We start from the raw sequence: 57145 nt of genomic DNA, 5'->3' as shown, positions 1-57145 counted from the left end.
TTCTTATAGTTAGGCTATGCAGCAGACAGCTCACTTCTCAACATTCACTAGTTGGTTAGTTATAAATATATCACCAGTGGTAGATTTAATCATTTAATAGATAACTGCAACACCTGTGCCAGACAACTTCAGGGGGAGTTCCCCTAGGTCAGACAACAGCATGCTACTAAATTCTGCATATAAGATACCTACATGTGTTTGTTTCCATAGGCATGTACTGTATTCCACAAGAACACCTCTTAGGTCAAGTTATGTATTCCAGTTTTCAAAGATTTATATTTATTAAATGTTACTTTGTGTGAACAACTTTTACCTGTGTACCTTTAAAAAAAAAAATCAGACAAGAAAGGGAACTGTTAAACCCTGAACTTCTCTGTTAAAATCTGGAGATGTGTAGTCTATGAGGTTAAAATGCAAAGCGATGTGTATTTATCATGCTATTTAGTATTTATGCATGTGAGCTGCAGAGCTTGAAGTGCTTTAATACATTTTTGCTACAGTGTGATTAAAAAACTTCACACAAAACCATGCACCTGTGCCACAAGACAGTGGCAAAGGAAGAATTAAAGTGTGCTCTTCCTCCTTCCCCACTCAGCCACTGCCAGGGGCTAGGAGAGAGGACTAAGCTAAATAAATCAGCTGAAGGCACTGCAGTCCCAGACTGGATTTACTCGGTAGCTCTGGTTCTGGCTAGTGCCTTTCACCACACACTCTGCAGGAGTTTGAGGCCTGTGCCTTCTCATTTTTGATAGATAGTTATCTGTATGAAAGGCTAAACATTACAATTCAAAGTTACCAGAGGAACTTTCTGAAATTGGTTTAAGAGTCAATACAGTATTTGACCCATACCCCTTCCCTGCAAAACCTGAGCAACACTGGACTGGCACAGTTAGTACTGGTACACAAAACTGTCTTGAAAAAGAAGGAAATCAATCAGCTAAATCCTGGATTTAATGGAAGCTTCCAAATGTAATATATACTATCAAATAAAGTTTTCCTCCATGTTAACAACCTATTTAATTTGTTACAGGAATAATTTTGATTGATAAGCATTTTGGCAAACGGGAAAGAGAGCATTGCCTCTACTTCTCTGCCACAACTTCCATGGGGAGGTCAGATGCTGTTCTGCTGCACACCCTGTTTTCCTCTCTTGAAGCAAATGCCTTCTCTGTAATCTAGGTCAATGAATCACCACACTAAATGCTTGCTAGATTTCCTAAAAGCTTCAAATATGACAAATCAAATCATTACACTCATAATGCTTATGATACTGTGTTTTAAACAAATGACTTCCAGCTAAACACAGTAGGGCTGTGAGTCAAAGGAATGATTTTTTAAGGTTTTCCGCATCCATTCACAGTAATGCTTTCTGGAAATGTATAATGAAATAGTGTGGCATGACAAAAGGAAAAAAAAATCTATGGATTTATAATAAAATATATGCTTGTAAATACAACTGAATTTCAAGAGGAATCTTCTGAAGAATCACACCGAAATCCTCAGTGGCACAGAGTAAAAACTGGTGACCTGTTTTGTCAGCTTTTGCTCTGTTCTAGGGTATTTTCCCCTTTCTGTACTCTTAAGACTACAGTAGAGTCAAGGACTAATCATTCCCTTCTTTAGCAGCTAGGTTAAAATTAGGACTTTACTCTCTAAAAAGAATGTCCTGTTATTAGAGCTGTTCCAAACAACTACAGATACTCTATCATTGTGTAGAGTGGCTACTTCATGGCAAGTGGTTTAAAAAAAAATAAAAAAAAGCACATGCTTCAGTGAATGTACAACTAAAAATGTGAGAAACAGTATAGACCACATTATGTATTCTTACAGTAAAGGTAAATAACACATTATCCCTACTCAGTAAAATAGACCCAACAAGAAAAAACTTAATTCAAAAACTATGTAAAATGTACCAGCATTTGCTGAGAACAGAATACAAGAATTTTAAAGAGTGTACAAATGAAATATGCAAGCATCTAGACAACCCTCTCTTCACCTAGGGATTAGCACATGAGAGAGACTTTAGAAACGACAGTTTGGAAGGATGAGCATTTCCAGCACCCAGAAATGCTTCCACCAGGGCTAGACACTGCCCCAGCATACCTGCATCCAGGTCCTGCCTCCCTAAAGACGCACAATGTTGCAGTGGTTCAAAAATCCCACTTTCATTTCCATGCTTTATTAAAGTGATGCATATACTGCAAACTGTACAGGAAATAAATAAGTTGAAATGATGCAATTTTACCTTTTCATTTGCAAAACAGTCTCAAATCTTTGTTCATTAAGAAAATATAGCATACTTGCTCATAGCTGATACTTTATATATAATGTATAGTTGCATTTACACACTTTATGAATATAGACTAATACCTCATTATTTGTGAACAAAATCATCCATATTAAGAATATTTAAAATACCTGAATATGATGCAACCAAGATTACTATATTAATCCCAAATTTACCATCATTTTATATATACACTATTCATATTTGCATATTTACTCTCCCCTCCCCCCCCCCCCAATCTTGCAGTTAGCTACTATCTGTATCTATATGGTATAATTTGGTATATTTTGTTCTTTGTGCATGCTTGGTCACATGCTTATAGATATATAAGCTAAAATGCATTTTTACTGCTGTTCCTTGAAGAGGCATGGCATATAGATACATATACACAGACCTGAACTGTAGTTCACTTTTGACTTAAATCTAAGCATCAAGTACAACAAATGATATAAAATGTAGTGTAACCTGTACAAAATTACAAAAAGAGGGGACCTCAGGAGAACATCTGTGCTTTATCTTTGCTTTATATAAGTAGAGTTGATGATTGTGCTAAAACCTCAATATATGCTTTCTATGTAACTTTTAAGGCCATGCAGTACCAAGACTTCAGTCTAGTGTTTGGGCTTAGTGTTAGAAAATGCATCCTTTCAGCCACTAAATAGCTATACTGAATGTTCCCTACTATAATTGCACTTACTACTTGTCTGCTTAGCAGGTTTTTCATGTAAGAAAACTGTAATAGCCATCTTTTATCTTCCCTCCCCAGTCTCCTCTCTAGAGCTGGGCAGCCCCAGTGTGTCCATGTCCTTTTGAAACACAGAAACAGAAGCTCACCACACAGCACTGCACCTTAGTGATCCATGAGGAATTCCTCCCAGGCTAGTTAGTATTTTGCAAGCTATACTTAGGTGTATACATGCCAACCAGATATAGGAGGGGAGAGAGAAAACATGGTGTCTCTGGCTAACATTCAGCTTAGCTGCTGTGATGCTAATCAACTCAGCAGAGTTAGTTACATCCATGTTCCAAATTTGTGCAGTGCATTATTCCTGCTTAAGCACAGTAATTTCCCTTGCTCCTCCTGAAGCCTATCCTCTTTTTTTCCCCACCACTTCTTCAATTTGCCCAGAATTTTAACTCTTAAGTTTGCCCACCAATACATCCCTGCAGTCTGAGCCTCACCACATGGTCTTCACATTCGATTGGCCTCTTCATTCTGTCAAGATACTTTATGGAGATACTACTACTCTGTCAGACCCCGAATTGCTGGGGGGGGGAGGGGAAATCAAATCATACTCAATACATCCTTCTAGTTTAAAAGGGTACTGATTAACTACTCTTGCACTGTATTTTACAAGCTTTTTTGTATCCATCCCATAACAGTTCAGCTAGACTGCTCTCCCATCATTCTTACCAGCAGAGTTAGGAATATCTATGGAGGAAACAAAAAAATTGTTTGGATTTGAACCACACCAGAGAACACCTGCTCTGCTCAAACCCTTCAGGCATATACGAACTTGAAGGGGATCTTTAAGATAAGGGAAGGAAAGTTTTATGAATTAGAGGGAGAGAAGCAAAATATTGGTAGAAAGAGGATTTCATGCCCTACGAAGTTAAAAATACTGGTAATACTATATATTAAAAATATTAGCCAAACAGCTCATATTACTTAAATCATTCATAAAGGAACTAATATAACACAAAGCTATAAAGAAAAGTTAAAAATATTCAGGCATGTTCTACAGTGTCTGAAAAGCATAAAATGGAATTTTTCAATGGTAATTGAGTTGATAGAGTAACTTCAATATTCATAATATTTAAAAAATATTTTTGCACAGAACTTCATTACTAACAAAATAAAAGACGTACAATCTGACTGGGGCATTACTCAATGCGAATCTACCTTTGGACAAACAAGATTTCAGACGAAATCAGCATGTAATTCAATTTGCAAGTATTACATTAATGACTTCCAATAATGTTTTCTATACATAACTTTATATATTGAAATTCTGCTTCTCTGATCAACTCATATCTAATCATGTCTTCCAACAGCTGTCTATCATGCTGAATCCACTGGAATTAGGCGCTGGAATAACAACCCCTTGTCTCTGCAGTTCCCGTAAAACATCTAATATTGAATCCAATTCCACTCGAAATTTCTCCAATTCTAGATTCTTCCGCTGTGCAAGCCTTTGCCACTTCTCAACTTCATGGCTTTGCCTTGCGTCCGTAATATGTTGCGTTAATTGTGTTGCCTGCAAATTACAAGCAAGTAAGGAAACGGCAGTATGCAACTTTTTAACCAAACACTCGCTCTTTAGTCAACACAGCCCCCTTGCAAAAGTATACCACTTCCTTATATTTAATGCTCAGTCTCAAAGCCCAGTGCTGATGTTAAAAGGGAACAATTTCTTCAGAATTAAAAAAAAAAATTGTTTTGATAGTAGCTATAAATCCCTTTAAATATTTGCAGTAATGTCAGCAGGGTAGAATTCATTACTGACTAAGGAGCCTCAGGAGAATTTGACTTACTCTCCAAAGCAGCACTTAAAAGTTTGAATATGTAAGACAAAGCTGAGCATGTAACATAAAAACCCTCTGTATTCAAAACAAGCTTTTTGAATTTGCATTTAAATGTGTTAATTAAAAGAATACTCTGCAGCAGAAATGAACCAAATCTGACCTATATGTTCATGTGCAAAAGGTCCTGTGCAATTACTGTGCTTTTAAAAACCAAATGAATTCTATGAACGATCAGAAAATACCCTGTTGTGACAAAGCTTATTCCTGGAGCTATTGCTTATTCTAAACTGTTCTGTTCATTATCATTAATTCTGGGGAGTGTTCAGTGCCCCACTGCAAATAATTAAAGGTGCAAAACTAGAACAAACAAAACCCAAAGTTTAATGCATAACAAGGCGACTATAACACCAGAAAGATGAAATTACTTAGTAGTAATTCTGTTGCTTAGAGTACTCCTATTTTTTTTTTAAATACTTTACAAAACACCTTAGTAAATACAGGTCAGGCGTGGATTTCAGTGGAGTTAGATCACAGGCTAGGCAGCAGCAGACACTTAAATGGAAATGTTAAAGAAATCATCACATTATGCTAATGCAAATTAATAGCAAGAAAAAAGCAACTGTTTTACAGTTGTTTTAGCAGGACAGAATACCAACAAAGATAAGTCATCCATGGCAGCAGGGATTCATTCTTAATCCACAGACTTGTTTTATGCCCAGTTCTTTTGGGGGAAAAAGTTAAATGTCTGATGTAAAAAGCTATTTCTGTATCAGAGTAAAACCTACTACCATCAATAACAATTCTGTGCAGAAAACTGAACTACCTTGAAATTTAGTTCAAAACTGCAGAACAAGCTCCACAAACTAAGAATTGCTACAGGTTCAATCGTCTCGCAATCCCACTGCCCTTTTTTGACTTCATCTATTCTATTTAAATAAAACAGGAATTAAAACACTAATGGAAGACATTCAAATATTTAAGTGATGAAAGTGTTGAGAAAAACTACACAGAATACAAAACTGTCTCTAGATGACAGAAACTCCCCAGACAGAAAATCAGGATGGAAGCTGTAGCAGAAGACATAAGAATTAATGCAAAATTGTTTTACCCATTCAAGTGATACAACTGCTAGATAAAAGAAGCTGCACCAAGATCCAACTCTCAAACAACCATTAGACAATTTTCTTATCCAAAATTTTTAGTTTATACGGGTTAGAGCAGTTATTTTGTTTAGAGTGTTAAAAACAGCATGTGGCAAACTGCTGCAAGATGTTTGTCTAAATTTAATGCAGCTTTTCTGAATGGAATTTCTAGGACTAGAAATTAAAATTACAACTTAGTCAGGAAATATATCATAGCTTAACAATATAAGGTTAGAATAGACTTAAAGGTCATCCGGTTCAACCCCCTGCTTAAAGCACGGCCTCCTTAGATCAGGTTGTGAGGGAAGTTACAAGTACCTAAACACCTGATCTGCAAGTCATGTACAAGTGATCTTAATTGCCCCAGCAGGGAAGTGTTGATTAGGACTGCGTCTGCACTGATTTGCATCAGCGGGCACCAGAACAAAAGTGTGGCTTTATCAAAAAGTCTTTTGCCCTTCAAGTGTGGGGTGAATGAATCTGTGAAAGTACTGTAAAACTACAGTTCAGCCAAAAAATTATACTTGAGAAGTAAATGCAGACGTGCTCTGGTTTACCTTTTGAAGTTCTTGTTCTCTTTCTGCATGTCTGGTCTCTATATGCTTGATTTTCTTTTCTAGACACAAGAAGTGTTTCATTTCAGGGCTCTGGCTCTCCTTGGCCTCTCTCAATTCTTCCAACAGCTTTGACACCTAAAATTTGAGATAATTTATGAAAATACTGATTATGTTAAGCACTGTGTAAAACAGACTCCTTTCAAAGCATATTTGCATTGTTCAGTCGTTCCATTCAGAAGCTACAGAAAGGGAGATGTAAAATAGAAACCTCATATGTAAAAGTGTAAACAGGGGCTCATGGATTTAGATTAGGATCTTTCATTTGTAAAGAGTGACCTAACCTCTTATTTTCACCAGGTAATGACGATATGAAAATCTAGTCTTTTATTAAATCCAATCCTGTTCATCATATATTATGAAGTGATTATTCATAGTCAATTTTTTATAAAGTCATTATTGACAGTCAATTTGTATACTTCTAAAACGTACTCAGATTCATTGAGAATATTATAATTATGTGTTCTTATACAATCTCTTCATACACTGGATAAAGATCACATGTAAATTGCATAAAGATCACATGTAAAATGCATCAGTGAAGCTCATTCCTAAGGAGTAAATTAAGAAAAAACAGTGATAACACGCGTGATTACAAACTCCATTAGTCTCATCATTTGCAGGTCAAATCCACTCAACCAATGAATTATAATTTCATAATCCTCAAGAAATTCTTATAAATTCTACTGGTTTATTCTTATTCTTTGCATATTTTAAATAACTTGATATTTCTTCATTTAACATCTTAAGTCTTTCTTGGCCAATTTCTTAATGTGTATAAGTAAATTACATAGAAAGCTTTGAAATCTTTAATCCTTTACCACAACCCTTAGCTCTCAAAATCCAGTATCTGATTCCTGCTAACCCTCTTCAAGCGCTTAGCCGTCCTTGACTCTTTGCTGCTGAATTCAAGTAGCTGGAAGTATTGAGTCTTCGTCAGATGCTCTCACTTTTACTCAGAAATGACTCCAAGGTGGCTCACTATTATTTCTGCTTTTAAACTTTGTTTTCTAAAATAATAAGGCCTATGTTATTACATTTTTGCCTCTTGGTTTCTCCAGCAGCTTTGAGCCTGTGGGCCAGTTTCAGTCACATTAGTCAAAGGAGCAGAAGTCTTAATACTTTAAGTTTTGTAAGCTCAATGAAAATAACTCACTGCTGCTTCTCTGCTAAGCTGCCCCACTGAAGGAAGAGACTGCTGCATGAGCTCAACAACGTAATTAGACACAAGAAAAATGCAAGAAAGACATTATGAAGGAAGAAAGTCTCAGGAAAAAACATGCTTCATATATTCTGCTACCAACAGAATACAAAGCTGTCCAAGCCGAGATCCGTTATGTAAGTGTATAGTTAATGAAACACATCCACGAACAGCAGTTCGAAGATTAGTATTCAGATAACTGACCTCCAGTGAGCCACCAAAAAAGTTTACCTGCACCATCATTAATACTCTGTAAAGCAAACAGGCAGAGAAGAAACAGATCTGCTGAATAACATTTATGTCGAACTCTCGCCCTGTTACCCTGGGAGGAAGTATACATACATGAAAGAATATACATAGATCACTGGAGTGAAACAAGTTTTGTATGGAAAGGCAGCAACATCTATCATTAGATTCATAATATGAGTCTTTATTTGGCAAATACAAAGCTTATTTAATAAAAGATCTTCCTTCTCTCCTTACAAACCCTGACTTTTCTATAATGACTTTTCACAACAGAGTTGGAATTTTGCATGGATAAGAAAAATATTGAATGAGCTTACTGAGATTTAGATTAATGATATTAAGTATGTACTGAATGCATGCTGATGCTTCTTGCATTTGTTCTAAAGGAGGACACTAAATGAGATTAAACATCTGAAGTTTTCTCAGTTGCTTACAGAAAGTAAGAATTCATTTTAGCAACACCTGCAGGTTAACCACTATAATATAAAAATAAAGTTATATTAGCAATATTCATACATCAAGGAGATGGTAACCGAAACATATGCACAATGCTAGTACAAGCTGTACTGTCCTCCTGAACAGCAAGCAATAAGATTGGCAGCACCTCAAGAATGAAACAAGCATAACCAATAGATCAAAAAGCTTGAGCTAAAGACTCAGGAAATTTAAGCAATGTTAACTCCAAAATGAAAACATGAGCAAGTGTAAACTTTAGATTATACACTATCAAAAAAGGAAGTAGAAAAATAGGAAAAAAATAGATACCTGTTTGAAAACAATAGAAGTGAATTTCAGAAGAACTGTGACAATTAAACTTCTCTTCTTAAAAGACCAATTTTCATAGGCAAAGGACATAACCAAGAATATACTCACCCACATCAGTTTTGTAGCAATGATGGATGAAAAAAGGAAGACTTTGTTCTGAGTCTTTATGTTCAAATAATAATGAAATATAATATCCTTTTAATAAAGTCCTGTGGTCTGTTTTCTACCCATCACAGCTCTCAAAGAGGCCATGAATGTTTGAATTAACCTACTGATCAATTTTCACACAGATGTCACATACTTTCATGAAAAATCAAAGGAGATCAAAGTATAATCTTCTGTGATCTGTGTTGCTTTTCCTGTTCACAGTAGAAAAATATATTGCATTTTCATATTTAACTGATCTAGGAACAACCGACAAAGATACTGTTTTTAAGACTTGTTTTACTGTATAGTATTTGAAACTTTAAAAGGACAAAAATGAAGAGGATTTCTATCAATATAAGGTACCCCCAACCCAAACTTAAATATACCTCTTTTTGTAGGAGTTCCTCTCGCATTTGTGAAACTAGAAGGGCTTCCTGATGTCTCTGTTGCTCATTGATTTGTTCTTGGAGATGTTTTATTAATATCTACAAGATTAAAAATATTCTTCATTAACATAAATACCCATGACAACATTTGAAAACTTATTCAGGAAAAACGCACCAAAATATAATCAGCACTGCAGAACTGCAAGTATACACTATGTATATATTAACAGTGCTACCTCTAAAGTTACCTGAATTGTTAAATAGCACACATTTACATGTATAAGATATGAACACAAGTCTCAACCTGCAGCTTACTTTCCTCAGTTAAAGAAAAAAAAAGAAAAAAAGAAACTAATCCAGTGGCTCTCACTACCTTCATACTGCACACATTTTCTCCCAAAATTTTAATGAACATATACAGTGGCACAAGCTCATTTTTGAAACAATACATCCTACTTCAAAGGAAGATAAAGTAATCCTGAATCTAGTAACTTTTAAGGATACTGGTGTATAATGAGTCTCATTACTGTATTTTACCTCTTGTGTTGAAATTCTGCTGTGTAGCTCAGCTACAGTAGAGGTAGAGTGCTCCATTGCATGCTGACAAAGAATCTTCTCTATTTCCCTCTGATGGGAAGCTTTCAGAGATGCAATGTATTCTGCTGTGTCTTCCTGTATCCTGGACAGGAGGAGAAGAAAGTAACATGCAGTAAAGCAGATACAGATAGCTCTTCAAAAATGGCAAGAAGTTTCTCACCCGAACACATAAAATACCAGAAATGTTAAAGGTGGTGTATCTTGAAAATTTCATAACCACACCTTGCAAGATAACACTATCATTAGTTTTACTGCACTGGAGGGTCAACAGGGCAGGAAGACCACACTGGATACACAACTCACTTAACTAGAGGCAGCTAGTATACAGGTAACTCTGAGCCAATCACCTTTTTAGGCTTTCCTTAGGAAAAATCAACAGAGAGAAAATAGGTGCTTTTAAATCATAATTCAGCAGTCATATTTCAGGTATCTATTTTAGGATAAAATGTGTTGCAGTCTAAAGATGCCTATTTCCTCTGCTTTGACTATAAGGGGAGCTACTAGAGACTAGGTGAAGCAAAATTTCTATGTTTGGTCAAGTAAATTTCAGGAAAGAACGGCCCAGTTTGAAAGAAGGTATGGATACCAAATATTAACACTCTACAACACATGAACATAAAGCATCTAAGATGCAATATATATATATATATATATATATATATATACACACACACACTGCGATCCTTTTACTCAAAACCATGACAATTTGTAGCATTGATAAACAGGATTAATACAGGTCTGCCTGGAGGAAGAATTGTGATGGCGCACTGCACTGAAAAAGGCAAGAGCAGAAAGGAAGTTTATGGAGACCATTGGCCATGTATAAGCTAGCTTCACACATGACTGATATGTTAACATGTCTCATTACAATCCTGTATCAGCCAATACTTCAACAAGGTTTTTAAAAGAACCCATCAAGCATTTACCTTCTTAGATTATTTTCGGAATAAGCCAGTGTTGCTTGAGACTTTACCCTCTGCTGGTTCATTTGTAGAGATAATCTTTCCAGGTCATCTTTCAACTGTTTATTTTCTTGCATAACTTCTGAGATACTAGTATCAGAAAAGGTATGTGGCTGGTATACTTTATCATCATTGAAAATGCCTGGCAAGGGTTGGCTCTTGCTGGAATTCCTTGCATCTCTTGCTAAGGTATTCTTTTTCAAGATCTCTGTAGAGTTTTCCTTATTATCAGTTTTATTTCTGAAATTATCATCAGACAACATCATCATCCTTTCTTTTTGAAGTTTCTCTACAGTTTTTGTAAGGTTTTGTATTTCTCTATTTTTGGTGACCAGTTCTTGATTTAGTTTTAACAATCTCTCTTTTGTGTTAGCTTGTTTCACTTGAGAGTCTGTTGATAGCCAGTCTTTAGAACCCTTTTTACTTTCAAGTGTTATTTGTGAATTTTGACTTTTGAGGTTTTCAATTTCTGTCTGGAGGTTTTTAACAGTGATCTGATGGATCTCCTTTAGATTTTGAAGTTCCTGTTCAAGTTCTGTAAAACTGGCTTTATCACTGTTCAGTTTTGGTGACTCACTCATCAATTTATAGGCAAGTAGTTGCTCAAGCTCTACAAGTCTTTGTTCATACTGTACCTGGGAGAGGGGAGTGGGAGAACGGAGAAGAAAGCACTTTCCTCAGCTGTACATTTATTACTACCTCTTTTTATTATTCTTTAAAGGTGCTGCACACCTGAAGTAAGGTTTCATAACACAAGATACATATCAGTATTACTAGCAACACTATGCTCAATCAGTTCAGAAACTAGTGAGTTTTAGTGAATAAATTACATTAAACAAGCATAAGTCAGCTTAAAATAGAATTACTCAACACGTTTACTGCAAGTTCATCCTCCACTCACAACGAATACAGTAGCTGTGGGAATGAAAATTAAACTAAAAAGAAACCCCCATTTCATTTTTATATAATTTTGTCTGTTCAGATGTTAACAACTTGGGCATGCAAATTAGTATCTCATTTTAATATCGAAAGAAATATCAACAGAAATCTTTATCTTTGTTTAAAAATGCCATTATGTATTTGCCATGTGTCAGTTTGCAAATATTACTGTCACATGCTTCAAAATTACACTTAGTTTTTTAAAATCATCACGATAAACTCTAATAGGACAGCCTTCCCCCTCCCCTCCCTTCCTTTCCAAAAGCAGAAATATGAGAGAGACAGAATCTTTCTCCCTAATGAGCTGAGGAAAAGCTAACAGGATTTAACCTCTTATTACCCAGGATAGCCTCTGGGGAAGACATGATAGGTTATTCACATGGGAAGAAAGAAGAACAATTGACCAATGCTTTCCTCTCCTGTTCATTAAACACCTGTGCAGTTTACCTTTCCATAAAGCAAAATGCCAAATTTCAACGCTTCCCAACACAAATTTTAAGACCTGCTATCATATAATTTTTGGATGTGATGATTAGTGCTCCTAGGCATTCCCCAGAGAAAAGTAGAGTCAGACGACTTTTGAAATGACAACCTTTGATACAGCAAGGAATTAAGCAAGCAGCTTCTCTCATCCACGGGATGAAATCCACATGCCCCATTTGTAAGAATGGGATTATTAAAGCCCCAGGAACACGTCCTCTCTATTTCAATACTAAACTAACAATGTCAGTGCTATTTATATTTCAGATGCCCAAGCCATTAATATTCTGGTCATAAAAATTTTGAGCATTTGTTCCTTGAATATGGTCTTTGCCTTCAATTTTCACCACTGTTCCGTGTTAGACTCCAGTAGCCTTACACCATTACTTGTGCAGTAGAGTATGTTACTCAACAAGCAGCCAATTTTTACCTTTATTTTCTGAAATTGTTGTTCCATAACACGGAGACTTTTTTTAGCTTCATCATCTTTACCCTCAAGTTCTGTTTCTAACTTTTTTATTCTTCTCTCCAAAAAATCAACTGTGTTTGTTTTAGCTGAAAGATCATTACTTTTCTCAGCAGCAGCAGCAGCATAAATCAAAGCAGGCAAAGAATTTGGATACCTTCTTTTTAGAATCCCTTCCATTTCTTTGATCTATCAAAAAGAAAATTAAGTCAGAAGTCAAAAAAAAATTCTGATGAAAAGTGAACTGAAGTACAGTGACCGAATGTTAATAAACGTAATCCACTTAAAAGCTGGGTGAAGAATGAGAACTAGAGATGCATATTTTAAGGCTTTTCGATATAATGCTTTTTCACATTGCTTACATTTACTTTGTGAGAAGAGGACTTTAAGATTAACTTTTCAAATTAAAGTAAATGAACAAGTTAAGAAGAGAGTGGTAAGACTAATTGGAGTTTTAGAAAGTGTCTTATGAAAGTAAGATTGATCAAACTCAGATTGTTCAACATAAAATAGACAAGTAAGACTTGCTCTCTCTTACTGACTTTTACAACATCTTCTATTTAAACAGAATATTGCTCTAGTCTCTAGACTGTGTTATATCAAATGGATCTTTTATTTACCTTTTTAGCATTAACAACATTAAGGGCCAAATAAGACTTAAAACATTTGCTGTTTCCTGGACTTACAGTCACACTTCCACGTTCCACTCTACTTTTCAACTATGTTAGAGATTTCATAACATTATTCCCCCATATAACAGATTAATGTCTTTTTTTTTTAAATTTCACTGCATGCTTTAAAATAAACAAGCATCATGAGTGTAAGACTAATAAAAACTCTTTTGGCTATGAATAAGATGCTTTCTACACTCTCCAGTTTAAAATACTGTGGAGGATCTTTCCCATTTGTCCTGCAGCCCTACATCTTTCCCAACATAGCTCCCTGCTCATACTTCCTAACCATTTGATTAGGCAAGAATCAGTATGGATAATGAAAAATCTGGAGTCAAGTGTTAACTGCCTGCTCTCTCTTGAAAATTCAGGATAGCACTGTTCCTCTTGTCTTTTCCTCAGTAGGAACATGGATTTTAGGCTCTCTACCAGTTTTCATGAATCTTGTAGGAATTCAGTGTAATTTAGACCCCCACTCTTGAATCAAACTTGGTTGAAGCTGACCATAAGGTTGAAGGGTTACTGAATACAGAGGGGGAAGGAGACTCAGAAGATAAACAGGAAGCTTCAGTGTGCTTTCTCCCTCACGCCTTTCCAAGAAACTTCATTTTACAGTATTTTAACATTCAATTAATTTAAAAGGGACATCAGTAAACATCTTATTAGAACACAGTAGCAGCAGGACCTTCGTAAAATAAATAATTGTAGCTTACTGTGGCAAAAGTGTCCATAGTATAAAAGTTATTTTATCAGGGGGCTTCATTCAATGTCTTATCCTTACAAAAGATCTAGTGAATGTTGAGAGACCTTATCTGAAATAAAGGTTAAGCCATAAAGAGTTATATTATTGCATACTTGTCGCTCAAGATCCTGAATTCTTTTAGCATCTGCTGTTCTGTCCCCAAAACGTTTCTTCTGTTGCACACACTGATTTCCAGCTTCAGTTCTGAGCTTCTCAACCTATCCAATTTATGAGAAAATAAACATCAGAGACATTTTCCTGTAGTACAGAAGTTTCAAATAAACACAGTATAATGGAAGCATTCTACAATTTAAGAACTGGTAATAGTAATTTCTATATTAATTTTTTCTTCAGGTTCCTAAACTAAGTTATAGCTTTTTAAGATCAAAGAAGCTGAAAGTAGCCATGGGAACCCAGAAGAGAACTTCAACTCAGGGGCACCCTTGTCTGAAAAACAGTAAATCTTGTGCTTCTTTCTCCCATCCTCTCAGTATACAGGTTTGGTTAATATGAAGTAATATAATGGACTACATTGGTCTTGCATGAATATAGCATCAGTTAAGGAAATAGTTTGTGTTTTGCAGGGCTGTGCTCTGCGATGAGATACAGAAACAGCCAAAAAACAACATTATGTTGTGCCTAAATAAATGCTGACTCTCAGGATCAGGGGAAGGAACCGGATAGCTGATGTTTCTGCTCTCGCATAAAATCTGGCCACGAAGACTCAAAGCTTGAATCTAAAATTGGATTTCCTGCCTTTATCAGCCACTACTTTCACTGTAGAGGTATGTTACACCTTGTATAATTGCAAGTATCCCTATCTTGGTTTCTCTCTGACCAATGCTATATTGGCTATATGTGGGTATTGAGCTACACTTTTATGCTGGCATAGAGTTTTTGACTCTTTTGATAGTTTCTATGAGAGTAAAGCTCTTTACTGTTTTCGAGCACCAGTCTGTCCCAGGAAAAATGCAACTAAAAGTATTTTCTCTCACACCAAGGATATATTGTTAGGAGTTTAATGTGCACCAATCATATGTTGATAAAAGTTTGATGTGGTGGCCTTTAAGTGATCTCCTCTCCCTGGCTTCTCTTTCAGAAGCACCTCCTTTAATCTGATCTCACTAATAACATGCCATTAAGAAACTTCCAAGATCAGCAATATTTTATCAGTAGGTAAGATTCTTTATTTCTGTGAACCTTAAGTCAACTCTACTAACAGGCAATTCAAATCTCAGAACTATTCAAGATTAATGCACTAGTTTCACTTGCTTTGTATGTTGAGTGTTTTCTTTTTTTCCTCCCTCAACCAGAGATTGTTTACAAGAGAAGGAACTTAGAACTGATACTTGAGAGAAGAAGAAATGTTGCCTACACTACGATGAGCAAAGAGGAGGAAAGAAGAATGACAAGAGGGATGTTCCAAATTCTTAATGTAAAAATGTACTTGCTCTTCTTGGCCAACAAATTTGCAAGTCTTAAGGAATCACATTACAGTTGTTTCCAGAAGCATCATCAAAACACCCAACGCAAGCAAAACAGTTCTAGGCATTAAGCACTTGCAATTTGGACTGTATGTGCAACGAATATCCATTTTGAATATAAAGCCATGCACATTTGATTTAAAGGTTATGAAGAATTCATGTGCTTATTCTTGAAAAAGATGGGAGCACTGTAAAGGTCAAAGTTACATTATACTCATCAATAGAACAGAAATAATTTTAAGTTCCAACTTCTTAAAAAAGAAAAAAAAAAAAGCTTGATAGTATCACCTCTAGTTTTAGTTTCTCAATTTCTTCTCTCGCATCTTTAAGACGGGCTGCATCTTTATCCAAAAGATCCTGATTTTCTGCATACCACTGAAGTCTTCTTTTTAAATGAGCAATTTCTTGTTTGTATGAGTTTTCCATAATTTTAAATTCATACGACTTCTCACCTACAAGATAAAGACACCCTCAGTATTGCTTTATTGAAGAATTTTTAGAAGCAATTAGTCAAAACCATCCTTCTCAGGTACTTTTCAAATATTTATTACTTTGACAATTCTATTAGTAAAATTTTAAAACCAGAGCAAAATTAGGATTTTTGTGCAAGTGTATTTCAAAAAGCTTTTTCTCTCATATGTAATAGTATTCAGTGGTTCACAGTTTACCATAGAAGATATTTAAAGCAGCATCCCAGATGAACTCATCCTTGGTCAAGTTCTAATAAACAAATTTTCAGTAACAACATGGATGACAGAATGCACGCTTATATACGTATTAACCATACTCCTTCCAGTTTGGGATCAAACATTTTGAAAAAAGACAGGGAGGAAACTGAGACAACTTTTAGCACTTGTGATGCCTGATACTGGAAGCTGAAGGAGTCCAATTTCTGGCCGCCCTCTCATTAAGAAAGCTAAAGTCAAACTGGAGAGAGTTCAGAGAAAAACATCAGGAAATGTTACAAGGCATAAATTATAGGTAAAAACAGATAAAGTTGTGATGAGTAGATCTAAAGAGGAGGCTAACATGCAGATCAAGCCTTCCTGTATCAACACAGTTGTCATACAAATGGAATTGTCAATTTTCCATGCCCACTGGGAGATGGGCAATAAAATCAAGCTCGGTAAGCAACAACGAAGAGTTTGGCTAGTTACCAGAAAAGGTTTTCTAACAGATTGCCTCCTTCACCATACGGTTTTTAGAGGTTTAGATAGCATTTAGAAGTAGTCTAGATATATTTGATCCTGGGTCATATTTTAATAAAAAGCAAGTTTAATTTAATTACATATTTATTTAAAGAAACACAGATGAGGCACAATTATTCAGCAAAATAAGGGTCCTTTACCTGATTTGGAAGCAATCTGGAGTTTGGCTAGATCTCTCTCTTTCTTTGCTTGTCCCAAGTCTACCTCAAGAGCTTGTCTGTCTTGTTTAAGCTGCTTTATCTCTTCGTGTAGTTTAGTTTCTTCCTTCTTAATTTTAGAGAAAATTTTAAGACAACAAAAAATAAACCTGATTTTCATACAAAAAACTGAACATGCTTTCTCTCCATAAAAGGATTAAATCACAACTGTTGCATTGGACCACGGCAGCAATGAGGTTTCTAGGTTTGGTATTATTCTCAGTGCTTGCTACAGTAGAACACAGAAAAATTCAAGTTAGACACAGAAAAACCTGTCATCTCTTATAGGTAAAGTCTTACATACCTCTTAGAAGCGGAAAACATTCCAGATCTTCCCTTTGAAAAGGTCAGTAGAGAAAAGAGTTTTGCTTATTTCTAATACTAAAGACTACAGCTTAAATGGTTGGATGTACAGTCTGCATTTATTGACAACATACAGTTCATCCCATCTGTCCAAGTTACTATATCAGTACTATCTTTTCACAAAGTCACAAACTAGATTAAAATGAAGTTTCTCTTTCCAAACTTTATCATCTTTCCAAGACTATACAGAACAGATAAGTCTCAAAAGAGCTGTTGTCTTAAGAGATTTCTGCCTGCTTGTCTTCTCCTACATCCACCACTATTCTTTGATTTTAAGAAGTGATCCTTCTCACAAAATGAGAAGGTTTTGACTTTAGGAATATGTGGCCTTATTCTGAGCACAAGACTCAGTTTCGTTCTTTTAACCGCTTAGCCCTTTAAGGACAGCCTAACTGAGCTTCTACAATTTTAAAGTGTAAGGACAGATACCTCCTCACCTCTACCTTTATTTTAGAGAGAGTATCTTTACCAGGTGATCAGAAGTGGCACTCCCACTGCACACTACAGAAATAATTCCAACTATTGATTCATAAAAATATCCTTAATCAGTTTACCAGGGAGTAACTATGATCACAATCAGAGAGTAACAAGGGAGTGAATAACGTCCATACAAGATGGAAACAGGTACAATGTTAAGGTGTGCCGGCAGATGACTAGGTCGTGGCCTGAGGTTTAGCTAATAGAAAAGAAAAGGACAGACCAGACATATAAAATTAACAGTGAGAAGCTGACAAGAATACAGATAGCACCATAACAAATGACCAGATTCTGCAGGTGGTTAAGGAGAGCTATGTGAGAAAAGGCCAAACTTGCAGATAATTGGAGGGGATCTTCAGGGACCTTTTGGGGAGTACAACCTTGCAAGGCCAGCAGTACCTAGGTAACTGTGCTAGTAATAGCAGACGAGACCAAGACGACCTAGGTAACATTATCAGAAATACCAAACCTGGGTACAGATATAGCAAAAGTGGAACCAATGGGAAAAAGTAATTAGGGGTGTGTTGTTTATCTGAAAGGAGACAAGGGCAGTGAAAGGGATGAATCAAAGTGACAGTGGAAGAACAAGCATGGGAAAATGGAGAGAAAGGGTGATAAAGGGGCCTGGTTGAGTGCAAGTACACTGCTGGTCAGTATACTTGGCTGAGTCATGTGCCTGATCACTGCAGTTTATCTTCTTATCTACAGTCTATCTTCCTATTACACTATTTCTCAACATTTTTCTGTGCATGCTCTCTGTTCTGTGTATAGATGTATGACCACTAGCAAACTTCAAGCCAGACCAGCTGATGAGTAGGACAAGAGATCTGGGTGCAACTGTCTGGAGATGGGGGCCCTGGGTCATAGGAGGCCATAGGTCTAGGGACACTGGTCCTTAGGGAGGGACTGGGAGTTGGGGGCCTGCCACTAGATAGACAAAGCGTGCAGGGCTGGCTGGAGGCCGTGGAGGGATCCACGTGTGTGCATGCCTGTGTGTGACTGCTAGGGAACACCCATCCTGATTGCTAAAGAGGATCAGGCTGTCTGTGCTGTTTGTGCTTCTGTGGGTGTGAGCAAAGGCGCTGCTCGCTGCGTTATCCGATGTCCGACCACATTAGTGTTGTTGCGTGCATGTCTCCATCTTTGGAATATGCCTCAGCCTCACTACTGGCTGGACCTAAAGACAGGGAATTGCAGCAGCAGCATGTATTGGGGAGGAACTGGGAGACACCTGGGGTCTTAGAGCCTAAAAGTCAGCTCTGTCAGGCCAGGAGAACTCCCCTGATCCCTGAAGCCCACTGTATCTGGCTTCCTTAATCACACACCTTACCATTTAGAAACCAGCTTAGTTTCTGGCCTAACCATCAGAGAACCATGTGCCAGAACAGTCCCCACTTACAGTAAGCAAAATAAAAATCCTCCCCAAACCCTTAATTTTAACATGAAGCTTACTAAACACTTTCCCTCAAAACCCCCCCAAAAACAAACAACCCCCCCAAACAAAACAACCCCCCCCAAAAAAACCCTCAACCCCCCCCCAAAACAAAACAAAAAAACCCCACCCCTCAACACATGTAGTACTACAAAAGAAATGACATGAGTGAATTACAACAGATTCTTTCCATTCCCATGTTCTTATCTAGAACCTATTTGGTAAAGAGTAGTGATAAGTACTCTTCAGGATCCATCTTATCAGGTGGAAAGTTATATAAATATCTGTAAATATAATATAATATATAATATATTAAATATAAATATAAATATCAGTAAATATCTGCGGATCACTACTTTCTGCAAGTTCTCACAAGATATTTCAGAACTGCCAGTGAACATGGCAACAGCACACTTTCAGTGAATTTGTGACTTAGGGGATTACTTCTGAGAGTTGATTTGACAAGACATTTGTGATATTTAATTAAGTGTGGCTAACAATTAATATTGTAAAAATAGCAGTATGCTCCACTTTTTACATTTACATCATTGGTCTACTGTATCGATGGTTATGCATTGTTTATATGAACAAGTGAACAATGGGCTTGGCATATACCTACCTGTGCTGTTCGAAGCTCTGAAATCAGTTCTGTGAAACTCTGATTTCTGGCTGGTTCAGGACCCTGCACTACCCGTGACTGGATACTAGTCATATTCACCTTTTCTCTAAAAAACAACAGCAAAGACAGTTATTCAATGTAGTAATTTGGCATACTACAGTTGCATACTAAAAAACAAACAAAAAACAAAACTGGTGCTATAAAGTCAATCTGTGCAGGCTCAAAACAAAGTAGGAAGAAACTTCACAGTACAGTTTTAATTAAACAAACAAAAAGAATGATCAAAATAAGTAAGGTGGAATCTGCTCATCTTACACAAGCTACCAAACTCGTCTGTTGTGACTACATGAGGGTGGGAACCAAAGCCCACTCAGCATCAGCAAAACTCATCTAGGGCTATCTCACAAGCACAGATCAATAAATTAGGAATAAAACAGTTGCTAGGGTTTTTTTCCTCATCACTGGCATAGAACACAAATCTTATGAGACCTAGAGCTCTCAAGTATCCTTTCATCCTTCAGTGTAGTGAACCTAGTGCTTCCCCCACTACCAGGATCTCTTGTGACTCCTGATCTACTATGTATCTTACAATATCAAAATATTTTGACATGTGAGCAGAGCTGTAATACCAGAATGAGTGCAATATATGTACATACATCCTGACATGACTAGGGATATTTATATTTTGGCACTGGAATATTCTCCCTATGGAAGAACCTAGCCTTCCCACAGGTCTGTAAGATCAGCAGGACTTTAGGTCAGATGTTTAAATAAGCTTACCTTAGGGCTATTAATTCAGACATTAAACATTGATTCTCCTTAAACATTTGTTCCTCATTTTTCTTGTTTTGAATTTGTAGCTCTTTCATTTGTTTGTATAACTTCTCATTTTCCTAAGATGAGACAGACAAAGAATGTTCATAAATAAATCCTTTTACCTGTTCAAAAACCATTGTCTGTGATTTCTACAGTTTGTCTTCTGAAACACTGCTGTAGTGGAAGCAAATATTAAATGTTTTATTACCACATTTCTAAAATGGATATCTACTTTCATTAGCTTTTTCCTGGAGTATTATAAAGTGACCTCTGCAATCTAAGCTTAGTGTTCGCTCACTGTGGTGCTAAGACTTAGCAATAGGAAGCTGTTCCCCTAGGCCAGCTCCTGTGCAAAGCTATCTAACTATATTCTAAAAGCACATACATGGGTGGGTGCAGACAGACCACAGCTCAGCTTGCCCATGCTCCAGTCCCATGGACAAAAAGCGTCACCGATTTGGGAGCTCTGCAGCCGTACTGGCAAGATTTCGTGCCTCTACTACTGAAAGCTGCTGAGCACTACCCCAAAAGCTGGTTAAACTAACCGATCTTATTTTACAGCTGCAAGTATTCAAAAGGGTCATTTAAGCTTGCTTTGTCTTTTTCTATATTTAACTGAATGAGTAATATATTAGGCATACTAATATGGTTCCTTGCAATCAACTGCTCATATTATGTGAAATACATCTTAAAAACGGAATCCTCCCAAATTATAAAATTGCTAAGAAATACTACATTTTTCTACTACATTTTGGACAAAAAGGTTCTTTATTGGCCATAAAGTATCTTCCTGTTCTCAACTGAGAAGTCACCTTATTTTTACAGTTTAGGACATTTATATGTAATTGGGGAAAAAAATTACACCAAATTAGGCAAGTGTAAAATACTTCTTAAACATGCAATATATTTGTGTCCTTTGTACTTAAAACTTCTTCCACTCTGTAGATACCAAGATAACTGCTATCGACAGAAAAGCTGTAACCACTGACAAATTTTGTTTTTGAAACTGGCACAATATGCTGTGCGGCATACCTGCTGATAACCTTGAATAATGACCTCTTGGTCTTCAATTTCTTTTTTTATTTGGGTCAATTTTTCTTCAGTGATAGGAACTGTTGCTGTGTCATGGATCCATCTCTTTCCTTTAGTCAGCTCTTCCATGCTTCTTAACTTTCATAAAGAAATATACACACAGTTAATAAGAAAGTTTTATTACCAATATGGAATTCTCTACAAGATTATACTTTGAATTCAGAGTATGTTATAAATAAGTCAATATACATTAAGGCATGAGACAATAATAATACTGGCTCTTTGTTCTGCTTTCATGCAAATCAGGAACACAGTATAGTAAGGTTGGGAAAAATTAACAATAAAATTACACCTCCCTCTTTTCTATTCTTATGTATCTAGACAGCGAGGTATAGTGGAATAACCCTGGGAATGTAATTATGCTATATAGTCAAAACACAACATAGAACAATGCATCAAAATAACAAACTAAGTGTATAGTACTTATCTATGTCTCTGTAACAAGTGGTATCTCTTAAACTGTTATTAAAATTTTTACATTAAAATGTGTTAAATCTTTGCAAAAAGCCTGCTGCAGAACACTTCATATAGCTAAATAAGATAATCTGGGATAACATAGCTGTCTCCATAGAAAAAAGATCATGTCTTATGGGCAATAAACGTAGTAGTTGGTACACACATACATATTTATACATATATTGCTAGTTTGTATTTTCTTCTCATCAACAACTCATCTAAGATAACATCACTGAATATTCTGGACCAATGCTTCTCCTGTTTTACAGTAGCAGAAGACAAGATCTGATAGAGCACCTTACTCTGAAGAACATAATTTTCTTGACCCAGCTGAGAGAGCTCTTTTTCATGCTGTGTTTTCAATTCCATTATCTTTGTCTCCATTTCTTGCTGCTTTTGTGAAACTGTGCTGGTTAGCTGTTGAATCAAATCATGAGCTGTATTCAGCTCTTCCTCTGCAACTTGTGCTCGTCTTAACAAATACAATTCTCTCTCACAACTTCTGATAGGAGAAAATGATAAGTCCTGGTAAAGAGAAATTCAGGGAAACATCACACTGAGCCAAATGTTTACTGAGGATTCCCCAACCCCCGCAAACAATTTTGACTGTCTTGACTCCTGGCAACCACATATTGTGCTTGAGGGGAAAAAAAAAAAAGACCAAACCAAAAACAAACAAAACAACTCCCCCCCCTTCCATTCTAATAGCAAAACATCTTGCATGTTTTTTCCTCTAAAGAGCTACTTTCCCATTTCCTAAACATGTATGGGGGGGAAAAAAACAAAAAACAAATAACAAGAAAAACACACCCCTTGGAGACGATAGCCACTACACAGCTACCAGAGTTATTCTACTATACATCTTGCCTATTGAAAAGCAGCAATGATCTAGGGATTCATTAAATAAATGTTTTTAAAATTTATAAGGCAGAAGGGAAATCCATCACAGTACTGCAAATTCAGTCATCTTGGAGCAGTCAGAAGATTTTTTAAACATTCAATGCAACAGAAGCAGAAAAAACAAACAGAAGTACTATTTAACATTCTTGACAGAATACTTATACTTACAAGTTACATTTAAAATTATGCCCCTCTCTATAAAAAGATAAGCATTTTTAAGAAGTTAAACAAGCATTACAGCTTTAAGTATATAGAACCAATGTAACAGAATTAGCCAAGCAACTGAAAAGCAGTATGATTATACTTGCACATTTTAAAAGCAAAAACCAGTATTTGATTAAAGTCTTTATTCAATATTTCAGCATTTGCCAATCTTGCGATAGATAATTATTAAAAGATCTTGACAAAACAGGCTTGCAAACGAAGTTCTACGTACTAAGAGCAGCACTAATTATTACTTACATGCTGATACTGCCTGCCAGAGTCCACAACCTGCTGCACATGATTACTAACAACTGAGTCACCAGACATAACTCTGTTAATACCCTCCTTTGAAGTTGGTTCCTTTGTTGCAGATCTTATAATCCTAGTAGCAAATAAGCCTTCTTCATTTAGGCACAAAGTAAAACAGAACAAAATTATATTCAGAACTTTGCTCTTTATAATGTCCTTGTAAAAATATATTCACCTGACCCATCCCTGTGATCCCTCCCTGGAGTGTGCAACTAAAAAGTATTCTACAGCAAGGATTTTGAATTAAATATAGAAACTTGAGAGCAATAAGACATCATGAAAAATGTAGCAGCCATCAGTTACTTACTAAAACACCAAAACACAAATGAATTAAAAAAACAAGATAAAACCAAAACTGAAGTGAATAGGTGGATAATAAATCCTTCATGAAACAAGATTAGTCAGTTGTCTGCTCTAAGAATGGCCAACTACCTAAGTATACACAGACACAACATATTCCAAGCTACAGTGAAGATCAGACACAGCAGTTTTTGAAGTGGACTTTGCAGTGGGGACAGCCTACAAAGAGATGGAACATCTATTTGTTGCATCAAGTAGCAACCTGACTGGAATGTAAAACATGAGGAAGTTCACCCTAGATAGCAACTAACATATATGTAACTATTTATAGCTTAGTCTTCTGAAATACGGATACTAACTACAACTGCCATTTCACTTCTGCCTGGAACAACGAGAGCTAGAAGTTCCTACTTAGGAATGCCTTACGCAAAAACCAAACAGGCAAATGATCATTTTCCAAATTTAATACTTTTTAATATTTCTTACACTATCACCTCACAAAGGTGCTCCCTTAATACTGCCAGTTAGGAAATCAGTTGTTTGCTTCAGTCCCATTCCCTTCCTAGGGGCAGGAAGTAGTGGTGCCCCTGCAGAACACATCCTGGGGAGATGAATTTCTGAAGGCCCCTGAAACTGGTATGGGGAATAGTTATAGCTAGAGAGGGACGAACACGTCTGAGTGAGGCTACTGGCCTCACTTTCTCAGGACTTGTCCTTCCCTTGCGCTTGAGGTGCCTCCTCCTGCCCATACACCCTGCTCTTCTCCAAACAGCTCCACCACAACATGCTGAGGAACTAAGGGCCCCTAGTTTGACAGCTGCCACTCTGAAGCAGCTCCCTAGGAGGGGCATATAATCCTAAACTGGTTTTCCCGACACTGCTCCTAAGGCTTTTAAAAGCATTACATGATATTGAAGTGTGCTAAAACCTGGAGAGTTATTTTCCCAAGCCTCAGTGATAATAAACATGGTCCATGAATATGCTGAACAGAATTATCAAATACAGCCTGGCAAGGCAAGAGGCCAGTAACCAAAAATCAAAGAATTCAGTCATTTACTTTCAATCCAGCTTTCGCAGGGCTACACTGGTATTTTCCTTACTTACTGTTAGGTAAGGTTTTTTTAATGCTTTCTTTGTATTTGAGGAAAACAGATAAAAGGAAGAGGCTGAGAACAGGAATTACAGCATCACACAGAAGTGTTAACGATATTTGCATTTACTAGAATGAAAAGTGTAATATGTAGATACTTATTTCTGAACAACAGCTTTTCCTATTGTTTTAGTTCTACTGGTGAACAGTAGGAAAGTCTCACAGGCAGTGGTGACATGGCTGCAACTCGAACAAGACTACACTGCAACAGTTTTACCTAAAAGCCTCCCCTCCAGCAACTTCATGCTGATACACTCATGGAAAAAAAATCAACACCTCATTGCGTTTGTTCTTAAATTTCTCCAACATTTTGAATTTTTTTTTTTTTTTAAATGTATGGGAAGCACGAACAGCAAAGTTCTCTAGCTCCTAAAAGTAAAACTCAGACCTCTTAAGATAGAATTACCTTTAGGTCTTGCTTTATTTGCTGGACTTTTGGCTTTCACATTGGTCTTTTTGAAAGTTTCTTTCAGTGTTTTCTTTTCACTAGATGGAAAAAGCTGTTTGGAATGTGAAGTGGACTTCCCATATCCAGAACTCCTAACCAATCCATGAGGACTGTGTGAAGTTTTCTTTTTATGTAAAGGTGTTGTACTTTTGATGTTCTTGTACAACATGTGTTTAGTTGTCATTGATTCTAGTCTTTCATCCTTCGAGGAATGAGACTGAAGTGCCTGTAACAGAGCAGACCTTTTTAAAAACAAATTTTAGTTTTTGGTGTGGTCTGAAGGTAACTTTCACTAATACAAGAGAATACAGAACAAGTTACTAGGATTACAGAACAGTAAGACTCTGGAGTAGCAGAAAAAATATGAGGAAAAATTTATTTTTCATTAAATGAGCAATATGTTATTTTGCAGAATTTCTTATCCTCTCATACTTTGGGAATATGCAAAATACAAACCAATACAAAATACTCGTTTGAACGTTCTGGGAAGTGGCATTCTACTATAGGACCATTAGCTGCCAGGTTATGTGACTAAAGGCTAATCACACTGAATACAAAGATACAGCGACGATCAGAGGAACAGCAGGAGGCAGAAGAAACCTCTTAACCTGGATCAGTGAAAACAGAGCACACAGCTCTTAAGACCATCAAAGAAGAAGGCTCAACCTGCTGTTCCTGGTGGGAAAGGCATTTAGTTGAGTCAACCAAAGCATTCTCCCTGCAACGCCCTGCGAACTGAAGGGGTGACTGCCTAAAGTGATGTGGGGCTTATTACGGAATGCAGGGGGAAGAGAATTTGGGGATTGTGCAAGTCTGGTTATGGGATGCTTTGAGGATTGTGGGAATGTGCAAAACTTATGGGACATTTAGGGAAAGGGAGGGACTAAGGTTGATCAGGAAGGAACAACTGTGGGGAAACTAAAGGGAAAAGGGGATAAAAGAAGCCCTTCACATGTAAACAGGCTGCTGGTCAGTACGCTCATCTGACTGAGCCCTACCCTTGATCACTGCAGTCTATGCTATATTCTTATTGCTGACTCTCCTCTGTGTGGGTGTGCTCTCCAGTCTGAGCCACAGAGGTACGTTCACACGAGCCCCCTGCGCTCTGTTCTGAGCCTCTGGGTGTCCGCACAAGCCCCTCCACAAGGGGAATATGTGCTCAGCCTTGCTACTAGTCTGAGCTGGGGACACAACTGCAGCAGACTCGAAAGTACTGGGCTGGGGCAAGATGAATCCCTTCAGTCCCAAATTCCACTGGATTTGGCTACCTCTAACAGCAGCAAAGGTAACTTGAGGGTTTCAAGAAAAATACAAACAGTTTCTCAACTCCTAAACATAGGAGTGTAATCTTCAAATGATAGGTGATCTGAAAAACGTATTTTAAAAATGTTTGACGTTATTTACCTGATTATTTTTGCTGCCCTGTTGTGAAAGCAGAGAGTCTTGTACTATCTTTTCTCTCAGTGAACCAGGCTGTATTTCATTGGTCTCAACCTCTTTCTCAGTTGCCCCCTGAAGGCTATCTTCATTCACAGCTGTCCAAGGAAAGATGCTCTCTTCTCTGTTAAATTTTTCAAATAAGTTTGTCTCCCAAACTGTGTTATTCTGAAGCTCTTTAAATGGCAAGTGGTTGACAAGTCCATTTGCTGTGCTGCCTGCCAGTTTCACAGGACTACAAAAGAAAGGAATAAAGTCAGGTATAACAAGACTTTTGTCCTTTGCATTTCTATCACTCCAGAAAAAAGGGCAATTTTCCCTTTAGGTATGATCTATAAAGACTGCTTGAATTTGAAAGAGACACTAGCTACTTTTAAGAACAATATTCTATCTGTTTCAGTTAAAAAGCAAAAAAGACTAGGCTAAAGATTCACTCCTACAGTGTGGAAGGAGAACCATTTCCCAGCAGTGACTGCTTCTGTGGGTACTGGCCTGGGTTACAAGGTGAACACCTGCAAGCATAGAATTAATGCCAGTGAAACAATGAACGGTAACTTCTGCTGGTACAACTGCCCGTTAAACTCCCCCAAACTCATTTGTGAATCATAACCTATTCCTGACGGTTCTAGGGCCTGCACTTCACGTTCTAGACATAAAAGCTGGAGCAAAACAGGAGGAGGTATGGAGCACAGGTTAGCAGTCACAGTGAGTAGAGTAAGAGACAGTGATGATTTCTCAGATCGTGGAAACTGGAGAGCTAGGCTAGGATGCGGCCTGAATTCCAAATATGGGGAATCGGCCCCTGAGATCAGCAGAAGGCTGGGAATGCAGAGAGCCTAGCTGCAGTAGGACAGTAGAGAGGACACTCTTCCAAATGATTTGACAGACAAGACATTGCTGCCACCATTGCTGCTTATCACACAAAGTTGTTTGGGAAAATCTGGTCTAAACAAATTAATACCATATATCCATTTTACAAGTCACCACAAGCACCATTATGTCAGCGTAAAATATAATGAAATTTCATAATTTAATTAGGCAAAAAGACAGATGAGTTATTTCGTAAGCTGTTGTTCACAAACAGTTAATGAACTTAAGTTATTACAATCCTTAAAACATATATTCTGAAATAAATACCTTTCAGGCTCCAAAGCAAAACCTCTGGCACTACATGAATCTACTTTAATAGGTTTCATCAATTCTTCTACAGTAGGTAAATCTAGTAAGTGCAAAATAATAAAATGAATTAAAAAATCTTATAAAATGCACTTGTAAAAGACTAGTATTAAAAATATTTAATAAATGGAATATTACAGATATCACTCCTTCACTCATTTTACATCCTTGTATGATACACGCCTTCCTTCTAACCCTTCTGAGACTGTTATTGCTGAAACATACACTCAGTTTACATGTTTATACAATATATGCCATTTTTTCAATTTTCATGTAATACAGAGAATAGAATCAATGTACTGAATATGAATGATTTGCTTGGTTTAGTTTCAAGATTTTTTGTTTGATACTCATTTCATCATCATTCCTCCCCAGGGTGTAAAACCTATATATTTTAAGTGAGAAAGCCAGATCTGAGCATGTTCCTACTTCTGGCCTGCAGTTCCTTAGTAATGTAACCAGAAGTATTAGAGCTCTTTTTAACCTAGACAGAAGAATATGAGAAAATAGCTGGGAAATCACAGCTTTGTCTTCCTTTGAGACGTTTACCTGATTCAGTAGTTGACATATTTTTTGAATAGATGTCATTATTTTGTGAAACACTTTGCACTAAGCATTCTGAGACTGCCATTGCAGAAGCATGCACTTTTTGATCGTCAGTGTCTCCCAAAGACTGATTGATGTGATGATATGCCTGGTGTAATGCTTCAGTGTCGCTGGTAGTCTGTCCATAGGAAGTGCCTGCAAAAAAAATGCAGGCTCATAAGAGATACTACAGAATTTTCTGTTTTGGGAAGCAACCCACTGGAGCCCATATATCAGTTACTAGCTTTGTCTATTATCAGGTGAGAACAGCATTTTCAGTTCTGAGAAAAACAAAAAATCCTAATTTCTACCATAAAATTAAGCAGTTGTCTTGTTAATCAGAACATGCTACAGTACCTTGAATAGCCTCATCTACCGCTTGCATGCATTTGTTTACAAATACATTCTCATTACTAAAACTAACAGCACAAAAGACTACTATTTAATAGATGCCATCAGAGTCACACTCTGGATGTAAATAGGCTACACATTCTCAAATTGATCTTCATACAACAGTTTATTTTATAATTGTGTTCAATGCTGTCAAAGCAGAGTTTTAGCTATGGTCAATAACAGAGGGAAACCACATTTAAGTCACCAACAGATTGCAATGACAAAAGCAAATTTACAGTAACCAAGGGTAAAAAGGTATCTTTCTGGCAGTCTACAGAAATACCAATTTTCCCTGAAATATTTCCTCCTCAAGATTTGTTACTAAAAACTAAGTGATTTATGTTCACTGACAATCTAAAAATAAATGACCTTATTTCACATTGCTAAAATAATTTTTTTTTTAAAAAAAAAGCAACCTTACCAGTTTCATTCATTTCAATTCCAGTAACTTCTTGAGGCAGATAATGTTCACCTAGAGCTACATCTGATGTTTCAGTGGCCTTTTGAATTTCTGTAGCTGAATCTTGTGAATCAAGTAACACAACTAAATGCAAGAAGAAAAATGTTAAAGTTCTCTCATTTATACTTTATCTACAGTGGAAGTAGGAGCATATCAAAGCTCATCTTGATGCCCTAATCCTGGCAAAAATGCTATATACATTATTATGATGCCATTAATGGCAGTAACTCCAACTGCAAGCATCAAAATCTGAATACTGACTAGATGTAATAAAACAAAAAACTACATTGATGATTACTGCAAAGTGCTGACATGTAGATTTATTTTTAATCACTTCAGTCCAATGGACTTTCAGTAGAACGCAATAAAATTAGATGGAAAAAAAATCAAAGTAATAAAATCAGATAAGAACGTTTCAATAAGGTACGATTAGTATTCTCCTACTGTTAAAGTTTGTATTTACCTTTAGCCAGCATGCCAGTGTTTGCTTCCTGGAGAAGAAAAAGTAGTATTACTTTTTGAACTTCCAGAAAAAAAAAATGTCCTCAACAAACTTTAAAAGTTGGTCCAAAACCTAAGAACTAATGCAGCTTTCAGTGTTCCAGGAATCTGCACTTCTCTAAAACTCTGCGTGGGGTGCCAGCATGTCCTCCACCCTCTGTACTCTGACACCCCTCTCCTGATGTCTCCAGTCACCAAGGGACGTCCGCCTCAAGAGACCAGACTAAGCCAGTCTGTAGTAATATCCCCAAAGCTCTTACAGTGCAAGTATTAGGTCCTCTGCCCAACTGTTTCTCCCTACAGACCTGCTTCTCTCAGACTGTACTGCTTGCTGGTATAGATAGCACCTCACTAGCTCCAAAGTGAGAGATTAATCACCCCCATCCTGAGGCTCCAGTGAGAGCTCCTTGTTTCTGTGCTACCCTCTCCAGTTCTTAACACAAAGGATGAGCAAGCAGGCAGCCCTGTGAAGAACTTAATCCTTTCAGTATCAGATCACTGGAAAGTTTATGCTCTTAATAGAACCATATAGTCCCAGGAAAGTTATACCTTTTCAAATTTAAACCTACTCCTGATTTCATGTTCTGATTTACCTGACTTTCTTCAGTTTTAAAGGCAGGATTAACATCTGTCCCCTCTTCAAAATCTTCATTGTAGCTGCCTGAAGAGTAAAATAAAGCATCAAATAGAGTGAATATTTAAAGAAGATAAAGCAGTAAAAGGGAAAGCTATTTCCTCTTGTTCTCCAGTCCCTCCACTAACAGCAGCTACTGTTGCTACTACTCCTTTCACATAGGCAACAGAAAGGTTTTAAGATTGTGTGGGGTACAAAAAACACAGTAAAAATCACACACTATCTCCAAATTCAAATGAAATTTGTCTTACGGTCAGAGATACCGTATCTCTGAGCCCTCATGGCCTCTCTGCATTGACCTCTTTTGTTCAGTCACTCTCACTTTGGGGTGAAGTGATGCAATTCCCCCACTAGCAGATGAGGTACTGTGTGTGTTTAATTTGACCACTCCAGCAGTTTTTAGGTGCTGAATCTGTAGCTTTGCTCCCTCTGATTGGCTTCAGCAGCCAAAGAGCCGCTCTCAAGAGTTAGCATTATTTAAAACCCAAGCATGTCAGAACAGGAATTTTGCAGATAAGCTAAGTGCTTTTTCTACAGTTACCTAGATCCTTGACCCTTCTCCTTTACTCAGCTCCCATGTACACCGTCTTCACTGTCTGTAACCCTTAAAACTAGTGTTGGGCAATGCTTCTAGTTGTATAGTGCATTGGTGTCAAAATACAGGAGGAAAACAACTGACCCGTTGTCTTTCTAGTGCATATGTAAACCCTACACCACAAAGAGCCACTATTTCAGCATTCGCTTTGGTTTTAGACTGTGAGAAGTTTGATCAGTATGCTCACATAAGAAAAAACCCTCAACGTGTAAAATAGCTTCCTCACAGTGACTTATACATGGTGTTTACACCATTCCTGCACGTGTATTTTTATTAATTTCACTTATAACTCATGAAATAGCAGTTTAGGAAGGCCAAAAAAAAAGTCATTTCAACTGTTTCATTTAGAACAGAGTTACAAAATTGTTGTGGTATATCTGCACTTTGACTGGAGCACTATTCCTCAGCTTTCATTTTTGTTATTCAGTTTAACGAAGTTCTTCCAATTCTTAGCACACACATGGTACAAACAGGCAAGAACTTTCAAATGTATGATTTAGATAGTATTACCAGATTTCTCTTCATGTGCATATTCCTCTTCTCCTTTTTCAGTTTTTTCATTTCTGAGAGAAATAAAATTAAAATGTTACTGTCCTTTCCTGGACAGCAAATAAATATTTTTTTAGCCCATAAAAATTCCTTACAATTAGCAATAAAATTAAAAACCTGAATTTTTCCATCAAATCATAGGAAAAAAGGCAGGTAAACATCAGCATTGACTAAAAAAGTACTGATGTTTTTACAACTGTCCACAGTTAAAATTGTCAAAGCAACTCCTAAAGCCACCTTCTTTCTGCGTTCTCCCTTATATCCACATTAGCTTCTCAAGGAAAGCTTTATCATAGGTTCACTTCTGACCTTATCATTCTGTTTCCAAAATCTCTCCTTTATCTCTCCTTTTCTAGTAAAGTTAACGTTTTTGTCCTTATTTAAAACTCTCCAGAACTCTGACCCTCCAAGTAGTCTCGTGTTGGAAGTTTCCTTTACACTTTTAGCCTTTTTTAGTGATGGCAGCCTGAGCTGTCCATTTGTCCATTATTTTTACAGATGTTCAAACTTATTTACTGATTATACATGGATTATCCCTAGTCTATGAAGACTATTTTATATTGTTCTTCCAGATTCATTTGTTACATCATGTCTTAAGGGATACAGAATTCCTCCTGATCTACTACCTAGTTACCAGTGGATAACACTTTTAACATTTATTCTTAGTTATAAGGTATAACTAAATAAAATCAACTTGACACTATTGAGTTGTGCACAAGGTTATGTAGGGTATGTCCAAAGAGTCATGCTGTCACCTTACTCCTTTCTCTTATTTATTTAGCTCACTTCCGTCCTGTGTTACAGGAAAAGTGGGTTTACCAATTGAAATTATACAGGATCTTGTCCCATAAAATCTCAGTGACCATGGCATTCAGATGCCCAAATCACACATGTCCATTAATAAGTGTCTGTAACTTTTCTTCTCTCTAAATTACCGTACAAATGGTGCTAGTATTACAGAATCATTGGAATCCAGCTCTTTATTTAATCTTGAGTAATCAATAGTAGATGATGCTTCTCGTTCAAGTTTGGCAAAGAACATTTCTTTTTCTTCTTGTTCTTCCAAGGTATCCAGTCCAGCTCCCATTATACTTTGATTAGGCCCAGAAGCTACAGTTGAACCTAAATTTCAAAACACAGAACAAACTAATCATGACTGTACAGTACATCTACACAGAATAGTCATAATAATTAACTACAGCTAGATACAGCTCACAATATATTAGTGGTATCAAATATCACCAGCAAGCATCAGAAGCCGTCAATTCACTAGATACAACTGACAGAACTGAAGAATGCTGACTTGCAAGGTATTAATAAAATAGTTTGTAATAAGAGTTTGCCTAGGTCTAGCTAACCTCACGAAATGGTTGCTCTCAGTTCTCACCGTTTGTCTCCAGGCTGTCTCTACTTAAAGAGACAGAAACCCCATTACTCTTCTGAAACGGCATCTTTTCTGCATGTGTATTCTCATCAGCTTCCCCCACAGGTTGTGAAGTCTTCAGGAGCTTGACAAAGCTTCCACTGCTTCCAAACATTCCTAGAAAAACAGCTGCAATATTGCTGACTGTACATCTTTGCAGTTGCAATATGAGATTAAGACTGAAGGTTCTGGAAGATGACTAAAAGACTGAAGTGTCATACAAATAGTTTTTAGATGACAATCTCACAAATCACATTCACCTAACTTTTGTTTCTCTTGTGAGACATGTATAACCAGCTTAATTATAGTCTTTTTAATTACTCTGTTACATACATTTTCTTTTTATCCTTCATATTTGCACACAAGCTGAAAGTTCAGCATGGGGCAAACATAACATTTGGGAAAAATGACTTGAAGACAATCACACACAGAAACCCTGCACAAAAATTAGTATTTCTTATTTGAATGCAAATTAAATACTCCAAGGAAAAAAAAATAGTAACCAAAATTACAAACATACAAATTCAGCTCTTCCAAATTACAACGTGCAGTTGCTTCCTTGTTGCAAGAGTTCAATATTACCTTACTAAACTCTGTGTATGAATTCTACTTTTGATCAGAGCACTGCCTTACATACTTTGTTTAGGAAAAATTACAACCCAAATATTGCACTAGTTAAACAATACCAAGTCCCTTTTTCTTGCCCCTAAAACACACACTTTTAGGCCTGGATTCTTTAGAGGGACTCTTAGGAGAATGGCTGGAAGAAAAACTGTTCATGCATTTTATCCAAAGACTTGTATGAAATGATTTAACAGTTCTCACAGAAGGCAGTAGAAACCATGTTTGTCTTCTCCAAGATGAATCTCCAGTCAGCAAAATAAACTCAGACTTGTACTTGCTCTCTGGCCAAGTGATGTTTAGATTGAAGCTGTGTCCTTGTGCAAAACGTATCAGGAGGGGTGAGATACTGACAAAAGCCCATTTCTTGGTGGCAGGGGATTGCAGGAGATGCACACATCAGTAAGCCCTCAGGCGAAGAAAACTAAACCAGTCTTCCACATGCTGGTCAAGCGCTTTACCTCTAAGCTGCTACATACATGGAGCACAACTACCTTCTCTTCTATAATTAAGGACAAGTCCGACTCAGTTCCTTTAAACAAATACTTTATTTGCCCATATCTTAACAATGGAGGGCCCTCTCCTTGCAGTGCTGAAAAGGTACCCACGGTAAGGGTGAGGTTAAAAGTCGCAACACCTTTTCTCTTTATTTTTCCCTAATGGCCAATGCTTAGCACGTGCATTCCAACTTTAAGAGCCTCCTTGTTAAGCAGCAGAATAGCTTGTTTCTTGACTTGCAATGCCTAAGTCCCTTACGCATTGTATTGAGAGCCTAGGTGCATAACATTTTACTTTTGTAAATGACTTGCACACTGCTGTATCTAATGTTAGCTTCTTTCCCCTCCGCCCCCGCAGTACAGAGCTCTAACTCACCTATTATGCTAGAAGTAAATGTCAAAGACTTAAGTTCAAGCTCCACATCTATACAAAGCTAATGCCTAAACAAAAACACTTTGCTATTACACTGAAAACTCAATGGACAGCTCAAAGCGCTGCATGAAGTGGAAAAGCAGAAGTAATTCATTTCTGATAGCTAAATGCACAAAATAATTTATCCAAATGGCACTCAAATCTCATTACTAAGACAGCGACCAGGAGTCTGTTTTCAGCTGGGTCACAAGTTTCTTTCAGAACTTTAAATGAGCCAGAATCCTGCTGAACCTTCATCACACTGTTTTTAAACAGGAATATATCAGTAGAGTCTAAAATAAGCTGGCACTGCCCTTCTACATAAGATTTACAAGAAAGCAGATGGGAATACGATTCAGTAACAAAGACATCTAGAAATTCTGATAGAACAAAATTTTTTTGGGCTGGGGGGGGGGAATGAGGAGGGGAGACATTTTCCTGAATTATTTTATTTAAATTAGCTCAAACTCAGTGAGCTTTCTGACACTGAATTTCAGCTCCACAGGATTTATATGCTATCTAATATTTTTAAGTAATTTTTTCCAGTTCAAACCAGACCAGAGCTTTTTAAAAAGCATCTCCCACAACAATCTGAAAACGAAAAGTTGTTCTGCAGCCAGCTCAATCCAGCCACTCCTAATTCCCAGATACACTCTCCTAAACACACATTACAAGGGATACTACTGTTGCTAATGAAGGCAAGAATGGTTTTTACCAGTCTTACTCAATCTGAACTCTGAGAAATCCATCCAACTTGGAAAAAATATCAAATTGGAGGGATTGTAGAGTCTGTATTTTCACTGTGTTTTTTGGCTATTAGAACAGTCCTACTGACTTTTGAGGGACTTAGAGTGGTTTATTTTACTGGGGTATTTGTTACTTATTATGAAAACAAGTTCTTGAAGCAGCAGTCTCCTCAAGTGCTGAAGATTTCATTGCCTGTATCTTCACATTGTCAACTCTTGCAATATTTTGTAAGGCTCAGCATATATGGTATTCTTCCTTAAGGTCCTGCCTCTTGAAATCAATTAAAATAAGAGCCCGAGTTTCATTTAGAAAGATATTTCTAACCATCACAATTGCAGAGAAAAGTTTAAGAATGTGAATACAAAAGAACTCATTTAGATATGATGACAAATATCCATTTAAAAGATAGCATTTTTCCCCTTAACTTGACCAGGACCTTCAGAATTGAGCAATTTTCATTTTGTAATACTATAAAAGACAGTAAATTTGTTACCCTCAGAATTGTCTGGACTGTCAGAAGTGAGGTTTCCTCCTTCTTTGTTTAAATACGCATCTTCCTTGTTCATATGAAATTTCTCCAACATTTTGAATTTGGACAAAGCCTTGCTGTGAGATGCACTGGAAGAAGGTTTAGGGGGAACTACTTTTAAGTGTACACAAAACATTTATGAGTATTCATATACAATGGACAGGGAATAAAGAGAAAAATAAGATGTGAGAATTCAAATGACCACTTCTGAAAAAGTAATGCAATCCAGTTTCTTGAAAATTTAATTATCTACAATTTTGTAGCTATAACTAAAAATTAAATGAGTTAAAAGATTCTCAGAAGTGACAATTATTTTTAAAAATAAACTACTTCTTACTCCATAAATACCTTGTGTTCAAATACATTATTCTAGGAGCTCAATGTATTATCCGACAAAAAGAAAACTAATACTGATACAACTACTTCAACAATAAAAAGTTCTGTACTAAAATTTTTCAAAGAAAGCATCTAGGTTGGTTCAAATAAAAGCAGAAGAATTTAGGTAGCTAAGATGTGAATTACTACTGTCTCTATCACCGTCATTTACAAGAACTGCACATCACTTGCTTAAACTCTTGTTAGGGCTTGCTTAATTGCCACTGAAATCAAACACAGTCCATTCGTATTAGTGGAATTTAATTCCAGATAACAGCACCTCTCCTGAAAATTGCTTTCTCAAGGGGCCTAGATGGTATTCACAGTATACACCTTACATACATTAGGCTAGCCAGTGCACTGTATGAGGCTTTTCATTGTTCAAGCTTTAAAGTCAGAAGAAAAAAAAAAAAAAAGGCTTCTAAATTGGCCAATTCAGAGCAAGCTCTTGGTTAGAGACCTTCTGAATTTGCCTTGACATGGGAGAGAGCAAAGGGTGTCCAGGGGACCTAGCCAAGTACTGCTGCTACCTAGAAACAGGACGATGGGGAGACATGACCAGAAGCTAACACAGTTCAGAAACAGGCAAGATGACTGAGGAAGCTGATAAGCATATGGCAGTTGCGAGCTGAAAGACAGAAAGAGAAGATGTATGAAATCTTTCCCGATCCGTGTGCTTTATTCCCTTGACCAATGTCCAAGTCCACCACTGAGGCATTGCTCACGTGGGAGCTTTTAATTCTGCCACATTTACTGGGAAACTAAAAAGGTTGACAGCTTGCCTTTCATTAAAAATAATGCAAACACCAGATTACCATTTTAAAACAGTAATTTAAAAGGCAATTTCCAAATTCTTCCTAATGATCATATTCCAAATGTTAAGCCTCATTTGAGAAATAAACACTAAAACTGAATCTATCTCCCAGACCGAGATGCTTTATAATTATTCTATGTGAACGAAGCTTATGGAAACAGGACAGCACATACTCTCTAGAAAGCTAACATAAGGGAAGTGTTCTATAGGCTAAGGAGTCATCAACACTACTCTAAAGACCAAGTGCCAAATATTTCTTTGTCCTAGCTCTCCAAAATATTATTGAATCTGCTTGACTTTGAAACCAAAGCCACATTTAACCTAGTACCTATTAAGTTAATCACTGATGTTACTAACACAAAAAGATTTCATAGAGCATTTATAAGTCTTAATTATTCCCCGGGGTTTCTCTTCAGATAACACAAAAAAATGACTTCACCTACAAGGTTGAATCTGAAGATGTATTAACTAAAATCATCCCGCAGATTAGATAAAACAGCTTAATTTGTCATTATTACAAATACTTCATTGTTTCCATTCCAGGGGCAGTGTACACACAGCAACCTACTGCTCAGCAGAGGGAACAGAAACATTTCAAAAAACAAAAAAACCAAAAACGTAGAACACCCATTGGACTGGAGACTTTGAGCTTATACAAACAGAACAAAAAACATTAATAATTCTTGAGTTTGAAATACAGAAAGCGTAGGAGATTTTCTGTATAATATTTTATTAACAAAACTGAGCTTTCTTTAGATTTTGACAGTTTTTCCCCTCACGTTGGCTTACATTTAATACAGTTTATCCTTCTGCATCACTATAGGTAACGGCGATAGAACAAAAGTTTACATGGCTATTAGTTTCTTTTGGAAATGACAAATGAAGTAAGTGGCAGCTTGCTTTTATAAGAACATCAGGGTTAAATGAACTATGTAAAAAGGATTTTCTACATGAAGCACAGTAGTAATACCACGCTGACATTAAATAAATTGAGCTAAACATATTTAATCAAATACCAGACTGGAAATCTGAATGGGGAATCTTTTGTTCATTATTTCCAACTATTTCAGCATGGCTTCCCACCATTTTCTTCTTTTTTTCCAGTTTAAAAAATCTGGTTTGAAAATCTTGAAGAGTAAGACAAACGGCAAGAACAGATAAGCAAGCAAGACAGGATAGGAATTCTTATTACCCAATTTCTTTTTATCATTTAAATGAAAAAAGCAAGTATAAAGGATATTAGTTAGAGGTCAGTTTTTAACCTAACAAATATGGAAGACACTATCTAGAATAAAAATTTACACATCCTAATTTACAGCTAAAGAAACAAGAGTTCAAATGTGCCTAGAATGACAAGTTTAGTTATTTTAAAATGTGCTTTATTCTTCTCAGCCAAATGGATGGAAATAGCCTATGGTGTTTACCATTAATCTACAAAACCAAGTGAAAACTGGCTTTATGTATGAATCTCAGCTTCTGCAATGAGATGCATTGGAAATAAGAATCAGATAAAGTACAGTATATATTTAGTCTTCCACTCATCTGTCTTATGTCATTGAAGAAGGCATGATACAGATACTGAAGTAGGTCAAAATGAGAACCTCAAATTGGAAATAACTTATCAGCATAGTGCATTGTTCAAGCTAATTAGCCAGACCTTGTACCGTATTAATACAACAACTGAAGTAGTGTCTCCGTACAGTGCAATCCAAACACATCAACTCATCTGGAGTTAGTTCAGGTGAATCTAATGCAGTGCTTCACTGGAGGTAGAAGTAAGACTTGCACAGTTACATGAGTTTGATTCATGATGACAAAACACTTTGAAAATAACAATTCTGTTAGCTGAGAGCTTGAGGCACTAGAAGATTAATGTTGCAGATCTGATGCAGAGAGAGCTTCTGCAGGCTTTAATAAGAATTCTGTCTGCAACTGATCTGAAGGGTCAGGCAGAGGCAGATAAAGGATCTGCCCAGAATTTTAAAGAATGCTGTTTTAAAACTTTTTAGAAATTAAGTTTAGCTTATTTCCATATTTCTTGCCACCACAGTAATATTATTTATATATTTTTCAGCAGGACACATTACCAAAAGCTACAAGACTAGATCACTTTTTTTTTAAATTCATCCCTACACTATCTTATATTGTGATGATGCTCTGCCTTCATCCACTATTAACACATCGCAGCAACATACTACGGAACATATATACACTGAAGAATATTAGACCTAGCAAAACTGCATTTTATAAAGTACTTACAAGCATGAAAAACAGAGGGAGACCCGACAGAGAGGAAAAAAGGGCAGTTCCAGAGGTATAGCTACAGTGAATTACTTGCAGTCACCTGAGCCGTCTTTCTAAAATATTGCAGGTGTATCTACACAAACTTAAATCATAGCATGGTTTGTAGTGTGAAAACATGCATATAAATCCTCTCTTATGTGTGGGATTCATCATTCTCAATTATAGCCACATAAAAGTTATCTACTTTTATAACTACAGAGAAAAATTCAGTTTTTACTGAAGAGGCCAAGTTGGCCTCTGCCAATGGTTCTCCTGACTGTAAGTGAACTTTCTGACAACTACGCTTTAGTTAATAAAATGGCATTCATCATACTGTTGGTTGCCTCTATACTATGCAATTCCTGATCTATCACTGTACAAGTTAATACAACTGGTAATTGCTGCCACTTAGAGCGCCCAGTATGACAAATATGGCCCTTTCCTCATGGGACCATGCAATCAGGAGCTCTGCTTCACACCATAGAGTCATCCTCTCCTGCTAAGATAGCACCTAGAAAGCCCTTTGGAAAAATTTAATGGTCTCTCTGCTCTGTAGTTTTAGAAGTACTGGGGTAGGATACGGCTCACTGCCTATGTCACACAAATGTGGAAGTCTATGCATGTATGGGCGATGAACAGAGAAGTAGGTGAAATAAAACTAAATCTGGCTGGCCAAAGAGTGCTCAAGGGAACTTCAGAGCACAGTTCTAGCATAGCTGCTACTGACTTATTCTTAATTGTTATGGGTATTCTCAGTTTTATTAGGTCAAACTGGCAAGACATAGTGGACCTTCGATTCAAAAAGCTTTACATATAGGTTACTTTCAACTAAGTTCTAAAAATTAAATTTATGAACAGGTTTTCTTTTGCAAGTAAATGGATTCTGATTTGGCAAAACTGGATGGCTTCACCTTCTAAATATTTTCCAGTTAAAGGAGAAGATTGTTTAAAAAGAGACCTTAAAAAGTTTACTGGAACTGTTTTTATTTTATATGTCAATGAATTGCAGATCAAACATCTTTCACTTCTCATAGCTTTTCCTTATCTGCCAGTCCTGGAATTTAACTATTCTTAGTTTAAAAAAATAAAAGTACTGGAATTGGTTTGGAAAGGAACAACCTGGAATGTTCACATAAACTCTTCTGATTCAGCTTTGCATTCGTACTTAACCCATAGGAGCACTGTGCTCTATAAAGTTTATTTATCCTGTCCTTTAAATACCTATTCCAGTGTTTCTGAATAAAGTAGCATGAGAAGTTTCAAAGGGCTTTATGGGTTGCCTCAAGCATCCCAGAAAAAACACAGAAGGATGCTGAACTTTTGAAGTCCCCAGAAAATCTTTCTTGAATTCTCTCAAGCTTCTACCATTTCAAAATAAAATGAACAGAAATGAGGTCCTGCTAACTGCTTAATACCCACACTTTGCCAGCAAGAACATTCTGTCCTTCAATATTTTGAAAAGCAATAAGGAAATCATAGCATCTCATAACTACCTGGTATGTAGTTGCACTGTCTGATGGACAGCATCATGTCTAATGGAGTTCTCCAGCACCATCTTATAAGCCAGAGACAGATGAGGAGTCCAGACAATACCTAAATACCTATCAAGTGTATGCCTACGTAGCACAACCGCTGATTAAGATTTGGCTCCTAACCTTGACAACACTGACAGGACAGAGCTTGTCTTAAAGTCAGAGACTACCAGCAGTACCTCTAACTTCATCATATGAAAAGCTGATTTCTGAAACATAAACAAAGTTTACGCAAGTTAAACAAGTCATGGAAATAAGAGGCCACCAATTATTGTAAGAACAAGGGGTGATCACTCTGCGGAAAAAATAGCTACTAACAGGGTTACTAGCAAATAGGAAAACAGAGAGGAAACGGAGACCTGGAGGTGGAAAGCTTGCAGACAATATTATATTTTCTTTCACAACTACATGACCAAGTAAACTCAGACATATTTTTGAATCAATTGCTGTTGAAAACATTTTCTGTGTTTTCCCAACCTATTACAAATATTGTGATTAACATAAGATTATACAAGTTGTCTCTAAGATGTTTTTCTCTCCAGTTTTTAAAATGGATAAGACAGAGCTTGGTTACAAAACACTTCCACTAATATTTCACTAGAGTTTACAACTTACATTTTCTAAATATCTTTTTATTATAATGTATTCACTTTAATAGTTTGAAGACTACAGAAAAAATAGCAGAAAGCTTGCTTACAGCTTGATCTCTTTTAAAAGAGAACCACATTTGAGTTTTATAATTTGCAAACTTGTAATGTGCTAAAGCACTTTGCACGGCATTGATTTAACCTGAAAGCAAGCACATATGAAGCAAGAGAAAGAACTAATCTGACACCCTGTGGCCAAAAAAATGCAAAACTATAGTATTTACCACCATCATCAGAATCTTCCTCAGATATCCACCATGGCACTGAATCTTTTTTCTTTGATTCTTTTTTCCTGGGCTGTCCCAATGTTTCAAGAATGCTGGATTTTTTCTTTGAACTTCCAAGTGAATCATCTGAAAGAGACTGAGTAAATTGCATACGAGATTAAAGACAGCTTTTATATTTTCACATTAACTGTCTTTTAGACAGTCTCTTCCGAACTTTCGAGTTCAGATGCCTGTCTTTATTCCCCACTGTCTGACTTTTTTTGTACATTCATGACAGAGTTGTGCAAGAGACAATATCTGTATTTATATAATACTGCCATACGATAACTCTGTTGCCTGAAGTTGGATGCGTTAGAAGTTAACCACCCAGTAGAGTATATGTTCATTTGAACTTACACTCTATTCTCTCAGTTAGTTACAACATGTAACAACCTGACAAAATCCTGACTGCATCCCTTAAAAGCACACAGTAGAGCAGAAACTGTTTTGTTTGGCCTGACTTTGTAGAGGGCAACTTTATGAATATTCTAAAAGTAAACCTTCACAAGCAACATTCTAGCTCCCAGCAAGTCAGAATTCAAAAGTTCACTCTATGTTTTGTGTTCAAGGAAATTAATAGAAATGCCAGAGGCATTCCTCTCTGACTCTGCTTATTAAGCTTTCGTACGTATTTGTTAGTCACCCATGTTTAAGCCATCAGTCAGAACCAACCAGGGATGGAAAAAAAGTCTACAAGATCCTATCAATTTAAGTAACTGCAGAATAACAGTAAGGAAAAGACTTGCGGACACTTCATATGACAACAGGGATGTTTTGAGGTGATAAAAACTTTTAAAAAAAGAATAAATAAAAAAAATCGCTACTCCTCTACTTCAAGAAAGTTCTGTGCCACTTACAGCAGGCTTAGGAGCAAAATTAGCTGTTCAGACACTGAATAAGGGAATATATTCATTTGGAAATATATGTTAAGATCAAGGTACACAGGAAGCCTGACATTTCCAGTCCTTTTCTTTCCTTAGCAGGAACCTGCATTTTTTCCTCTACCTCCACTACAATCATCTGAGAGACTCCATGTTTCATTATTAGAATTGATTAAGCTGGTGCTGTGCAGTTTTATGTGCTACTTTACTTACTTCCTGTGTCTGATCTCAGTAAATATTGGGTTAAAGGGAACAACTGACTTTTTGTTTTTGTCTGAGCTTTTTAGCCATAATTGTTGAAACCAATTGTCCTAAAGTGTCTTAAAGAACACAGTAATTAGTGTTAGCACAAGCCATGAAGTGCAAGACTTTCTGAAGTATTCACAAATGAAATGCATCACACTGGTAAACTTCAAAAACTTCACTTTTATAATAGCCACAAATAAGAAAATGTAACAGTATAATCAGAATACTGGAGGCAACAGAACTGTGTGTACTTACTCTGTAAAACCCTAAAGGATGTTTTATTAAAACAATCCTCAGTAGTCCACTGCCTGATTACTGTTACATAACAATCATTAAAACTAGAGGTGGACTTTAACGTTAATCTAAAGCTTAAGTTTCCATGGGCCTAACAGGAAAGCCCATAAGTCAAATACGGATGACATAAGTTTACCATTTAAGAAAAGAATAAGTCTAAGAAAATAATATTCTTGCTGATAGCTCTGACCAATAACATCTTCAGAGTTTATAGTTACACTTACAAAAATAAGTCCCTCTGTCATAGAACCTCAGAAAGAAAATTTAAGTGCTCTAAGCTTTTCAATTTAATAAAACATAATTTTAGTAAATTATGAAGCTGCTAGACAACAGGATGTACTGCAACTTTCTTTCTGCTAAGTTGGTTCAGTAACACAGAACAAAACAGTTTTACATTTTTAATATATGTTTGATAAATAACAACTTCCTCACACTGCCTCTAGCTAGCTAAGAGCACTGACAGATGCTTTATACAAGTTCTGTTATCACTTGCTGTGCCTGTTATGACTAACAGCATCCCCTACTCAGCAAGCAGAATTAGATGATGCTCATACTCCTTAGAGTATCATAACTAAAGAACCTGAAACTCCCATATGTTGCTCTCGAGTTCTGGAAACTTTCTACATCCAGCCATCTTGTCAACTGCAAACAGTAAAGTTGCAGCAGCTGGGAAAAGAAATGCTGACACAAAAATACAAGCATGTTTTTCCAACAGGTCAGTTGTCTCAACAGTAAAACTTGGATTTTTTTTCTTAAAAAAAATATTTTTTGGGCCCAGTAATGGCTTTCCAATGCCAGTAAGTGACTCCAACTTCTTCCTTTCTCTCCCTCAGACAAGAGTCAGTCTTGCCTTTCGGGAACAGACCCCCCCCCCCCAACCTCCAAAAAAAAAAAAAGTGTCAATTGTTTAATCTCCAGTCAAACAAAAGCAAAAAGAATCAGTTTTAAGGACTGAGACACCAACATGGCACATAATCAGCCTACCATCTCCTATGCACAAGAGAAGTTAAAAAAGTGGATTAGCAAATGCAGGCCTGGATCTAAAACACAAAGACTTTCATGAATGTTTGTCCAAATTATTACATGAAACTACTAAGCCTTTTTCAAGAAAACAAGTCTACTCCAAAATAGGTTTCTTAGCGTGAAATAATATTTTAATATACTTTGATTAAAAAAAAGTATTTGAAAAATATTCTGTTATGTAATGTAAGTATTATTCTACAGATTTTCTAATTAAGGTGGTATAGCCTTTCCTTTCAAAAGTCTGTCTTCTCACCTGTCCATGCATGTCATGGAATAAATGTCAGCAAGCAGACCAACAAAAGTCAACCTAGCAGTCTAGAAACAGAAAATGGCTTTTTCAAAAATATTTGCTGATTTTTATGGTAATTCAAGCAAAGCAATTGGAGCACTGTACATTAGAAATAACTCCTCACACAGCATCTCTCAAGGGAACTTCACAGCCAACACTCAGAATACTTGTATGAGCTATACACTGCGTAAGATGACACTTAAGGGAAATTAAGGGGACAGTAGGGGAAGTACACTACGGTAAGTAGATTGGGGGGGGTGGGAGTGGAAGGATCACAGCTACATGGACAACAGAACAGGAAGAGAATCATGTATGACAATAGACTGTACTGGCAAGTGTTGGGGAATAAGTGTAACGAGATAGAATCATTAGAAGACGTAGTCTGTAGGCAATAAATGTTGTCACACAGAAGGAAACCTAAATGAGGTAAGAGCTTAGAAAACCCTTTTCACTGACAGCTTCTAAATTTCAACGCATATGTCAAAAGACTTCTTCCCTTTCATCCTCATACTAGACACCTAGTCTTTCATTTAACTTCATATGTTTTCACCTCAAAGATACATACAATCACCCTTCCCAAGCAACAGCAGTTTCACTAACAACAAGAATGAGTTATTTAAAAGGGGAAACCACTCTGCTCCTTCTCTTCTCTGAAAGATTCACTTAAACAAATAAAAAGTCTTCAAGTTATTAAAAAATGGTTTTTGCTATCTTCCCCCCATTACAGTCTCAACACAAACATGACCTACACAGCTATGCATTTCAAACAGAGCACACTACCTTCTCATCTTTCTAATGTTAAAAGGCTGCACAATTTCTATTAAAAACAAAAGCAAAAGGAGGGATATAATGGAAGATGGATGCATGTAAAGCAACATGGAGTAGATAATGTCATTGTTATTTGGGTCTGCATCTAACCAGCAAATCAATTTACTGAATTTTTTAATGACTGGACTGACAGTATATGCATTTAAGCAAGCTTTAAGCACTTTACAGTTTTTGTTTGAAATGATAAGAAAAGTTTAACACATTGGTTATTAAAGCTACATTCTCTGAAACATGCCAAATGCTGCTTAGGATAGTTCAGTACAGCTGTTTTGATTTTTTTTCCAACTCAAGCGTGCTCACTTTGGTGATAATTGAAGAGGGAGATTCTCCTCCCCAAAGCAACAGCCTTCAGAACAATAATAAGTAAAACGCTTTTGAGAGAAATGCAGAGCCAAGTGTGCCATTTTTACTTACATTAATAATTTCAGTGAATTAATAACATTGTAATCAAGTACATCATCAACTTTAAGGCCTACCTCTACCTTTAAGTTATCAGTGTATCTTAAATTTCAGGCGACATTGTTATTCTATTCTCTCAATTTAGTATTGCTCAATGAAATTACACTTATTCCATATCTGTAAAAACATCTCACTAGGTGCATGTTCATGGCAGAGATACAGACGTACCTGGAAAAGCTAAAAACTTAATGAAAAAGAAGCCTCAAGTTACTACAGTTCTCTACAATACAGTAGGAAACACAAATTTTTTATAGGAGCACATTTTTCACAAGTAATGAAATTGTAGCACAGTCTTCATAACCCAAAACTTTTAGCATGCATTAATATAGCAGAGACCCACTTATACTCTTTGTTATCTTTAGCAACACTTCTATACCACAACAGCATCCAGTAAAGGTCCTAAATATGTGGTATTTATATCTTAGGCTTACTACACTGTGTGTCTGATAGGCCAGAGAGCAAGTTCCAAAATTACAGGTCTATATGCAAAGGAAAAAAAAAAAAAAAAAAAAAATCAAGTTATGGCATTCTGGCCATTTCTGATAGTTGCTAGCTTAAGTTATCAGCCAGATATTTGGATGACTTTGCCCTTACACAAAAGCATCACGCACCATCAGCAATAAAAGCATTCAAATTAAAAATTTCCAGCCATTACAGCAGACTTCATTTTGTTAAGATTAAAAGAAGAATTTTTACATAATCCAATTAAATTAGGTATTTCACAGAAAAATATGGAAATTCTTAATGTAACTTGCAGCTACATACAGCAAAATGTTTTGATCTCATTACCTCCTTTTCAGTTATTAACTCAGTTTGAAGTCTCTGCTACTATTCCTAAGAAAAATACACATACAATTAAATTAAAACAAAATGAAGATGGAAGTGGTCTTTCTGAAGATATAACCCAGCAATAACAAAATATTCATATTTAACCACAGAACTGTCCTCTTGATTTCAATACAGCTAAGACTTAAGTTTAGCAATTAAGTTATGACCTTACAAAGACTCACACAGAAGACAACTGTGTGAATTATCTGATAAAAGCACAGCTGCATCTTCTATTTCATACTCTCCCATAGTCAATTTTCTTCCTGTATTTTAATGGAGAAAAGGGTGAGAAAATGTGACTTTCTTCTGAAACATACCTCTTTCAGAAACTGTTCAAACTGCTCATCTAATTCTTCTTTTGAAAGTTGATGGGCCATAATCTGCAACTGGATTTTACTTTCTGAACAACTGGGTTTAAACACTGAGATTTAAAATTAAAATAAAGTTAATTAAAAGCATTCTGAAACTAGAGGCAGCCTAGAGATTCCCTGCTTCCACATAAAAAACTATATGAAAGATGCCAAATTTCAGCCCCTTCCCCAACCCCGCCAAATCTGTATTATTTATTGAAGGAGACTGTCAGTGCCTGGATTGTCTAGATTCCTTAGAATCAAAGTATTAAATTCCAAAACAATAGTTTCAGCATTTAAACTTTTGGGGATAAAAACAATATGAGTCTATTTACCATCTTTAAATTTTCCTTCAAAAGACAGCTCATCAACAGTTAAGAATTTTGTCAATAATCAAACAAGAACACTGTAGTAATACTTCCCATCCATTTTATGGGCTTTTAATTCCTTTCTGTTTCTTCTCCTAAATTGTGAGACAAAACTTCTAGTGCCAGATGTTCATATTCTCTGTTGTGCTTAGAACTCAGTAAACAAAAAAGTGCATTAAAGTTGTTAAGATTATAGAATTGTATTCAGGTTTGATCTGCACTGACACAGAAAAAAGGCAATGGCCCTTGCCTTCTTCCCATACCCAAAAGTCTGTATTGGTTATTCAGGTATAAAATACACTCCACATTCACAATGCTACATAGCTTTTGCATAACACAGTGCTCAAAACATATGGCTACTTTCAAAAATGCGTATGTACAGCAGCATTAAACTACTCTAGGATCTTCCAGGCTGAGAAGTACTACATAAACATAAAAAGGCTAAACATTTGCAGAAATGTTTTTACCATTAAACAAAACTTCTCCCAATATGGAGCCCTCTCAGTACACAGGACTGTTACCTACCTAGTAAATTGATTTTGACAGGCAAGTTGTGACAACTGCCTCCTGTTTTCACTCCTTACTCATCCATAGACCACCCTACACTTTGGCAGTACAAAAAAAAGAAAAAGAAAAGCTTATAGCAGACTACCTGGACTTTCAATTAAATAAGATATCCTTATGTAAGTACTTGGAAAATATCTCTGAAAACATGGTAAGAAGAATGTTACCTCTCATGACACACATAATCCAATATCATTTTATATTTTTACAATCAAAGAACATTGTAAGCACTGATAGATTAACAGTTTACTAGCCATGCCAACTACTTAAACAAATGGAGAACATTAATTCCAGGCTTGCCAAAAAAAGAAAACTGATTTTCTTCTTACACACTTTTACTTAAATGTCTACTTCATAATCACAGCTCTTATAAAAATTAATAATATAAACTTTTACATCTTTTCTTCAGAATGATAACAAATACATGTCAGCTTATTTCTATAATAAAAGATCATGTATAAAGTTATCATTAATAAATACACTTTACAGTCATACCTTTAAAACGGGAGGCTCGCAAAAGACTTTTCAAGTCGTAAAGTGAAGTCAGTTGCCTGGGTATATCTACTCTACCAGAGGGCAGAAAGCAACAGTTTTGGAAAGGCATGGCTAAACCATGAGAATTAAGGACAACTTACACAACCTGGCTGCAGTATGGAACAGTTACCACCTCTCGCGTGGGCTCTGAATCATCCCCGCCTCACGCACCAGCCCCAGGAGCAGCCATGACCCACCGCTCCCGCTAAACCACCTGCGGGCTCGCACAAGGCGGCCGGGAGGGGCCTGCCCGCCTCGGCCGCCGCCGCCAGGCGCCCGCTCTGCCCTTGCGTGGGAGGCGACGCAACCCCCGACGGGGCTCGGCGAGCCCGGCCGGGCCGGGCCGGGCCGGCAGCCGCAGGCAGGGCTCAGCTCCAGGGCCCCGCGGGGCAGCGTCCCCGCTCCCGCAGCCTCGGGGCACCGGGATGCACCTGGGCCGGGCCGGGCCGGGCCGGGCCTGGCGCAGCCGCCTCCACGCCCGCACCCGGCAGCCGCGGTCGGTTGCCAAGGAAACCCGCGCGGCCACCGTACCGCCCGCCAAACGGTGACCGCGTGTGTGTGTGTGGGGGGGGGGGGGAAACGGCCGCCGTCACGTGACGCCGCCAGACCCGCCGTCTCTTTGCTCTCCTCTCCCGCTGCTGCCGGTGCGCGTGGAAGACACGTGACGGGAGGAGAGGGGGCGGGGAAACGCCCCCCCCCCCGCAGCGGCCATTGCTACCGTGGCAGGTCGCCTGGGTGCGCGGGTGGAGGCGGAAGGCCCCGCGGTGTCACGTGGGGCCGAGGCGCGCGCCCGCCGAGGCGGAGCGCCGGGTGCGTGCGCAGCGGCGCCACCTGCCGGGCGGCGGCGGCGGCGGCGGCGCCGCGGGGGAGGCGGCGGCCGCCGGGGGGCGCTGCTCCGCGCCGCCAGCGGGGCAGGGAGGTCACGCCGGGACAGCGCCGCCCCGGCGGCGGCCCTGCCGCGGGGAGCCGGGGGGTCCGGTGCGAGGGCGCGGCCGCGGAGCGGGGGGCCGCGGAGGCAGCTCGGCCGTTAGGCTGCCTCGGGGAGCGGGAGCCGGGAGCCGGGCGGCGGGAACGGCCACACGCGGCTGCGGCTTCGCGTGTCGCTCCGCCACTGGCAGCTCCCCTGAGTAGAGAAACTTCCCCTTCCCCCCCCGGGCCTGTGGCTAAAGGAGAGGAACTGAAACGCACTGGCTGGTTTCCCCTCTGGTGGCCGTGCCCGGTCCTCACCGGGGATGGTCTTTGCTCCTGTTCGCCTCGGCTTTCGGGGCTACCGTGGCTGCCACCTGCAACCCAAAGCTGCCGGCCGAATTTCGGGGTTAGGTGAATTTTCTTCAGAAGTCATTCAGCCGATACTTTGCAAAAGCAAGATGGAAAGAGTTAGAAGTGTAATATAAATTCTGCAATGTAAAGGACAAAACCGAACTACCCATTCTCACTCGTAGAGAACCCCCCTTCTAGCCCTTTTCTAATGTTTCCACTTTAGATGCCTGCTGCTGCGCTTTTAATACATTTTAGCACATCTCTGGAAATGTTTAAAATATGCAGAGAAATTAATGACCCCTGTTCCCCTGACCACTGTCTCTCCAATAACCCCAGAACAATTGCAGTCTGTGCTTGCATGTGCTCTCCAGCTAGGATCTGTCAGTTGTGTTTGTTGTGAGAGTCACGTCGCTTTAGGAATTTTTACGCCAGCATTTAGTAAATGGCAAAATAAAACAAGCTCACTTAAGAATACAAATGAACGTTGTTCACACACACACATTCTGATTCTCTGTTGAGCAGACTTGGAAGGAAAAGATTTTGAAAGGAAGTTTTCTTCAGTGGGTATTGGATACTCGCTGCAAGTGAGAAACTAGTTAAAATTCTATTACTGCCTCTCATTTCCTGTTAGTTTGAGAGATAAAGACTGTGCTTCCAATATGGCCTTTATATATCCCAGATTGTTTTATACAAGAATAAATTACAGTTTAAATTAAAAGAAGCAAAGAAATATGGGCTCTCTGTAGTTTCCATTGAAGTCTATAGAAATTACTTTGCTAGGGGTGCTGCTCTACCTCTTTGAATCAGGCCTTTTGTCTGCACATGGAGTATTATATTTCCATTTGCAAAATGTGGGTCATTTATTTCATTTTATCTTTGTGTGTAACTCCTGCTGCTGTCTATGGGAAATGTGGGACCTGATCAAGGACAGGATGCCCATATAAACTAATATACTAGAACAATTTGTTAAGCATGACAGCCTAATGCTGGTGAAAACATCAGTTTCCAGCATTTGCTCTTTTCTCTCGTCTCATGAAAAAGCACAGAGTGAGATGTGAGCATTTAAAGAAAAAAATGGAAATTAATTATGAGATGTCAGTCTGATGCTGCATGCCTGGATCCTGTTCAGATTTAAGCCAATGCAAATTTTGCTGTTAACTTCAAAGTGATAACCATGACATCATTCATTGATCATGAGAACTGCTTCATATATAATCAAATGATCACATCAAGGGCTCAGTCCTGCAGGCTGCTAAAACGCTGTTGCATGTTGAAGCCTTTCTGCTTGCAGAAATATGTTCAAAGAGGTTTGTACAAAGTATAGAAAAATGTGCAGAGGGATCAATGCTGTTGGAAACCTCAGTGCCCATATGGGGAGGGAAAAAAACCCAAACCACTCTTGATGATTGTGGTGGAGAGAAGGCATTGCCTAGTGTTGAAATGTCCTCCAGTGCATTCAGATGACATGCACAAGAACCACTTAAAAGATCTTCATTTCCTTCTAATGCCAACCAGTTGTAGCAGTTTTTTCAAGAGCTCTTAAGAGTGGAATTAAAAAAAAACTGAGAGCAGGTATAGCCATGAAGTTCAGCCAGGAACACGGCAATTGGTGTGTGGTTGCTAATAAACCAGAAGTGTCATTACAAAATCTGAAGTAGATCCTGCTGAATAGAGACCTTAATTATAAGGTGAAATTCTGGCTCTACTGACATCAGTGGGAAGCATTTCTTGACTTCTATGAAATCAGATTTTGCCACTGTAGACACTGGTTTCTTATTTAAATGTGTGGCATGTACACACTTAGACATTTTTTTTCTCCAGCTAGCGAAAATAGAAAGCTTCACATGTTAGTATAATAATTTCAAACTATTAATGGTAAAATTAAAAAGGATAAAATATCCATACTTTTGTTTTTGCATGTCTTATTTCAGATTCATGTCATCCATAAATGTCAATGGGGAAAAAGACATCAAATAAAAAAGAAACAAAACGTCTGCCACATCCACTTTGGCTGAGGCATTGCTTTAGATAGTATTTCAGTACTGAACTTGCAAATATGTGAAATATGAGATTACGATAATAAATATTTAGCCATATTCTTGGTTGTGTTTTTTTAAAGGTTAACAGTTTCATACTGAATGAAAAGCAAACAAACAGTGGTGAATTAAGAAGTTTCTTTAAACTGCATTCTCTGTTCATGCCCACTGTGATAATACTTTCTTACATGACTATGCAATAAAAATACTGTTCAGTATATTCACCAGAAAAAGAAAAAGCCTTCTGTAAAAGTATGAGTTGCATAGAAAACAGAAAAATTACATGGAACTCTGTTTTTGTGCGAGAAAAAAGGTTTAGCATTATAAAAGTAGGATTAGTTGTAAAATAATTGACCTGGCTATAACTTCAGTTTAAAGGATCATTTTTAATGCTTACTCTTTTGTTTCACTGCAGATCTTATTTTGCTCCACCACTAATTAACCATAGTCCTCAAATCCCAAGGGCCAGATTTACGTTAGACTGCATTATTGTAGCTAGACTGAACTCAGCTTAGCATCACACCCGCCAGGTCTTTCTCATCATGCAGTTTCTCCACTAGTTAAGAAATAAACTCTGTATGGTGTTTTTAAATTATTCTAGAAGCTTAGACTGACACCTAATCTTATTCCTGCTTCATCCACACATCCCTTGAACTGAGCTACAAGTTTAGATGCTGGTCCGTCATCTTGCTGACTGTTAGGAACTTCTGTATATTGGCCCAAGTTTCTGTAAGTTAGCAGACACGGTCTACTGCACGGTTTCGCAGACTTTTTGAAAATGAATTGCCTTCTCGGCTTATCTGTCCGAATGCTTAATTGCCTTAACACTGTGCGCTGTGCTGCCAACATCGCAGTTCCTCTGGAACAGGGGGAGCGCAAAGTGGCTGCAATTACTGGCTGCGGGAATCAACGTTTCCCCGTCACGGAGGAAACAACGCTGCCGCCAGCAGTTATAAGCAGCTGAAAGTTCCTTCAGGAGTATAAACATTTGCAGTCAGTAACGATAGCTGCTTTTCACTCTCTCAACTTAAAAGAAGTGCATTTGCCAACCTCTAACACTGCTTTTTCTACCATTTCCTGATTCTTTGTAAGCCTGTTGGGAAACTTTGCTCTACTGGATAATCTGGCCAACAGAGCGAGATCCCTCCTCTGTGAAAGCTTTCACTTTCAACAAATCCTGGGAAAATTATTTTACAAGGATAGATACAAACATGGTTCATTTGACCAACCGTAGCACCTTTAAACTAGACTAACAATCCTGTCCTATGCCTGTTGCAGCTCCCTCTGCTAGCGAAAATTTTCAGTACTTGGCATCAGGCAAAACACCTAAGACTTATTATCCATGGGGACTAGAGAAACAACTTGTGTTATCTTCCCCCCAAAGTTGTTTGAACTGGAAACTCTCATCTATCATGAATATTCTCCTTTGTATACAGAAAGCTATAATAAATTCTTCCCTTTGCATGAAGACACACCACATATCTTTGGTTCAGTAAAAATTAAGGTAAATATTTTTATAATAAATTCTTAGTGGCTTAGCAAAGATTAAACTCAGAAAACTCAGTGAGGAAAAATTAAGTGTGCTCACTTATTCAAATTATTCAGATCTGTAAAATCTCTTTTTAATCCTGACAACATCTCATCTTAACACTGGCAAGAATATTAGCTTTGCATTTCAGATTTTCACTTGGTTATTTTTAGTTCTTCTGAAGCCTGGGAAATAAAGAAATGTAAACGCTTGGAACAGGCTGAAAGAGCCAACTCTAGCAGGGCCTCAGAATCTGATTAGATAAAACAACAAAGAGGTTCTGTTAGGGCAGCGGCAGGAAGAACTAAGGTGGGTGGCAATATCTGTCATAACTCAGGGGAAATGTAGCCTCAAAGCGCTCAAAAGTGGGTGAAAAAATAACATAAGCAATAGACAACTTTCCCACATCTTAGGTCAGTCTCCAAATGCAGTTTGAAGAATTTTCTCCACACTCAACTTTTTTTGTATTTTTAAAGTACAATAAACAGCACATGCATATGTGTTTATCTTAAAAAGCTTATTTAGGGAGCATCACTTCTCTGCAGATAAGTATCTGAAAAGGCCCAACATGGCAAGTGCAATTACATTTGTCAGTACAGAAACAGCATAAAATCTTAAGTGATATATTTGCAATTTTAAACATTCTCCTTTCAAAATAAGGTTGCTTTAGGATTACCGCAATAGTTTTCTTCACAAAATATAACTCCTAAAAACATTATATTTTATCCTGCTGGCTGAATAATGAGGAAACTGTTGTGTTTAATGCAACTGGGAGGTCTTCAGGTTTTTTGGGCTTGATTTAAAAATGATCTGTTATTAGAGTGGTGGGAACCTGGAACACCCACTTGGCCAAGAAACTTATTTTCCTAGTTGCTACATGGGATGGTTATTTTAGGTCACCGGCTCTGCTGAAATGAGGAGATGGAAGGAAAGACGGGTGCATCTTCTCAATAAAATCAATCAACATGTTTCCAAAATCACAGCGCATCCACAACGGCGAGGTTTGTGTCGGCAAGGGGCCGGCACCGCTCCCCGTAGGCAAGCCGCAGCAGAGCACACCTAGCGCCGTCAATGATTGCAGCCGCAAAACATGGGGTTTTATAAACGCTTGCTCGGACCTGTTCTCTGCCTACCTGTAACTTCTGGGATTTCTCCCATGACTCCAGGCCTGTCTTTGCTGGAGCAGACGTGGAGCACAGTGGCAGGTGCAGATGTGCGTAATGATCAACACTTCGGTGGCACCGGTTTGCTCTGCTCCAGGGGCTCTGCCCTGCCTGGGGATGTGCATATAGCGTGGCCGTCTCCCACGGCCGGTCTGCGTCTGGTCTTGAAAAGCCGCGTGCAGCTTTTGGGTTGCCTGCGAGATAATGTTAATTCTTTTCATTCCTTTTATAACGCTTCGAAAAAAATATCTCATTTGAAGGGCTGAATTTCAGAGGTTGGGGTACCTAGTGCCTTTCAGACCCCCTGTGCCTGTCTGGGGATTTTCAACACACGTGTGTGTCTTTTTGTACTGGTAGGGAAGAAGTTGAGCTGCGAGCACTGGAGTTCAAGCTTGGCTTCATTTGACATTGAATCTAGTGGGTCCACTGCCTCATGCAATTTGTGGCAAAAGGCTTGTTGAAACTACCCTAATGAGTTATTAATTTCATTAGGTGGTTAGTTACCGGACAAGATTCTCTTCTGGATTGAAAGGTTGTTACTTTGTTAATGCATCATTTGCTTTGCCGTGTGCTAGCCTAACTTTTTAGGAAGAAAATGTGAAATGAACATGAATTTATCTGTCAGGAGTTTGATTTAACTTTTTACCAATAATGTATTCTGCAGTTTTCCTGACTTCGTGCCTGTTATAAACAGTATCTCTGTGAACAAATGGCTTGTTAGTAGTATTTCTATGGTGTTTTCAGCAGGCTAAAGTAGTTTTAGGTGTACGTTTGGGCAGGAGAGCTGGAGTATAGAAGTGATTCCAGCTCTCTTTTTTCTCAAGCTTTTTTTCTCATTATAATCTCACCCTAAATTAATCTGCTCCGCATATTTATTTTCTTTTCAACTATACTGTGAAGTTCAGTCTTGCATCCCTGCACAGGGGATTCAGTATCAGAAGCTAAGGAGACGAAACCGGACCTTTGCAAGGAATCTTTGCCAGTCCAGGATCGGCTCCACCAGCTGCTCCTGGGCTACCAGTGTGAACGCGTAGGAAGTGCTTTCCTCCAGTGAATGGGAAAAGGTGGATGAGTGCATGTGGATACCCCTTCTCTGAGGCCAGGGAAGGTGTGTACCCCCAGAGCAGAGGTGTGCACATAATGACAAAAACCCTGCAAAGTGTCGATCAGTATGTATTGGGTGAAATGGTGACTGTGACAAGCCTGCTCGCTATGCAAAGCAAGTTTATATGGTTGTCCAATGGAGGTAACCGTCTCACTGGTTGTTTTTTTTTTTTTCCTTTTCCACAGCTGAAAATGAAAATAATCTAATTTGAAATTCTATGTATGTTTTCTGTGTACAGAAAACAAAAGCCAGCCAAACACATACCACTGAAAGAAAACCCTCCAAACTCTGAAACTCTCAAATGTGGTCCAGCAAAAGATTTTTTTTTTTTCTAAAACAGTGCTTTAGGTAGGGATATGACCTGTCATTGCTTAGAGATTTCAGACAGCTAAACGTTTGATGTCTGTCTGCCACCCACCGAATACCAGAAATGCCACCAAGAAATCAGCTTGTTGAAGTGTTAAAATAGACCTTAAAGCTTAGGCTCAAAGGACTATGACACCTGCTTTCCCGCGTCTTCTCTTTCTCTCCGTATCTATGCCACTAATCACCTCTTAACTTGGAAGGTACAAGAAATAAACACCAGCGGCCCCAAGGTTCAGGCAGTGTATATTAAGGCCTGTGAAAATGGCCTTTTGCAAGCATTTATCTTGAAAATAATACTTAGCTTAAGGATTTAAAACCCAGTGAAGTTATTTGTTGTTTCAGGCTTTTGGAAAGTGGTTTTTTTCTTAATGTGATAAGAAACTGAAATGTTTTCAAAGAAAGAAGAAATTTAGCTGTGTAGCCTGCATCGATTAGTAAGACTGGAAGCTGCTGTTACATGAATCCCCTAATTATGACAAACTTTCTCTACTGAGCTGCTATATTTACTTAATAAAATATTAAGCTACTATTTTTACATGTATCATAAAGGTATTTAGGTGCCACTGTTTTCTTGCAGTCTAATAACATTTGATTTGATTTGATTTACTTCAAGTTTGGGTAGGCTTGAACTTGCTATTAATTTCCTCAATGCTGAGGGATAAAATAATGGGGCGATAAAGCCTTTTGAGATTCACCAATATTGTTTAAGCATGGCATTTGCAACTAATAATAAGGACTATGAAACTCTGAATGAAAATACGTCTAATTATCATGGCACTGGGAAGATGGTTGACTCATCTTCAGCAGTTTGGATTACATGTGTGGGATTGTGTTTTGGATGGAGCACTCCAGAATAGCAACACTCCATCAAAAACACAGTCATGCACCTGTACTCCAAATGGCTAAGTAAGGCAAAACACA

The 57145-nt window shown here is 37.7% G+C and overlaps 1 protein-coding gene across 5 annotated transcripts; it reads right to left on the bottom strand.

Moving 5' to 3' along the window:
* Window positions 1-2512: 2512 nt before the first annotated feature.
* On the bottom strand, window positions 2513-49104 carry CEP162 (centrosomal protein 162). Of its 5 annotated transcripts, none has more exons than XM_067294036.1 (28): window positions 48868-49104; window positions 48194-48273; window positions 47268-47371; window positions 42061-42199; window positions 33344-33496; window positions 32892-33078; window positions 31918-31970; window positions 30772-30839; window positions 30141-30168; window positions 29639-29761; window positions 28789-28980; window positions 28201-28282; window positions 27031-27298; window positions 25585-25852; window positions 23678-23820; window positions 22613-22840; window positions 21800-21937; window positions 20732-20844; window positions 19952-20057; window positions 17004-17130; window positions 15944-16107; window positions 14285-14389; window positions 12723-12947; window positions 10838-11508; window positions 9852-9993; window positions 9315-9413; window positions 6513-6647; window positions 2513-4545 (listed from the first exon to the last, which is right to left on the bottom strand). In XM_067294036.1, the coding sequence occupies exons 3-28, from the start codon at window positions 47325-47327 to the stop codon at window positions 4327-4329; spliced, it is 4236 nt and encodes a 1411-aa protein (XP_067150137.1). In that variant the 5' UTR covers window positions 47328-47371; window positions 48194-48273; window positions 48868-49104; the 3' UTR covers window positions 2513-4326. The 5 variants fall into 5 exon arrangements, with proteins under 5 accessions (XP_067150137.1, XP_067150136.1, XP_067150135.1 ...); XM_067294035.1 differs by lacking the exon at window positions 48868-49104 and adding an exon at window positions 48728-48813; XM_067294034.1 differs by lacking the exon at window positions 48194-48273 and having other exon boundaries at window positions 48728-49104.
* Window positions 49105-57145: the final 8041 nt, after the last annotated feature.

This window comes from Apteryx mantelli, chromosome 3, assembly GCF_036417845.1.
Source record: "Apteryx mantelli isolate bAptMan1 chromosome 3, bAptMan1.hap1, whole genome shotgun sequence".
Lineage (NCBI taxonomy): Eukaryota > Metazoa > Chordata > Aves > Apterygiformes > Apterygidae > Apteryx > Apteryx mantelli.
The sequence above is the reverse complement of the archived record's forward strand: the minus strand, read 5'-3'. Positions and strand labels throughout refer to the sequence as shown.

Coding starts and splice junctions, on each gene's coding strand:
- CEP162 (XM_067294034.1), bottom strand. CDS start 48,836: ATGCCTTTCCAAAACTGTTGCTTTCTGCCCTCTGGTAGAGTAGATATA. Junction 47,372..48,727: donor GCGAGCCTCCCGTTTTAAAG/GTATGACTGTAA, acceptor TTTAAATCTCAG/TGTTTAAACCCAGTTGTTCA. Junction 33,079..33,343: donor AGACAGCCTGGAGACAAACG/GTGAGAACTGAG, acceptor TTTGAAATTTAG/GTTCAACTGTAGCTTCTGGG.